This window comes from Phocoena phocoena, chromosome 14 (assembly GCF_963924675.1).
Source record: "Phocoena phocoena chromosome 14, mPhoPho1.1, whole genome shotgun sequence".
NCBI lineage: Eukaryota > Metazoa > Chordata > Mammalia > Artiodactyla > Phocoenidae > Phocoena > Phocoena phocoena.
This window is the reverse complement of record NC_089232.1, coordinates 78,527,592-78,599,336: the sequence shown is the minus strand read 5'-3', so window position 1 is coordinate 78,599,336 and position 71,745 is coordinate 78,527,592.

The following is a 71,745-nucleotide window of genomic DNA, read 5'->3' as shown; positions in this document are numbered from 1 at the left end:
GCTTTTTGGATTACATAAGTATTGAACCAAGAAAACCAGGGCTGGAAAAGTCTTATGAGATCTTGGAATCCAACCCCTTATTTTATAGGTAGTCGAAGACCACCGGAGAGTGGAAAGAGCGGTGCTAGCATAACGGGAACGGTGATGATACTATTGTAATAGTGACAGCCGGCCCGGAGCACGCATCTGCTGGGTGTGGCTGAGACTGCAGGCCTGGGGCCCACTGTGAACCGCCATTCCTGGCCCCACTCCCTCTGCCGTTTCTGCCCCCTCCTGAGGTTCCAGCCTTGCTTACAGCGGCTGCGACGTCATCCCCCAAGCCCTGTGGCTGCAGCCGCGAAGGTGGGTGGCCCAGGCTCCTGCTGTAGCCGGCTCTGCACCAGCACCCACCCTCCCCGCCACCTTCCACTGGCTGAGCCAACAGCTGTGGGTTTCTGGTCTTTCCTGAACTGGATGAAGGTGCCAAAGGAGGGTCTTGGTGTTTCTGTCTCTGTGAACTAAGCACCCAGCACAGGGCATCTCCCGGACCTCGTGTGTTAGTGGTGAGGAATGAACGAGTAAAGGGGACGTGGCCGCACAGCTCTTTTCCTAGGTGTGTGCTTCCCCCAGCCAGACCCTAGTCTTCCTGAGGGGCACGCGTCCCGCCCAGCTCCATCCTCCCTGTGTGTCTGCATGGGGTAGGAGTGGGGGACAGAGTCGTCTTGGAGAGGGGAGCGGGGAGGTGTGGGGGAGGGATATTCTGACCTTCTCGGGCTGCTTCTACTATATCTACGAGAAGCCCTGCCTTCCTGGGAAGACGAGGTGCACTCCTGTGTGTCACCCTGGGCAGCAGTGCTCTCAGCACCCCTGAGCCCGGGAAGGGTGCAAGTTTCCAAGTGGCGAGAGAACCTGGGAGGGGCCGATATGTCCCTTGAGGGACGAATGCCACCACCACACAGGATGGGCGGGACCTGGAGCCCGTCTTCGGCTCAGCCCTGGTCCAGCTCTCCCTGCCCCCAGCCCCAGTGCAGGGGGACGCCCGTCCCAAGGGCAGGACTACCGTGTGCAGAGGGAGGGCCGCTGAGGGGAACCAGGGTGGCGATGGGGGCTGATGTCAAAATGAGTTGAAAAAAATTTTTTTAAGACACTCTATTCTTTATTTCTCTGGAATACACTAAACGATAAGAAAGCAACTCAATAATCAATGAAAATTGAAGAGCATAATACCGGTATCATTCTAAATAGCACAACTGGAAACATTCTATCAACTCCACTAGGTGTGGTCGATGTTCAAGTGAGCGGATCTTAGCACTGTCACGTGGGACAGTCCACAAGTCAATCAGCGAACACGGAGCAACTACTGCATGCTCAGGTCTGTCTCAGACCTGTGCAAACGTCTCTGAGCCTCAGTTTCCTCCTCTGTGAAATGGGAATAACAATGCCCCGCATACCTCGGGCCTTTCTCCGGGAGGGACGGCAGGGGCTAGAGAGAGAGCTGACTCAGGGTGCCCACGGCGGCCACCCAGCTAATGTCTGCTTCTTCCTCCTTCCCTTCCCTGCTTCATAGGGATGACAGCTTATGGGAGTAAGGACACAAAAGAGAACATACACGTATGATTCCATTTACATGAAGTTTTGAGACAGGCCAAGCTAACCTACAGCGATAGAGATCACAACAGGGGTTGTGCCTCGGGGGGGTGGGGGGGGTGGGCAGGGAGGGGCTTCGCAGGCTGGTGAAAACGTTCTTTATCTTCATAGGGGTGGTGGTTCCACAGGGAGACCTTTTTCAAACTGTAAAAACTATACACTGAAAATCTATACATTTTATAGCCTGCAAATTATACTTCCGTAAAAACATATGATGCGTAATTCATAATAGCTGAAAAGGCGAAGCAACCCAACTGTCCATCAGTGGGTGAGTGGATAAATAAAATGTGTCATATCTATACAATGAAATGTTATTTGATATTAAAAATGAAGGTCTGATATGTGCTACAATATCATGCTACCACATGGATGAAACCTGGAAATATTTGCTAAGTGAAAGAAGCTAGTCCAAAGTCACATGCTGTATGATTCCGTTTCTATGAAATGTCCAGAAGAGGCAAATCCACGGAGACAGAAAATAGATTAGTGGCTGCCTAGGGCTGGGAGAACTGGCACTGCTAAAAGATGTGGGATTTCTTTTTCCGGCGGATGAAAGTGTACTAAAATTTTTTGTGATGGAGGCACAGCTCTGTAAATACGTTAACAAACACTGAATTGGACATTTTAAATGGGAGGAATGTATGTGAATTATATCTCAATAGAGCTGCTTAAAAGTTATGCCAATATAAAAAAAAGTCAAAATACCACTCCTCGATAATTTATCTTTTAATTTTTTCTAATAAAATTAAAAATAATAACTTAAATTTGACAGACCCTTATAATTTACCTGGCATTTCGCTCTTATCTCATGGAATGCTCCCAAATTAACCAGTGAAGAGAGAAATCAGCGCTATATTAGTGGATATGCATGGGCTGTGGCCCAGATTGGAACTGGGTTCAAATCCAGTTCTGCTGTGTGCTAGCAGCGTGGTATTGAACAAATCATTCCAATCCCTGAACTTCATTTTTCTCATCTGTAAAAATGGTGGTGATAACACCTGCCATGAAGGGGTGGTGGTTGAGAGAACAGGGGATGATGCACATGTATAGTTAGCACTCAACAAAACGTCTTATTCTTTTCTCCATTTTATAGATGAAGACGCAAGGTGAGGCAAAGCTGATCAGGTAAGGTGCCTAGACCAGTACTCAGGCTACTGGACATGGGTCCTCTTGTCCTATGTCCATCCACACTTGATCACTTACCGAATGGTCTGTGTTCCAGCCACAGTGACCAAGGTAGTTGTTGGCACAAACAGATACTCAACAAATGCTTGCTTGAATGTAATACAGCACAAGAGAGGAGACTGAAAATCAGAGGAGTTAAATACAGCCCCTCGGAAAACACCTAATTTCTAGTTCAATGTCTGTGGTGTCAATGCGTCGCAACCCCAGAATCTCAGTCCTCATCGACACTGGCCTGTAACTGAAGATAAACACGCTATCATGCTGTCTGCTGGACAAGTCATGGAGGTGGAGGGTCCTACATCAGACACTGTAGAATGGGATTTGCCTTGCTACCAGCAAAAAAAAGAGAGGAATGATCAAATGTCAAGTAGTGGCAAAGAAAGACTACTCGTTTACCAGATTTTGTGAATATTTGCTGTGTGGATATCTAAGAGGAGGAGGTCAGTGTAGCCACCCGTCCTATTCAGGCAGTGACACATGTTTCATAGGAGCCAGAGAGCTGTGCTTTAGGCAAGCAGTTTAATCCTTGCAGACGTACAGCCAAAACTTCCAGTAAGTGAAAGCACGGTATGGGCCCAAGAAGGTGGGGAACACTGGCTCATCCATTGACTGTACGACTGAAGAGCTTGGAGGGATCGAAACTTCTTCCCAAAAGAAACAAGTGCAAATATTTCATCCACATACAATTTCCCCTTGAGTCTTTGAACACGAAATCCATGCAGCTTCAGAGGGAGCATGTCAACATTCCCTTTCTGTGTGTTGACAATGCAGATAACGTCATTTCATCATACATCTCATTCTTTTGACCTTCCTGAGGCCCCCTGACCTCTCCCTACTGAACAGCTGGTGGGGCCTACGTGCCCATGGCAGCCCACAGTGTCACCTAACCCTATTGGCCAATTATTTAATCTTCTGACCTGAGTAAACAATCCGGGAAAGGGGTAGCCCAATCCCCTTCGGTCGATCTCCAGCTACAGAGTTTACGGTGAGTTACGTTGAGGAGGGCAGAGTGGCAGAGGAAAGCTGCGCGTCGGCTTTCTTCACTTTCTGAAAACTGTTGCTTCACCAGCACTTTGGTTTTTTTGGTGCTAAAATATACATCACATAAAATTTATCATTTAAACTATTTTCAAGTGTACAATGCAGTGGCGTTAAGTATATTCCCATTGATGTGCAACTGTCACCACCATCCATCTCCAGAGCTTTTTCATGACTCTAAATGGAAACTCTATACCTATTAAACAAAAACTCCCCATTTTCAGCTCCTAGAAATGTCTATTCTACTTTCTGCCTCTATGAATTGCACTATTTTTAGGTACCTCATATAAGGAGAATCATATAATATTTGTCCTTTTCTGTTTGGCTTAACGAAGACTTAGCGTAATGTCTGCAAGTTTTATCCATGTTGTAGTACACGTCCTTTCCAAGGCTGAGTTATATTCCATTGTATGTATAGACCGCATTTGATTCATTACCAGCACATTTTTACCATCTACTATCTGGTTCTATTCCAGGCACTTTGGTGTGTGGGCTAGGAGACTAATGAGGTTAACAGCATCTAGACATTCTTAATATAATTGATGATTAAATCAATATGCTACTAAAAGATGGTGGTGATGGGGTTAACAGAGGGAGACATTTCTGAGGACTGGCCTAATCAGAGATTTGGGAAGTGACCTGAAATATACAGTTTCCTGTGTACCTATTGATTCTCCCTTGTAAATTGTTCCTTTTTATATTTGTGTACTTGAGCAGGCTGAGAGAAGGGTGAGTTAGCTGCAATGTGTCAATTTCCCTTTTATTTCTAAGCAGTTTCCTTATCGGTTTCCCTATTTTATACCCTGCTGTTGATGCCTCAACTTCATTATCAGCTTTCTTATTATCATTTGCTATTTTAAAAACATTTTTCTCCCTATATGGTCAAGTGTCTTTGGGGATGATGCAAAAATAGAAAATCTATACCTTGTCTGTTATCAATCTGTCAACTTGATTTCCTTTTATTTGAAGTTATTGATAAATTTCACCCAACCCTTCATCCCCCATCCTGCCCTCTGTCATCTCTCCATCTCTCCTCTCTGCAGCCTCTTCTCCTGTCTGCTTGGTTCCTCTGGAGCCGTTGGCACAGCACCATCTGTCTGTGCCCCTTTCCCTATCGTCAGCAAAGTGACCAAGTAGAGCATGGCCTGAACTCTCCAGGTTTCTCCTATTCTTTTGCTGCTTGTTATTCTTTAGATTTGGTGCTATTTGGGATGTCTTGGATTAGTAGAGACAAACTCTGATCAGTGAGGGTTTCTGATATTTACTGATATTATGATAGTTTATTAATTTCGATTTATAATGAAAAAAAAATCTTTCAAAGAGTGAGCATAATGACTTCCCTGGTGGCGCAACGGTTGAGAATCCACCTGCCAATGCAAGGGACACGGGTTCAAGCCCTGGTCCGGGAGGATGCCGCGGGGCAACTAAGCCTATGCGCCACAACTACTGAGCCTGCGCTCTAGAGCCCACAAGCCACAACTACTGAAGCCCGCGTGCCACAACTGCTGAAGCTCATGAGCCTAGAGCCCGTGCTCCACAACAGGAGAAGCCACCGCAGTGAGAAGCCTGCACACCCCAACGAAGAGTAGCCCCTGCTCGCCACAACTAGAGAAGAGCCCGCGTGCAGCAACGAAGACCCAACACAGCCAAAAATAAATAATGAATAAATAAATTTTTTTAAAAAAAGAGTGAGCATAACATACAAGGCTGGTCCTCTCCCCCAAGAACATTCCAGCAGTACTCAACTAACTGCTGTGGTCCCTTGTATATACCAGGCGTTACCCCTCTCTTTGCCTTTGCCCAACAGCTCCCATGAACTAGACGTTTAAACAAATATGCCATGCGTCTTTCTGCTGTGGCACCTCTAAAGCTTTGCTGTACGCGTTTGTTTAAATGTCTGCCTTTTCCTCTTGATCTGAGCTCTTCCAGAGCAGTGACGGAGGCACAAAAGTCACAATCCTTTTGCTCAAGCAGCTAACAACAACATGGGAAGCCAAACATATAAAAGCCAACTACAAAACAAAGGTGTGAGGAATATGCTTTGGAGGAAGAAATAATCGAGTGTATAGAGGGGGGTTAAGTGCCGGGGGAGTTTTTAGTTAGAAACTGAAAAATGGGAAAGATTTACAAATGAAGAAGTACTGGGGTGGATTGGGGCCATATCAGCCAGTGGGAAGAGCGTAAGTGGAAAGTGCATTCAGAAAATGTCACATTGGCTGGTGAGGTAAGAGAAGTGACCTAGGAATTGAGGAAGGCCATGGGTCGCCAGCCTAGCCATCAGCGCTTGTTCTGGGCCCATGTGGAGCCACTGAGGGCTGTGGAGACGGGTGGCTGTAGTCCCAGTGTGCCTTAGGAAGATTAATCATTGTGGTGAGGGCAGCGAGACCGAGGCAGAGGCTCTTGCAACAGAACTGAAGAGAGATGGTGAGAGTGGGTGGAGACCAGGAGCAGAATGGAACTATGGGTGCTTCCCTGGGTAGGAGTTTCCCGTGGATGTGTCAGTGGGCGGAAGAAAGTGGATGGAGAAGCATTTCTCCACCAACGGGGCAGTTGTCAGAAAGAAAGTTGCTCTCCCAGGCCCAGTGTTTATTGTTGTCTGTCACAGTCTATTTTCTGTTACATAATGCATCAGGCTGACCCCTACCCCACAGACTCTGCCCCAGAGGCCTTTCTTGGCCTCAGCCCTTGGGCCTGTGATTGGGCCGCTGGGCTGACAGGCCCCCCGGCCAGCCCCTCTTCTGTCCCCTAAGGTAGGAGGGCTCAGCAAATAAGCCCCTGCGGGGGCTTCCACCCCTGGTAGGGGCAGAAGAGGCACAACCGTAGGCGAATCAAGGCAGATCAAAATGTGATAGAAGCACAATTCCCCACCTGATCATTTGCCTTGGGACAATCATTTACCCAGTTTCCTGATCTTACCTGCCAGAGAACAAGATTCTGGCAAAATAAAAAGTGCTAGAAAGAGATGGCTCAACATTGAAGAAAATAAAACAGACATGGGCCATCACCTCCGGTACTGATGTTGTCACGGCCCCTATTATCGCTTTGGTCTTTAAGGGCTGGAGAAAGACGTTGAAGAAAAGGGGCTGCCCCCCCACCGTGAGTTCTGGACAACTCATAGTGAGAAGAGCCCTGAGTGGTACCCGGAGCTACTCAAGTCCAGCCTGGAGACTGGGTGGGTCCAAGGAGTCAGGCCCTGGTCTCCAGATCAACCACAGTAGAACGCCCAGGAGCACAGCGTGTGCGCGTGTGCGTGTGCGTGTGCGCGTGTGTGTGGAAGGGGGGAGGTGGAGTGTTTCTTGAGCTGGTGCATGTTTGGGCCCTCCTGGTGGGGCCTGGTCTGCTCGGGAGGTGGAGGCTGAGAGTGGGCACAGCGCCCAGTGGCTGGAGGGGGCAGCTCCCCTGACCCCCAGTGGGAGCAGGGCCCAGGGAGGAGCTGCCAGAGTAGACCTTCCGTCCACAGCCAGAGATGCCCCCCAGGGGAGGCTGTGGAGGGCAGACCGCTCCAGCTCAGGACAAGAGCCCGCTTCTGTACATGGAAACATAGGTTCCTCTAGGACCGCTCTGGCAGAGCCCCGGGAGCCCTCAAAGCCGTCCACCAGTTGTGTATGCAAAATTACACAACGAAAATGCGGTATGTACCTACTGCGCTCCGTGGGGTTTTCAGGTGCTGGGATGAAGTGAACATCTCTCCCTCCAGACTCCCATCCCACAGTGAAATGAATGACAGCTCGGGTGGAAGGTAGCAGTTTACAAGTTCTCCCACTATGCTAACTAACGGTGGTCCCACCACAGCCAGGCTACGATCTCCATCTTTGGGAAGGTAAGTGATTTCGCCCAAGTTCAAAGAGCTAATAAGTGACAGAGCAGATAACGTCATCCAGGGGCCCCCTCCACAACCTGACTCTCAAGGAGCTGTGATGAGCAAGTAGAATGACGTAAAAGCACTTTGTAAACCAAGATGCACTGAACGAGACATGGCTGTCATCATGAATATGAAGGAAATCCGAGGGGAGCCAGTCTGGACGGGAGCAGAAGGTGGAAACGGTCCCTCCTTGGTGTGCTTGGGCTTTGGCTCGGGGGTGAGGGGGAAATGTCCTTTGCTCCCCGCCAAATGCCTGTGTCCCACTGTCTTCCTCTAATCTTTTGGCATGAGTCAGAAATGTTTGTTTTGGAAGCTGAAGGACCAAGCTTGTACCAGTTAAGACGAGTCCACCGCTGGACAAAAGGCAGTGCACTCAGACCCCTCTGCACGCAGGAATTCATCCTGTCACCTCTGTGTACCATCCATAACCCTAAAAGACGGTCCTGTCATCTTATCTGGCAAGTGGGGTTTTAGCAGTCCCTTCATTAAGCCCGGAGAACAAAGGCGGCTGGATGAGGGTCCCGGAACGTCCAAACACGCTGTCACCCCGAGTGTGAGGCTGAGGCTGCCTGGGGAGGGCCGGGCGCTGTTTACAGATGGGAGAGATAACCGCAGAGGAAGGTCGTCCAGGCTTTTTTTCCATCCCCCCTACCCTGCCCCCTGGGGGGGCGTCCCTGACCACCCTGATGCTCCAGCTGGCCTGGGGGGCTTTCTGAGCTCCTGATGGAGAAATGCAGACAGCCCAGGACCCCTACCTTCACGGCTTGTGAGAGAGGAGGGGGTGAGAAGTGGGGGCAGGAAGTCTGCAGGAACCAAGGATCGGATTTGACAATAGCACTGCCATTGCTGCTAAGGGCAGAGTCGGTGGAAAATAGGAACTGAAGCAATGGGTAACAGTTGGAGTCACCCCCTCTGAGCCAGAGTGTTCTGAGAAATCTCTGCTTCATACTCCACCCAGCTAACCTCCTCCCCCTGGAACAGCAGTCCCCTCTCTGTCATCAGAGACAAGGGGCTCCTCAGAGGCGGCTTGGATGCTGTCAGTGACAGGGAGCTCACTCCTCCGGGGGGGTCTGTTCCTTTAGAGGGCAGGTGCCTGAAAAACCTCCCCAGGGCTGAGCTATATCTTCTATTGCCTGTGTCAGCAGGTTGAATGTCTACCTTGGCTTTGTGCTCCAAGACACTCCCAGGAGAGAAACTTTCTAGTGGATGAACTATTATTATTCTCACTACCTCCAAAACTCATGGTAATCATCATCATTATTAAAGATAACACCTTGCACTGAAAGAGTACTTCTTACTTTTCAAAGTACTTTCACACCCAAGAGTTTATTTGCTTATCCTAACAGCCCTGGGAGAGGGGCATGAATTAACCTTATTTTTTCAGATAAGCAAAGTAAGGCTTGGAGAGATAAAGTCACAGGTACAGGCCAGTAAGAAAAAAGGTGGGACCAGATTCCACGTTTCCTCACTCTTAGTTTGTGATCCTTGACTCGAAAGTAGCTCTCTAGATGTTCTTTGAGGGTTAACTTTGTGTTTAGTGGCATTTCAAAGAATCACCTCTGCCCTGAAGGTTATGGCGGTCCTATCCCCACTCCAGAATGAATAGGTGTTGTTACAAGATTTTAATCAATATTAGAAATACACTTGAATTAAAAATAAATTTTTTTATTGGAGTATAGTTGATTTACAATGCTGTGTTAGTTTCTGCTGTACAGCAAAGTGAGTCAGCTATACATACACATATCTCCACTCTTTTTCAGATTCCATTCCCATACAGGTCATTACAGAGCATTGAATAGAGTTCCCTATGCTATTCAGTAGGTCTTCTGAGTTATCTATTCTACATATAGGAGTGCATATATGTATTTAAACACTGGAAAAGTTTGTTTTGAGAGCTAGTGAGGTCCCCGTGCCTGGAGCTGGGAGTGCGTGAGCTGATTAAGTATAGATATGATAAAGGACATTTGAGGACCAGGTCAGTGGTTGGAGTATAAGATATCCAGGTACGTTTAAGTTTAGTGGCAGGAAAACTTCTTTTCTTCCCAGGCCTCACTGTTAGCAGATTTGAGGACTAACATAGGAGGGCCCACTGGGGACATGGTGCTGTGTGTCAGAGCAAGACGGTACTGCTGCTTCCAGCACAGGGCTGCCGGCCTCCCGGACACTTCGTGGCTTGTTCACAGCCTCCTTGCAATCAGGGAGCCTCCGCACAGACCCACAGGGCTGCCTTTGACCCTAGGACAGAGCTTCTGCGCTTCAGATCTTGCTTCCACGAGTTAAGTCCCCTTGTCTCCCCTCATGACCGGCGGAGCTTTTCGTCCTGATGAACAGACCTACTCCAAGGTCAGCCCCTAAGACACCTCCTCCAGGAAGCTCTTCCTGGTTTCCACAGCCTGTCGAGCCCCCGGTCTTCTGAGAGTCCCGGAGCCTGCCAGTCAGGACCTCCCATTTGGCTTTCAGTGTGGAAACCTAGGAGTGTCAGAGATGCCCCTCTTCCGGCACGTGCTGTGTCCCCGTCACGATGCTCCCAATCAGTTCAGCCTCCACTCTGGCCCCCTCTGTGCACGAGTCTCCTCTCATCGCTCCCCTACGAAATGCCTCCGGCAGCTCCGCAGCCCCAGCAGGATCAGTCACCCTCTCCTCCCTGCACGCACGGGCCTTTGGGTGCGTTCTGTTCCTCCCCCCAGCCTCGTTCTTCATCTGCCTCCCGCGTGCGGGTCCTCACGCAGACTGGCTTGAATAAGGCACACTCTCCCGCCGCCCTCTCAGTGTAGAGCAGCCATCATTCCCCAGGTTCAACTGCCCGGAAATCTCCCTTTCCTCCTTCTGATGGTTAGTTTTATGTGTCAGCTCGACTGGGCTAAGGGATGCTCAGAGAGCTGGTAGAACGTTGTTTCTGGGTGTGTCTGTGAGGAAGTTTCTGGAAGAGATGAGCATTTGAATCAATAGACAGAGTAAAGCAGATCATCTTCACCAATGTGGGTGGGCGTCACCCAATTTGTTGAGGACCTGAATAGAACGAAAAGGCGGAAGATGGGTGATGTGCCGTCTGGGACACCCATCTTTTCCTGCCCTCGGACATTTAGACCCGGACCTCCTGCTTCCAGTTACTGGGTTTTTGGAGGGTTTTTAGGTTGAATTTTACACGACCAACTTTCTTCGTTCTCCAGCTTTTTGCAGATGGCAGACTGTGGGACTCTGGGGCCTTCATAATTGCATGAACTAATTCTTATAATAAATGTAACAAATGTAAATTTGTATTTATGTGGAAAACTTCTATCTGGTCTGTTTCTCTGAGAACCCTGATATAACCCTTGAAGCTCAAACGCCATGTTCTCTAGGAACACTGACTACCAAACTCCTCCAGCCCCGCCAGGCCGGGAACCGTCTTCCCTTCTGTGTGTAACCACTGACCGTGTGCGCCATCCCTTGGTTTATTCTGATCACACAGAAGGGTGCTCATCTGTCTGTGAATATGCTTCCTAGATGGGGTTCTGGGGTCCCTGCTTAGGAAAGCATGTTCTCATGTTCAGAAAAATTCATGGACGAACACTTGTCTGCGTGTCCCAAGACCTTTGTTGATCTGGGTGGAATCCCCCAGCGCACTCTTAACCTCTTCGGTAACAAGTGTGAATGCACACGCATACACACACAGAGAGCACACGCATGCAACGTACAACACATGCACACAACGCACCTGATACACCACACAGAGATACAACGCACACAACACATATGACACACAACACGTAACACACAAGACACAACAAACATACGCTCTTCAGAACCGCTTCCCACGTCCAGTTCCAACATGTGTGTAGCTTTTTCTGCCCGACAGGTAACGGGCTGAGTAGACAGAGAATAGCCCTCAGTCAAGTTCTCTGGGGTCTAAGGGCCGGGACTGATTCACTGTGTGGTGATGGGCAGGTCCCCTGACTTTTCTGGGCTTTTTCTGCAAAATGAAGGATTGGTTCTGTGATCCAGAAGGTTCCTATTTGGTCTATACGCTAAGATTCTAAGGCAAAGTGAAGAAAGCAGCAGTCTCTGAGTCCTGTCCCTCAAGGAACCTGGGAAGTGCTTCCCGGCTTTGTAGGAAGACGGACTGGTGAAGTCTGCATGCACGCCAGAGCAGGAATGCAGGCCTTCAGGAACAGAGGCTGCGGAGGCACAGAGGAACCTCCTGAGGAAGGAAGCGTTTGAGAGGGAGACCTCAGATAGCACAGCGTGATTTGGGAAGTGTCAGCGGGAAAAGTACCCCCCCTTTCTCTGTCACTACGACTTGTCAAGGTGATGTTTGCTTCGTCTACACTTTCCTACAGTCACTGCCCTGTGATCAGCAAAGCGCCCACGGCTCAGACAGGCATCGCTGCACGGGGGTGAGGGAGCAGAGGCCTCACCCCCTGACAGCTGGCAGCCTAAGCAGGGCCTCCCTCCTGGGCTGGTGTGCTGAACCTGCTTTCTGGCATAAGCAGTAGCTCCCCTCATCAATCCCTGTCTGCTGCCATGACACTTTTCATTTGGGATTCCAGATATAGTATCTCTGTGTCAATAGAGGGAGAAGGAACCCTAACCGGCTAAGAGGATGCACAGAAGGGAGGATGGCCTCTCAGAGACCTTAGGGGAAGAGCGGGAATGTTCCTGGCAGGGAAGCCAGAAGGGCATTCCGAGCAGAAAAAGCTTGAGCAGAGCAGAGGCACGAGGGAGCCTCAGTCCCTGAGGACGCCCGGCAGAGAGGGGTTGGCTTGTCCCAGCCTGGGTCTCTTCAAACAGTGAGGGGGCCGGGGTTGGGGGGACTGCCAGCCAGTCCTTGTCTCACCTGGACGTTTGGGGACTTGGGTTGGAATTTCCATCACATCAGGAAATAAGCCCCTTCTTGGGAGAGATCGCAGGAGCTAGTGGGAAACGGATTTGGGGACGTTAGGCTTGATATTACTTCTTCCGATAGAAAGGCGTTGGCTTAACCTTTCTGTCTTCTGCTTAATCACTTTCAGAGGTTCACGAGACTTTGAGGAAGGAAACTTTCAAACTCAAACCACATGCTGTCCACAAAGAACAGAAGCCCCCGACCCACCACCGGCACAGTGAAAGGCACACGGGCTCCGAACTGGGCACCATTCCCGTGGAGGGGACTCCTGCTGAGGGGCCGCCGTGCTCCGAGGTCCCAGCGCATCGTGGTCACACCCAGAAGGAGGTACCACCATTGTCCGCCTGGCACAAACCACGGCCCAGAAATGTTTGGGAACCTGTTTTAGGTCACATGCGGCAAAATGGCAAAGCCAAAGGCCAGACTGCCTGGGTTTGCAGCCCGGCTCTGCCACTGACCTGCTGTGTGACTTTGGGCAAGTTACTTAGCCTTGCTGAATGGGTTTCCTTCTGTGTGAAGTGAGCATAGGGATCACGTCTGCCTACTGGGGGACGATCGACCACTGGGTTTACCATGGACCTAACACAGGGCCTAGCACATAGCAAGTGGCCGCAAATTTAAGGAACGGCTGAGTAAGTAAGTAAGGTCCAACTGGGATGCCACCACCTTCACAGGGCTTTGTCCCTGAAGCTGCTTGCCATCAATCTATCAGGACACGCAGCGCCAGGAGCTCTCCTCTGCTCTGTTATTTAACCCTTACAGAGAACTTCCTATGTGCAGATACTGTTCTAAGTGCTTTCTAATCTACTATTACCCCCATTTTACAGATGGTGAAAGTGAGGCACAGATAGGTCAAGTGACTTTCCCAAGGTTACACAGCGAGGCAGTGGTGAAGCCAGGATCTGAATCCAGACAGTCCAACTTCAAAGCTCCATCCTTTACTACTACACAGTGTTGCTGCCATCCTACTGTGGGTTTATTTGCTTCCTCTGGTGAGCCCCTGGGGGGCAGGACTTCGATGATTTACGCAGATTCCCTGGCTCTTCACGTAAAGCCTGGCCCAGAGTAAGCAAGGGCTTGGAGAATATATTTGTTCAACTAATGGGTCAACGAGCATCACCGGTGGAGACTTTCACACAAGGTAGGTTTGAAAGTCCACAGGCAGACAACAACATCAAACAATATTTTGCATGTAATTCTTTTTGGAAAAAGTCCTGCTGGCTGTTCTGTTTTTCCCAAATGCAGTGGTCTGGCTTAAGGGACCAGAATTTATTTACCCTCTTTTTCGGATTGTGTCTGTCATTTCCTTTCTACCAGGGGGTGGGGTGAGTGGGGAGAAGGTCAGTTATGGAAGGCTCCACAGCGGAAGTGGTGTTTGTCCTGGGCCTTAAAGAATGAGCAGCGGCGATTTAGGCATAAGGAAGCTCGGTTAGATTGCTTTTCATGTGGAGAAAATGCTAAGTCTTGAAGGCAGCGTCTATGCCTTAGGTGTCTTTTTATCTTCTCCTTTTTATTCTCTGTGTCCTTCACAGACTATTCATTCACTGTAACCTCTGGCATCCATCCATCCATCCACCTTTCATCCCTTCATCCATCCATCCATCCAGCCAGCCAGCCAGCCATAGAATACTTACTGAGCACTTACACCACTCTGTGGTGTCTTGGAGGCACACTGAGACCACTGAATGGAGGCCCCAGAGACAGAATGTTATCTGATTATCAACAAGCAAGCATGTCAAGGTGCTCTACAACGCAGTTTGGAGGGCAATGAATTCCCAGCCCCTGTAATACATAAGCCAGGATGGTCCAGATGTGATCATAAAAGGGGGTCTGATTGTCAATAGGGAATTGGATAAGAGGGCGCACCCTCAGGTTCTACCAAGTGCAGAGAGCTGACCTGCCGACTCGAGTGTTGGAAAATTCTCAATATCCAGTATCCTGATATCTTGTGTCCTTAGTCAGTCACTCAAGACGCTGAAAAACAACTCCCTCTTTGACTGAGACTGGCTCGGCCCAGAAATGGCCCTTCCTTCTGTTCAGACCTCACATCCCCCATGGTTGCTCCTTCCTGGCCAGAGGCTGTGGCCCCCGTGTCCCGGCGGCATGGAGAGTACGCGCTGGCTCACCACACACACAGCCCCCTTGTTCCAGGAATGCAGGCGGCTGCTTGGAGCCACTGCTGGAAATGGCCTCCCAACAGATGTGCCTTTAATTTGTTTCCGGGTCAGTGGCCCCCGTGCCCCGAGGAGGCCGCCTCCCAGGCAGGAGGCCCTAAAATTGCCCTGTGTGTGCGTCCCTGGATGAGGTTATCCATCACTGCCCGGCCTCTGCCCCCGGATGCCTCACTCTGGTGGCTGGCTCGAATCGGACCGCTTGATGTGGAGAAGGGGGGCAGCCGGCTCTGTCCCCTCGGGTGACGGCCCCTCAAAGGGCCAATTGTAACCACATGGAAGGGAGGCCTTCTGCCCTGGGCCCAGGGTCAGCCAAAGATCTCTTCCGGAACAGAGACTTATAGGAGGGAAGCGTGAGAGGTTTGCAAAGTTCTTAGAGTAGAACCCGTGATCGAGGTTGCTGTGCATTTCTCTATCCAGTGTCCATTTACTGAGCACCTACTACATGCTGGGCACTGTACCAGGCCCTTCCCATGCACCAACTCTGATTCGCTAATTCTCAAGGAAATTCTGCCAGGCAGGTACAATATTCCCATTTGACAAAGGTGGAAACACAGCCTCAGAGAGCTGAGGTTTTCTCCAACCCAAATAGTAAATGGCGAGCCGAGATAAGAACCCAGGTCCGTGTGGCTGAAAAACAGGGGCTTTCCCCAGGACCGCACTGCCTCCCTGTCTAGGACAGAGAAGCTTGCATACAGTAGGTGCTTACTAAATCAGCATGTTTCCTCTATCAGTCTCTTTGTCCATAAAATGTGGATAATAACCAACTGGGTTTTTTAAGGTTTAAATGAGATCATATGTATTCAGAGCCTAGTGGAGTGTTTGGTGCTCAATAAAAAAATAAAGGGGAAATGTTCAACATGCATGGTTAGTAAGAGTGTGTGTGGTTTTTAGGGCCCACTGCACGCTCCCTCGCCCCCTGCAATTCTCAGGCCAGTGCACAGGTGGGGACATTGCATCACAGAGGCCCAGAGAGGGCAGAGAATTGCTCCACCAAGCTGGAAGGTGGCAGGACTCAGCACCCCCCCTCCCCAACACACCGCCAAGGCTTTGTCCCTCCACCACACTGTGTGCAGAAAAGGAATTGTTGGGTGAATGTGTCACCAGCTACGTTCAGGCGCTCAAAACCGTAGCTGCGATCAGGAAATCAACACCTCTCCACAGACAGCTTCCTGCGAATCCACGGCAGCTCCCTGTTGCCTGGCAAATAAACTCCAATCTCTGATCCTGGCCTCCAAGGTCTTCATAGTCTGAGGTGCCTGAGTTGCCAGCCTCGCTTTGCACTTCTCTCCTGCCACACCGCAGCCCCACGCTAGCTAGATTATTCCAGGAGCTCGCAACACACCTGTGAGTTCACAATGACAGTCTTTTTCTAAAGCTATTTTCTGGGCCTGGAGTTCCTTCCTCTCTCTTTATTTTCCCAAGTTTCTGTCTACGGGACATCCTGCTGTTCCTGCCCCAGAGGTTTTCCAGCACCTCCTTACCACCCCAGTGGGAATTAATCCCCCTCCATTGTATTCCTGTATCACATATTAGATAACCTGCATCCTAGATCAGGGTCAGCAAACTATTGCCCGAGGGCCAAATCTGGCCCACCACCTGTTATTGTAAATAAAGTTTCACTGGGACACAGCCATTCATTTGTTTACCTATTACCTATGGCTGTTTCCACGCTACAATGGCAGAGCTGAGGACCTCCTTCAGAGGCTGCATCAGTAAAGCTAAAATATTTACTGTCTGTTCCTTTACGGAAAAAGTTTGCTGACCCCTCTCCCCGTGTGAGCAAATGATCTGTTTCTGTTTCCTTCATACCTGTCCAGGTGGGAACAAGGTGAGGTCAGGAACGCAGGATACTTTCCTCTCTACCCTGGGTGCCCAGCACCCGGGCGAAGATGTGCACGCACATCTGGCCCGTGGCCCAGTGCCGCGTCATGATGTGGTGTGGATACAGCTCCCCCAGGGATTCTGGCAGTGTGTGGTCCAGGGCCAGCTGGAATCTTGGTTCTGTCCTGGGCATCGTCAGAAGCACCAGAGTGGAGCGGCAGGGATCCTGGGAATCAGGGCCGAGTCGTGATTGATCGACTGAGAGCCCAGGTCAGAGCTGAAGAAGCCCATACCCTCCGGCGAGGCCGGGGCTTTCCCACATCAGTGGGATTAAGCAGAACATTCCGGGTTTAGGAGTGAGGACTCCTGGATTCTGTTTCCAGATCCCATCTCTGGTTGCCCTGCCTGTGATGGGTGGGGCTTTCCCTTAGAGCAGAAGCACCGAGGTGGGGAGGTGGTACATCCTGCTGATGGGATCCAGGCTGCTGCAGCCAGCGGGGACCAGCCGGGTGAGACCAGCAGCCCTGGGGTCCTGGCCACTGCTGCGCTGAGAGCAGACCTTGGGTCTCAGTGGGAGAGTGGCCCGGTGGGAGTTAACAGAAATAACCAGTGACAAATAGAAAAAGGCCTGGGAGCACAGTCTGATGTGGGCTTCAGGCCAGGAGCGAGTATGGGAACACACTTGACGCTGCCCCAGGTGGGACAGTGTTTCTTCAGGGGGCAGCCACCAGGACGTCCCAGTGGGATCCCAAGGCCCCTCTGTGGCGTTCTTGCCAAGGGACCGTCCAGTTTCTGCTTGCACACCTCTGGGAGCAGAGAGCTCACTTCCTCCTGAGGAGACGGGTCTTGTATCCATGTCCCCAAGCCCTGCCAAGCCTCCTTCGTGACAAGCTGGAACCTTCTTTTCTGTACCTCCCGGACTTCTGCCTTAGAGACTCAGAACAAACGCCTAAACCACAGATGGCCCTTTGGTTCTGAGGGCTGGGGGACCAGAGTGTGAGACTACCTGCCCTTGGGTGGTCCTTGTGGAGGGTCCTGGGGCTCAGTGGGGGGAAGCAGCTTGCCATCCAAGACCACCTGAGAGGAGCAAATCCAGGTGGGTGAGTTAGAACCATGTCTTCTGTGGGGAGTTTGGTCCGGATCATCCCTTTTTACGGCGCCGAGCACACTGCCATCTGCACACAGCCATGCAGAGCCAGAGGACCAGGAATGCATGTCTCCATCACGCCAACCAGGAAGAAGGACTCTGAGTTGAGTATGAAGGGGGCTGGCAGGACTTACCGAGGCTCTACCACACCCCAGACCCCTGCCCTTGTGCCGATCACACAGCTTTTCTGATTTGGCTTTCCCATCTATAAAATGGGAGCACGAATAACCACTTCCTGCTTTCTGTTGTGAGTATTAAATGCTCAAATGCATGGAGTGTGGTTAGCACAGAAGAGGCTACAGCCTTTAAAAATATTTTCTGATGGGCAGGAAAGTGAAGAAAAAGTAGCTGCTGTTTCTAAGGCACCTGTGAAGCCGGTCCTTACTCCTCAAGGAGAATGTGTGTCTTGCTTGAGTCCCTATTTTTAACCAAATGCCATTTCCCTCACCTGCTGGGATGCCAACTTAGATTCCAGCAGGATGATCTAGACCCGAGGGCTTCCACAGGCACCATCTCATTTAACTGAATCCTCGCTGCAACTCTTGGGTATAATTTCCATTCCTTTCGTGCAGATGAAGGAACTGAGGTGCAGAGAGGTTCAGAGAGGCTGAGTGACTTGTCTGAGGTCACACAACTCTTGGGTGAGGGGACCAGAGGCACTTTTTCCTGAGACTCCTCTGTCATCTACCCTTCAGGACAGGCTGGGAAACTTTCTGAGGAGGTGAGTTTGAGCTGGGTGATTTCTCACTGCCTGACTCCACCTAGGCTCTCTCCTGGGTGAGGGGCCCTGTAGCTGGCCGACCTCCTTACCCCAGAGGGCAGACGTCACCCCAGCTCTCCCAGGCAGGCCCTCCCTCCGGAAAGTGCAATCAGTGCAGCAAATCTAACCCAAAGGGGCTCCAGCAGCTGAGCGTTCTGGCAGAAACGCCCCCCCCCCGCCCCACCCCCTCCCACCCCCAGGCCCCTTTTTTGAGATCTGTGATCTTCCTGCTTGAAATCACCTTTAATTTCCCTCAGGAATGAACAAGCATTTAGAGGTTAGGTTTCAATTACACCTGGAAAAAAAGTTTGACACAAATTTCAAGCCAAATAAATTAGGAAACCACAGAGCTGGAAACACAAAGCAGGGGATGGGGAGAGGCTGACCCTGGGTCCCTGGGCAAACAGACCCCTTACTGGCCCTCAAGACTGCCCTTCCCAGGCCCATGGCTCACCCACCCCTTGGAAGGTTTGGGCCCTCTCCCTGCTACTCTCCAGTGCCTAGGCTGTCTTTTCTCTTCTGCCTGGCCTTTCTTCTTCCAGGAAGCCTTCCTTGACTGCTCCAGCCATGGGATCTCTTGGCCTCTGAGCTCCTGTAGACCCAATTTTGCTGGTGACTCCCTTAGAACCGAGGATGACTCTGTTGTAACAGTTTTTCCTAGTTACAGTAGGAAACTGTAACAGTGCTTCCTAGTTTTCTCAGTATCCCTCACTGAAAACTCAGGAGTAGAAAAAGCAGCAAAGTTCTCTCCACTTTCCATACAATGAAACTGATTTCCTTTACCTAAGCCTCCTTTGTTTCTCCTTCCTTCCCTGCTGAGAAGTCTCACGCACTCCCTGGGTCTGAGCTTCAATAGCACCTCCTGCGGGAAGTCTTCCTTGATTGCCCCAGGCCAGGCTGAGGAAGAGCGCCCCAGCCTATCTGACTGCAAAATCACTGGGCAGCCCTCTGCCTCTCATTGCCAGGATCTGGCTGGAGAAGCAGGACGTGTGACCCTCGTGGCCAACAGCAGCCTGGCACATGGAGGGGTGAGACAGCCAGCTGTCTAGGAAAGCGCAGCCATCTGGGATATGCAGCCCCTGAGGGCCAAGGGGTCCCAAGCAAATCTGACAAAACAGTCCAATAACCAGGTCCCCAAGGATAAGGCAGGGTCAGAGATGTGGCCTTGCTGGAATGCCCAGGTCATTCTGGCCCCAAAAGACTGTGAAATGGGGCTGAAGTGGGGTCAAGGGGAAAGATCCCTTCCTGCTCCTAGGCCGGCCCCAGGGTCTGGCTCTGCCATTTCCCCGTCATCTGAGGCAGAAACCCGGTGCGTGCCAGGGCTCCTCTCTCCCTCCCTCCTTTCCTCCGTGCTCCCGCAGACTCCCCTTCTATCTTAAATATAGCACACTATATTACTTGTTTTTACGTCATTTTCTGCATTAGATCGCGAGCTTCTTGAGGATAAGGTTTTCATTTGGTTAATCTGCGAAGTGATAGTCCTTACCTAGCAACTTCAGTAAATATTGGTGGAAGGAAGTGTGGAAGAAAGGGAGGAAGGATGGAAAGAAGGAAAGGAAGGAGGGAGGGAGGAAGAGGTGGAAGAAAGCCCTGAGACACTGGAGCCAGTAACCTTGGTCTTGGCGGGGCAGTCGGAGGAGGCATGGCAGATGGGTATTTATAAAGGAAGCTAAGTTGATTGAGATGCTTCTGGGAGAAAAGCCCAACCTCCCGAGCTTGGATTGCAAGGCCTCCACAGTCTGGCCCTAAAACACTTCCTGCCACGCCTCCCACTAAAAATGAACTCCTGACATACATACAACCACGCTTCATACCGTCCACCATGACCTGGCCCCATCACCTAATAACCCGCCTCACTTTCCCATCTCTGAGCCTTTTGGCCCCCATCTCCCGCCTGGGTGGGGTCCTCACCAGGCTTCGAGGTCTGTCTCTGGCATCTAGCATGAAGAACACTCACCTGTGGGAAGGCGGAGGAGACCAGAGCGATTCAGGCTGGTGAGTGTTACGGTGGAGGGGCTTCTGGGGTAAAATAGCACCTCCAAGGCTGCCTGGGATGGGGGTCAGAGGGTGCTCTGCCTGGACTGAGCCTTGGAGGATGAGGGAGGATCCTGCAACCTTCCAGACAGAGATGGAGCGTGAGCCTGGGCAGAGAGACACAAAGGACAGGCGCTTTGCTGCATCCGCAGTCCTTCCACTACCTCCATCTGGAGAATTCCCTTCCATCCTAGAGGCCCCGAGGGTCCCTCCTCCGCGAAACCCTCTCTCTGACAGGTGTGAGCTACTTATCTCCTTCCCACCCAGCACCCAGCACCACCCTCTCGCAGTCTGAGGTTCTGGCTCCGAGTCTGTTTTGTTGCACAGTCAGAGGTGTCAGCACTGGTCACCTTCCTGCTCCCTATTGGTCTGAAGCTTCCTGAAGAACAGGCAGCTTCTTCTCCACCAGGTGGTCCCTGGCAGAGCCTAGAACCGGCGCTCAGAAGAGACTTGACAAATCTCAGCGCAAGCGCAGCTGTACCAGGCATTGCTCTGGGCACCTTGAGTGTAGAGATAAATGCGCATCAGTAAATGCACGCAACCATGTCACGCCGGGGGACACCCGGTCTGCTCTAAGTGCTTGGCCTTAATCCTGCAGCAACCAGTTTCCAGATCGGGACGCTGTGACGGAGAGGAGAAATCAGCGCCCACGCTCACGCATCCCAGCGGGGCAAAGCCAGGTCTCAAGTCCAGGTTGCTTTGCCCCCTTACCCGGCATCCTCCCTGCCTGCTCCCAGGGTTGTCGCTGGACTGGCAGGGGGATCGTGCGAGGCAGCACCCAGGGGTCTTGGACGGGTTCTGCAGGCAGGCAGGTGCTCAGACCCCAGCCATCCAGTCCTGGCTGCTTCCTGGTTAATCAGCAAGGGAAGGTGAGGGGCTAGGTGCGTGGTGACCGGGACCACAGCCCTGTCCTCCCTGTGCGTGAGTGACGGGGACCACAGCCTTGGGCCAGCTCAGGAAGGTCCCAGGAGGATTTGGAAGTTTGAGAGCAAAGTCAGACTGTCCCACATTATCCAATTTTTCTGGCACCAAAATTCCTGCGCTCCCAGCCTGGTGGTCGTGAGACTAACCCCGGGCATACCGTTTCAGTGATGTCAGCGCGTGTAATCAGAATAAGAAACACATGCATGAAAGGGCCTGCCTGGGTTCAATGAACACGGGAAATTACACGTTGAGGGGAAGACCCACCGGATGGGACCACGAGAACGCCAGAAGTCTCTACTGTGTGTGTTTGGTATCAGGAACAACCCTGTGTCCACACCCCTACACCTGCCCATGTATAGTGGATGCCAAGGGCTTTGAAATCATTTCAGTAACTGCTTGGTATCCTAGAGGATATGACACAAAGCCAGGATAGGACTTTTAGCACATAAAGCATTTGCCTATCTGTCCCTTCAGTTGTATCTACATCACCCCTGTGTAGTGGGCGGGCAAGGACGGTCACCCCCTTCCCAGGCACAGAGCAGCCCTAGAGATAAAATGCCCAAAGTCACACCATCAATTCCATTCCATGTTCATTGATTGGCACTGACTTGGCACGGGCATGGTGACATACTTCATATGGTTTAATTTTCACAACCATCTCGAGAGACAAAAATTAATATCCTCAATTTACAAATGGGGAAACTGAGTACCAGAGAGGCAAGGCAATTTGGCCAAAGTCACACAGTGGATCAGAGGCAGATCTGGACTCACAGCCCCTGTCATCTCTACATAAGCTGTCTTGGGAGAGAGTGGAACCTGGCAGAAAGGATACTGCTGTCCCTGAGTTGCCCCTCGTCCCCCAAGAGGCGACAGGCCAGCCTTGGGTGGCGCAAGCAGACGCCAGAGTCAGGAAGTGACGCCGCCCCCAGAGCAGACCCAGAGAGGAGGAAGTGATGCCTCCAGGGTGCCCCAGGCGGGCCTGGCCGGGGGCACCCGCTGGCACCCTTCCACGCCTTCCCCAAGAATGTGAGCAACGTTCTATGGCACGTGGCACAGGCCTTCCGCCGCCCGCATGGAGAGTTTGGGTCCTGAACCTTCCCGAGCCAGGGTGGGCTCCCGCGGCTGAGGGCTGCATGTCCTTTAGGATGAATGGAGCTCACAGTGAGAGGCAGGCCCTGGGCGGGAACCCAGGGGGCAGCAGCCGGAGCATAACCGCCTCCTTGTGTGGTAGCATCACGGGAAGGCATGGGGCCACGGGCACATGAGTCGCTTGGGGGGGTCAGCCCTCACCTCTTGGGGCTTCTACGAACCAAGACCCAGGGGAAGGTTGCCCAGACCTGCCCCTCTATGGAGACAAGTCTGCAACGTCATAAGGAACACAGGATTTGTACCTTCAAACACTTGCTGGCCCCGACTCCCTCCAGAACCCAACAGAATCCCTCCTGTGTGTGCACACGTGTGCTCACGGGCACGCGTCAAGGTAAGAGTACACTTGATTCAGGACTCAGTGCGTCCCTGGATGCCATCAGCTCCCCAAACCTTTACGGTGACAAACTCATAATAACAAAATGACCGTAGAGCTCGAATAGAGGTACCAGTCACATAGCCATTTCTCTTCTGTTACCTTATCTGATTCTCACAGCCACCTTTTGAGGTAAAGGAGGCGGAAAACCTCTTCCCTGAAAACATCTTTTCCAGACGAAGAAGCTAAGGTTTGCCCAGCATAGGTGAATTAGACCAGGAAGATTGCCAGTTGGTGGCAAAGCTGGCTCTTGAAACAAGCTTTTGTGGCCTTTAGTCAAAAGTCCTTTTCCTCTCGCCCCACTGCCCTCCCTCTCCTGGGCGTCCCCAGAGCCTGCCCGGTGGCCTTGGGCCTTGACTCTCCTTTCTCTGGGCTCCCACCGGATGCCATCACTCTCATGCTGTTCTCGAAGCTCATGGTAACTTGTGCTCTGTCTGCTCCGAGCCAGGCCCAGGCAGGTCTCCTTCCTGTCCGGGAAGAGCGAACAGAAGATTGTAATGGGTGAGTCACTTGGACCAGGAGAGAACATTTCAACTCGGTTATACAAGGCGGCGGGGCCTGGGGGTGGGGCACGGTCTACACAGACATCTAGGAAAACATTAATCTGCTGTGTTAAGTGGCTTGGTAGAGGCGAGGATGGGGGTTGGGAGACACGATCCTGGCTAAGACAAAGTTCCCTTGAGGAGTGGCTTTGCCTAGTTTCCCCTGCTGGGGACAGGAATCTTTGCTATGAAAGATCTGCGTAGTGTATGTGGCCTAGATATCTGTTTAAAACTTCTCCATTGAGGTTTCTGTTTTTTGTTTTTATTTCAGAACTCAAAAAAAAAAACACCCCAAAACAAACAAGAAAAACCATGACAAAGGCCATTAAGAAAGGCTTAGTCCGTGCTGCAAAGGAGAGCTGTACAGAGTGGGGTCGTGTAGTCGTTTACCATCTCACCAGAAATTCCTGAGACATCTCAACCCATTGAGGCAGACGGAGGGGTCTGGGATGACGGTCCGCGGCTGGCTGGCTCAGGCGGGGTTCTCAGCATCTCACCCAGAGCCAGGCACATCATGTGTGTGTCGTATGTGATTTGAATGGGGATCTTTATTCTTCATTTTCTCTTAGTTGGGTCGGACATCGACTTTCTCCTCTGAATTCCTTCTGTCCTCATCTGAAAACGGGACACATGTGAACGGCCTTGCAAGTGTCTGTGATCTGGGTGAAAACATCTGCTTCCAGCACAAACTAAACACATCAGCGGGAGCTGAGAACCTTCCCCTGCGCTCGCTACCGTTTGACTTCTTTTATTAATAACTTGGGAGGATTGCAGGCAAGGACTTCTGGCAGGAATGAAAGGAAATGATCCAGGGAAAAAAAAAAAATCAAACCCATAAATAAGTTAAAGTTACCGGTGGAGGGCGTTTGATCTTTTCTTTTTCTTTTTTTTTTTTAAGTGAAATATGGGCACTTCCCTTCCGATCCCTGCAGGTGGAGGGGCAGCCTAGGGCGCCATGTTCTCAGGGGTTAATGGGGGTTGGGGGAGCAGACATTTCCCTCTAAAACCACGGCCTCTTCTCATGGGTCTTTTGGGAGCTGGGAAGTCAAGCTCGGCTGTGAGGAAGGCCACAGGTTGGAGTAGAAGAAAGAGCAGGAACTTTGGAACTGGGCAAAGCTGGGTTTTAAACTCGTTGTGTGATCTTGGGCAAGTTCATCGCCCAAACCTTATGTTATTTTTGTGTCAGCTGGGAGCAATGATGCCTACCTCACAGAATATTTGTGGAAATGAAATCTGGTGATGCGAATAAATTAATCAGGGTGAGTGTTCCCTAATTGCCATGAAAGGTGAATGGCGCAGCCTAACACACACTGCCGGCTGCGAGTCCCGTGCGGGTCACCCAGGCTCCCCTCTAGCCCGTGACTCCGGTAGGAGGACCAAGTGCACATGGCAACTGCCTGGGGCCATGCTGGTTTACGCTGGCTGTCCCAGCCTGATGACCAGTAGCCCCTCTCTCTCACTCTTAGAAATGTCCCAGTTTGGGTAATAAATTGTACGGTCACTCCAGACTCAGGAAGCCAGACCCTCTCTATCCCCTGATGCCACCATCTCTACAGGCAGCATCCGAGGACATCCTGGCACGACGACCCTTAAATGCCTCAGCCAGAAGGGACTCATGCCATCTGCCCCCATTTCATTGGCTACATTGGTCTCACGGCCTCATCTACCAGCCCTGGTGTTTTCCCACGTGTCCGGAAAGGAGAGGTGGGCCAGATACGGGCGTGCCGGCCTGAAATGAGGTCCTCAAGAAATGTTTTGCCCCTGCCCCGTTCCTCCCTACCCTTCTTCAGGAGGCTCCAGGAACATGAGGAGAAAAATGTTGTCATGTCAGACCACAAAACAACAAATGTTCTAGGAAATACACATTTTTAAGGTTAAATGAAATATAGCCCTTTACTGTTTCCGAAAGGCTTTCACCTTTGTGATCTCTCTTGATCTTCCCTATTGGATGATTGCACCATGGGGCAGATACTGGGATTTTCATTTATAAGAGAGAAGACAGATTCAGAGTGATACACACCCATTGCACGAGGCTGCAGAAGGACGCAGCCAAGACTTAAACTCAGTTCTCCCAGCTTTTCTCCCTATGGGTGCAGAGGTGATGATCTTGGGCACCCTTCTCGGTGAGCCCATGGTTGAGTTTCCTGCAGGACTGAGAGGGGGCGGTGAGGCCAGGGCTGAGGGCTGCTCATCTAGGATCACAGAATAATAGAGGTGGAAGCGATCTTGAAAGGCACTTTGTCCACCCTCTTCGTTAATGTACTTGGGGAAACTGAGACCCAGAGACGGACAGTGACTTGCCTAAGATCACACAGCTAGTTAGCTGACTCTCCTGGTTCCTACTGCAGTGTTCTTTCTGCTGCTGTCTTACAAAGTCACAGAGGAGAAGACAAAGAGATGAACTCTTTCCTTGGTGATTCTGAAAAGGAGAGAAGCTGGCACAGGCACAGGGAACAAGAAGGTATATGATCTCAGCCACGTTAGTAGCAAGCACAAGGCTTCTCAGATGTTGAACAACAGAAAATCCCTACAGGCTCACGGAGCTGGGAAGTCTTCGGGTTGGTGACACTTGGGCCAGGCTCTGTGGTGAACACCGCCAACTCTCCCCCATGATCTACTCTTCCATGTAGCTGGCAACGTGGCTGTCCAGATACTCCACGTCTTCCAGACTTCCTTGAGGTTCGCTTGGCCCCATGCCAAAGTTTGTGTCGGCAGGATGGGAATAAAAAGGATGTGTCATACTTCTAAACTTAACCGATACAATCTTCTGAATATATGCTTCCATGCATTTCCCTCCTTCTCATGGAGAGCTCACATCTTGCAGGTCAAGTGTTGAAGATGGCAGGGTGCAGTCAGACTGGATTCCTGACTACAGGACCAGGCAGAGCCACTGCCCACCTGAACGCCCCACCCATCCTCCATGGCTGTATGAATGAACCTCTTGTTCTTAAAGCTACAACATTCTTGAGAGCTAGTTAATGTAGCGGCTTAGACGGTCCTAACTAACATAGTCTTAAAGATCAGATAAACCTTCAGAGGAAGAGGTGGAAATAAGTCATTCTCGTTGGAAGGAACTGGCTACATGAACATGTAGATATTCGTCCATCTATTCATTCTTTCAGCAAATATTTACTGAGCATGTGTGGGTTCTCAGGCGCCAAGCTGGGTACGTCGAGCTGAGTGATTCAGTTCCTGTCCTCAGGAAGCTCCCAATCTAGGTTAGGCAGATCGCCAATCAGGGTACAAGTACTCACAGAGGAAAGGCACAAACCCGGCCTGGATGGAAACAAAGAGGATTTATTTCCTGAAGAAGGTGATAAGAAAAGCTGAGACTTGGAGTGGGAGAGAAGTCCTAGGCTGGCCAAGGCAAGGTTCAGGGGTAATGAGAGAGGATGCCATCCAGAAAGACACAAACAAACCAATATCTGCAGGAACTTGATTGCAAAGAGTTGCTACTTGATCCTCTGGGAGCCACTGAAGAACTTGGAACAGGAAAGTGACATGATCAGATTAGTGTTTAGAAAATCTCTCTCTGGCAGCTGTACGATGGATGAAGTTGGAGTCTAGTCTCTCTTCCAAGTTTCTCTGGATCTCACTCTCAGCACTGTAGTTCCGGGTGCCCGCCCCCCCCCCCCCCCACTTCCCCCTGGATGACTGTGACCATCTCCAGATGTGCCGCTCCAATCCGTTCTCAAGAGGGCAGTGTGAATGATCCTTCTGGAGCACGCAGAGGACCACGTCTTCCCTGCTTCAAGCCTTCTGTAGCTTCCCATCGCCCTTCAGACAGTCCTTGCATGGTCTGGCCTCAGGTCACCTGTCAAGGTCAGCTTTTGCCACTTCTCACCTCGTTCTCTGCCAACTAACTAACTACATAGCTTGTTCTCTCTCCCCTGTGGGACCACAAACAAATGGGTTCCTCTGCTTCCCCGTCTCACTTCTCCGACCCTATCCCCCCCAATTCCAAGCCTCCTGCAAATCTTTTTTTTTTTAATGTCATTTTTTTTTTTTTTTTGCAAATCTTAACTGAGATGTCAGTTCTATCTGGAAACATTTTCTGACCCCCAAGTCTAGGAGACGTACTCCCGCCCCCTGTCCCCCCTGTAGCCTGCATCTTGCTTTATGGTCATTGTCTATTTCCTAGTCTGTATCCTCCACCAGATCATAGCAATGTGGAGATACAACAAGAAAAGTAGGACTTTGTTGGTGACTGCTCTGTCCCTACGTGCAGTTTATGGCACTTTTGTACTACGGTTGGAACGCATGGCTGGAGGCATGAGAGCCTTCATGGTCACCCAGATGTGTAAAGCAGGTACCTCGGACCAGGAGCGGGCTGGAGGGATGGAGAGGAGAGCAGTGGTCATGCGTCTTGCTGAAGAACTTGGCAAGTATTGTCAACAGGGTCCAGCTGCCCTCAGCTCTCTCCACCACTCCCACCCAGTGTGGCCAAGGAGCCCAGGCTTCTAGGGATGAGCCCCGGAGGAAGGAAACCATCGTGTCACGTGACAGATGGTGACCTCCTTGCAGCTCGAGCACACCTCCATTACAGCGTTTGCGTTTACTGTTCTACCATCTCTTTAAGTTTCTGTCCCTCCCACTGGACTGATGACTGCATGAGGGCAAGGACTAGAGCTTGGCTAGGTGTCTACCCCCAGCTACTGGCAAAGAGTGGTACAGAGAAGACCCTCTGAAAGAGATTGTTGAACTCCTCTGAACTTGGCCGAGATTCAGTCCCTGCCTTCAAAGACCTCCCAGTGAATTTCAGGTGACACCTCTGGACACACATAACTTTTTCAAGGTGGAGGCAGTAGGTATTTACAAGGTTGGGACTGTGCTTCCAAGTGCAGAGGACCGCTCATGCTTGTGATTTGGGGCAGGGGTGTAACGAGCTCCCCTGGTGCACACCAACACGCCTCCTGTTTCAGGTGGTGCATCTAGTGGCAGGGAGCAGGGGACTCATCACAGTGACCTGACCCCTCTAACAAACCACCACCAAATCTCTGTGGCTCAACTGGTGAAGATTTCTTTCTTGCTTCTATCACGGTGCCACGCAGGCTTGCAGAGAGTCACACAGTCATCAGAGACCCAGGCTCTCTCCATTTGGAGCAGGGTTTCTCAACTTCAGCATTTTTACACTTTGGAACCCAATCATTCTTCGTTGTAGGCGCTGTTCTGTGCTTTGTAAGGCATTTAGCACAGCACACACACCTCTAGCTGTGGCTGTGTCCCCTGCAAAATTGTCCCCAGTTGAAAACTACTGATCTAGGGTCTCCTCCCTCCTCCACAGCCTAGAGCGCTTCCTTGGATCCCCACCTCTACCCGAGGGAAGGGAAAGACTGGGGGGTGGGGGGGGGAACATGTGACACGGCTCCTCAATTCTATTGGACAGACTCAGTCACATGACCACAGCTCGTTGCAAGGGAGGCTGGGAAAGAAAGCCTGCCGTATGCCTAAGAGAAAAAGGGGGTGGTTTGGGGACCAAGTAGTCAATGTATTCCACAGGTAGAGTCCACGTATGTTATTTTTCTTCTTGAACATAAAAGAAAGCAAATTTTCTTCTCCACCTCGCCAGTGGGGCTTCATTCTCGTCCCCCGGTCCGTCCGCGGAAACCTCCTGGAAGGTCTTCGGCTCATCTGGAAAACCGTAAGGACGGTCTTCGCCCACATCACACCTCCTCGGCCCCTCGTGACCGGCGTGAACCTAGCGACACCCAGAATTCCTGCTGATTTGACGTCCCTGGCGTTCCCACGGCGTCTAGGAGGGGCTGCGGAGCCCAGAGATGTCAGCCCCTGCCCTGGAGGAGGGCGTTTCCCAGCAGCGTGAGGTGTTTTTCTCACGTGACCACTGTCCTGACGAATAGGTAATGTACAAATGCTGAAAAGCCAGGGCCATCCTTGTAAGAATCTGCATGGAATGGGGGAGTCAAGTGGGCGTCCAGGTGGGGAGTGAGGTGAATCAGACGGTTGTGCTAGGTGAGCCTGGTCCCACTGGGAAACCTCCAGGGCTTTTCTGACTGGCACAGAAAGAACCTGAGAGAGAAGCGTGGAATCCAGACCAGGGTGGTGGAGGTAGCTTGGGGTCGTAGTGGAATGTCAACACAGTTCCCTTCTTCTGAATTTTATCAGTAGAGAGTGAGCACTTCTTTTTTTTTTTTAATGTTGAGCCTTCTTTTAATTTATTTATTTTTATTTGGGGCTGTGTTGGGTCTTCGTTTCTGTGCGAGGGCTTTCTCTAGTTGCGGCAAGCGGGGGCCACTCTTCATCGCGGTGCGCGGGCCTCTCACTATCGCGGCCTCTCTTGTTGCGGAGCACAGGCTCCGGACGCGCAGGCTCAGTAGTTGTGGCTCACGGGCCTAGTTGCTCCGCGGCATGTGGGATCTTCCCAGACCAGGGCTCGAACCCGTGTCCCCTGCATTGGCAGGCAGACTCTCAACCACTGAGCCACCAGGGAAGCCCGAGAGTGAGGTATTTGATTCTCTGGGTGGACCGAATTTTTCTGGAAGCCCCTATAGGAAAATGGCCGTTTGAACCCCTCCAGGGGGGCCCTTTCTCCAGCAGTGTGCAAACTGCTGGAACTCCTCCACCACAAATGCTTCATGTGGTAAAGCCGAGAATTAATTAGAAAAGGAAAAAAAAAAAAAAATCTCTCAAGACACAGATCTCACAACCTATTAGCGTTAAGATTAGCATTAAAGAAAGTTGGAAACTATAATGTTTTAAGCACAATTTATAAGTCTAATTTCCTGTGTGTCACTCTCAGATAATAAATGCTTTTCCTTCAAGTTGAAAAGTCCTGGTGGAAAGTGGGGGGTGGGAGGGGGGGGGAAGAAAGAAAAAGTTAATTTAAGGCCTATTCGTTTATTTTTAGTTGCCCAAGATCTGAGGGGCTGAGAACATTTCCCGTTTCTGATAGAACACGCCTTCCTGTGTAACAAGGAAGTCCCCTGACCTCAGGCCTCCCTCAAGGTGCTACTGATTTTTGACAGAATTGCTCAGGCAAGGGCTTTGAAAGAGGCCAAGCCAGGCCTGCGAGGGGAGGGCGATCTGGGGTCCTGGAGGGACAAGGTTAATTGCTTGGAGCCTTGGAGGATGGAGCGGTGTGGCAGGGGCCACCGGGCCACCGGGAGGCCCGCTTCCTGTGTTGCTCTGGAAGAAGTTCGTCGCCCACCGCTTCCATAATAAGACATTCCTGCTAATTTGCCAGGAGCTGAAAGGAATTTCTGTTTTTAGCCTTGGGTCTGTGGCAACTGTTTTGTTTTAAATGAAAATTAAACGGGGACCCGGAGCTGGGGCGGGGTATGGGGAGGCAGAGCCATAATTGAAGCGCGTTACTGGTAATTACCTCGGTCTTTCTTTCACTCATCATGCTGACAGAGGAATCTATTACCCAGCAGCTCCATTTCCACAAATTGCCCTTCCCTGAGGACTCGGGGAGGGGGGTGGACCACGGTGGTGCTGGAGGAGTCACTGCTTTGTTCCAGAACGTGGGCCTCCAGCCATCCTCCGAATGCCGCTCCAACTGCCTCTTAACCAGAGGGAGGGGAGATGAGGCAGAAGCTGGAGAGAGTCACCTGGGCAGAAGGATCTTGTCCCAACCAGGGTTTTGAACCCGAGGCCTCATCCCGCAGATCCATTTGGAATGCTGTGTAAACGGATGGGGATACAGCCTTATCTCTGTCTCTAAGGAAGAAAGGAAGTTGGAGGGGGATGACGGACCGAAGTACCAGGTCCACTTTGAAAGCTCTTGTATGTCTGTACAGTGGACTAAGCAGAGTTCTTCATGGGGGAGATGACCCTTGGCCGCGCCTTCTCCCATCCCTCGGCGCCTGCGGGGGCCTGCCTGCCAGGCCTCCGTCTCTCCCGCCTGCCTCTTCCTGCGTCTGACTGTGGCCTGCCTCTTCCACGCTCCCCTTCCTTCATTCCCTCCAGCCTACTGTCCTACTCGTTCCTCTTGTCTTCACCTCCCGGAGGGCTGCTTTCCCGTCCAGCTCCATTCTGCCAACAGACGAGGTTGGAAGGGTTGAAAGCAGTTCCACCAGCGGACACTGGCATCCCCCTCTGACCGTCCTTCCACATGGTCTCTTAGACTGAGGTCTCCAGCGTGTGCCAGGGCTTCGGAAACCTACCCACCAGTGACCAGAACAAATGATCCAGGGGAGGGTGGGGGAAAGGATCTCAGTGGAGTCCGGCTTCAGCCCTCTTCCACCTTTACCCTCAGCATCCCCTCCTTCCCAAAACATTGGTTGAGCCTCTGTCGTGCATGAGACAATTCAAAGACAGCAAGCACTAACCCCACCCTCAGGGGGCTCATGGTTGGCATGGGGGAGGGGGAGAATAAAAGGCATTTCATTATACTTTGAGCCCAAGGCAGATTGTCACCAAGGTTAAGGGGCCTTGAGGCCTGGCCTCTGCCCCATGTTTCACTCAATAAACAACAATCCAACAACCACAATAATTTAAAAGCAACAGAAATCTTGACTTCAGTGTCTGAAGGGAATATCAAAGGAAGATTGCATTCATAGCGCCTGGCAAAGCTTCTGAAAATCCTTTTTTAATAAAGTGATTTCAATCTCTTCCCAAAACCCAGCTTTCCGTTCCCCTCGCTGCCACCAGTAACTCTCTGCTTGTCCAGGGCAAACCCTCTTTGCTGCCTTAGCTTTTCCAGTTTTCAGCCTCTGGACCCTCTGCTTCCTCCCTCCCTCCCTCACAGGGCCAGGCAGAGGCTGCCTCTTCAGGGCGGTGGGAAGGCCCTGGCTTTGAGGCACTATCCCTGCCAGGCCACAGCTATCATGGGTCCGTCCCCCCATCCCCCATCCCAGCTAGTCTTCGGTTTCCAGCACCAGAGCCGGGCTCTGCACTGAAGCATGGCTCTGGCCAGGCCTTGGGGAGGGTATGAATAAAGAACATGGATGCCCACCAGGCTCCTGAGCTCTCCCAGGCCAGCACTGCTGTCCTCCTCCTTTTGCCTCTAGTTCCTCGTAAGACCTGGCATAGAGCAGAGGCAGAACAGGGGAAAATGTCTGCTGATGGGACAGAACCGAGCATTGCTTTCCAAAAAGCGGAAGAAGGGTTAGGATGTAAAGATCTATGTGGATCTATAATTAGACCCTGTCTAAATAACACTGCAGGGGACTTGGCAATGGAGGTGGGCTATTCAAGGTCTCGGTCACCTCCTCCTTGGGTATCCTACGGGCTATGGCCCTCCCTCCTTTCCTTCCTTCCTTCCCATGGGACCCACCTGTCCTCAGAGAGGAGGGGCCTGAGAGTGTCAGATGCATTTTACAGGGAAATGGCTTCAGTGGCCCAGGTAGAGTCGTGGACTGTCCAGCGGTCCTCTGCTGACTTGGCTAAGATCCACTGGAGAAGCAGGTTGTACCCTCTAGCTAGAATTATGTGACTTGCCTGGAGTCACCTCAAACAACAGTCAAGATCAAAGCTACCACTTGCCGGGCACCTACTATGTGCCAGGCCCCATGCTGGGTGCTCACACAGTTTTTTTTCTCATCCTCAACAACACTACGGGCGGGTGTTATTGGTAGGATTATCCTTATTTCAAAGATAAGGAAAGTGAATCTCGGAGACGTGGAGCAGAATTGCCCAAGGTCACACAACGAGTGTGTCACAGAACTGGATTTTGAACTCAGATCTTTCTGACTCCAAAGCGACGCTCTTTCTACCAGCCCTGCTGCCTCTCAGAGCTGAATGGCAGTCGACTCTTTCATGTTCCTAAAGAAGAAGAAGGAGGGGGGCCGGGTGGCCTTTTTGGAAACTCTCTTATGTCGGGACGATTCCCTCAGATATGAAGTCTTCACATAGCGTCTTTGTAGGAGAATATCCAACTGCTGCAGCAGGAGCTGGATCAACCGCCATTTCCAATCTTGTGCTTCTAGGCTGCCAGTGGCCATTCAAGAAAGGAAAAGGATTCCATCAGATCATCATTCTATCTAAGATTCACGCTAATCAATCAGCCTTCGGGATGGGGGATGGGACACGGCCGCACTAAGCTCTTAGCAGAACACAGAGGTTTTGACCAGAATCTTGACAGGTCTCTGTGCACATTTTATTTTTTATTTTATTTTTGCAGTACGCAGGCCTCTCACTGCTGTGGCCTCTCCCGTTGCGGAGCACAGGCTCCGGACGCGCAGGCTCAGCGGCCATGGCTCACGGGCCCAGCCGCTCCGCAGCATGTGGGATCTTCCCGGACCGGGGCACGAACCCGTGTCCCCTGCACTGGCAGGCGGACTCTCAACCACTGCGCCACCAGGGAAACCCCCTGTGCACATTTTAAATGAATTGAACTTACCTGAGTCAACCGAATTTAGGTCAGCCATTCATCGAGTACCCATTCTTGGTCGGGCGCTGGCTGGAGGAGGTGAGCATTGAGAGAGAAACAGGACGCAGCCCCTGCGCTCAGGGGTATCACGGCTGGGCGGGAGGTGGACTGTACAATCCCAGCTGGAAAGAGCTTTTAGAGAAGCAAGTGCAGGGATGTGTGGGGAGCCGGGGAGCCAGAGCTGACCCTGTCTGGTAGAGAGGAGAGCAGGGGAGAAATACTTCCAGGAAAACATGTAAAATTCTCCAGTGAGAAGCCAGGCCCCAGCAGAAAGGTGGGAGTTCAGAGATACTGTGGAACTATTTTGTTTGGTGAGAGCCAAAAGGGTAAAGAAAGAAGTAGCATTTTTGGCTCGTTTTGATTTCTGTTTGCATCAAAAAAACAAAAAACAGACAAACAGGGCTTCCCTGGTGGCACAGTGGTTGAGAGTCTGCCTGCTGATGCAGGGGACATGGGTTCGCGCCCTGGTCCGGGAAGATCCCGCATGCCGTGGAGCGGCTGGGTCTGTGAGCCATGGCCGCGGAGCCTGTGCTCTGCAGCGGGAGAGGCCACAAAAAAAAAAAAAAAAAACAAAAAAAACAAAAAAAACAGACAAACAAAAAGCCTGGAAGAATCTCCTTTTTCTCTTTACTATCCGGGGTTGCACACAGAGTCACGGAACAGGAGTGCGGTCATTTTGGTCTCGTAGATAGAATTCGCCGGAATCCTCACGTTCTCTGTGGCTGCGTGTTCTAACATGAGGGCGATGAGGAAAGGCGGAGAGGATGGGAGGAATTTTCCTTTCATTCCATGCTTTCCTAAAGCACAGATGAACGCAGTGCAAATCTCCATTTTAATTGAGCTGACATCGACAGGGTAGCCGCTGTGTGCTAGGAACCGCGGCACATGCCTTAGAGCCATGATCTAATTTAAATCTTCAGAACCATCCTTATGTTTATATTAGGTTATATTTTCTCCATTTGCGTAGGTGGTCAGCAGAAGCCCTGGCAGAGCACAGGGCTCGTGTCCTTTACTCTAAGCAGGACTGGCTCCCCAAAAAGGTAGAATTTTGGCTGCCGTACTGGTCTCCACGTCAAGGCCTTTTCGTTGAATTCCTGGGATGGTTTCCTGGTTCTGGTGGCGTTCCAGAACTTTCCTTCTTGCTCTGTGTGGATCCTTCCTTCTCCCCATCAGCACTCTAGAGGTGCTGCTACTGCCTGCCAGTGCCTGGGACTTCCTTGGGCCCCTACACAGCTGCAAAGAGAGACAAAAGGAGATGCATCACAGTGGCAGGGCGTCTGGGGAGGCCCTAAAGCTTCCAGACTCCCTTGGCGTGGGGCTCTCTGTAGGCCTGGGATGGATGCTGGTGTGGTCCAGGCTGACCTTCAGGCTACTCCCAGGCACAAATTTCATCCCTGCTGTTGCACGTGAGACTAAATTTCCTGAAGGAGGACAAGTTACAGAGACAGCACCCTTGGGGTGGATGTCTAACCTTGTTCCAAGTGCAAGTGAGTGCAGAATTAGAGGCCACGTTCACAGGGAGTCGTGGGTGGGAGGGAACAGAAATGGCACCCAGTGCAATCTTTCATAAGACCAATGGAGAATCTGGGACCCAGAGAGGGGAAGACACTTGGCCAGAATCACACAGCAAGGGCCGGGTCTCCCACTCCCAGCTCTCGTCTTTCCTCACTGCGCTGCATTTACTACACTGTTGCAACGAGGTTCCTTTCACTATGAAAAACTCACAGAATGGAAAATCCCTCAACTGTCTCCGTTTGGGCTTATTTTTTAGAAATTCACTGACATCTATTTCAGTTTTTTTTCCAAATAAATGCTTACGATTCAAGCATCCTATGTTGTGCTTGATCCTGGAAGAATAATTTTAGGGATTTCAAGCTCTCACTTAGCAAGCTTTACATCTTGATGAAATGCTGATTTTCATATTGTTCTCAAACTACACAGTTGCAGAAGCCAATGCCAAATGAAAGCAGGATATTTCGAAGGAAAAACTTAAAAATTTAAATCCATGACAAGTGATGACAGGTCTGAGGGTGAATGAAGTGATGAACACAGCGTGTGTGTGTGCAAAGGCACCGGGGTGCAGTGAGAGGCACTCAGACTGCGGGTAGGGGTCTGGCTCAGATCTTGGGCCGGCCCCCTTTGGCTGCGTGACCTCTGAGGGCTGGTCAGCCCAACACCCTGGACCCCAGCATCCTCATATATGAAATGGATTCACTCATGCTCACGTTACGAGGTCCCGCGCAAGACAGGATATATGTAAGTTGCTCGGTGAAGCTAAGCCACCAGATACAATCCCGTTGGTAAGTGGTAAAGGGAATCTGGGCTGGAGGCGAGGGTGCGACTAGTTATTGTGGCCTCCTGACATGCAAGTGACGAGAAACTTGAGAATATCGATGTGTTTCTCACACAGGGTTGGGCGCTCACTGCGGTCTTGAGTTTAATTATAGCGTTAAACGAATAGGGAGCTTGGGAGGCATCGTGATGGATGAGAGAGAGAATTGGCCCCAGAGTCAAGAGACTGGGTTTGATAACGGGCTCTGTGATGGCGGGCAGGTCATCGTCCTCTCTGGCCTGGACCGCCCATGCGGACACTGAGCTAGTGGGTCAGAAACTGCGGGTGACATCTGGGTCCAGGACAACTCTGAGGGGTCCTGGAACAGGGCCTGGCACGAAAATAAATGTATTTTGAATGAATGAATTAGCGATGGCTGTTCTGGGCTCGTTTTGAGAAGAATAGAGAGGCCTTCCCCAGGCTTCGCAGGAACACTGATGGTGACTAACAAGCTACGTCTGCCGTGGGCAAGGTCAGGGCGGGGCAAGGGCTTCACGTCCTGCCACAGTTATCGACCCTGGACTAGATGAGGGCTAAGCTCCTGGGCATGACTTACAGCATCAGGTTCTGTGTCTGCGCGGCGTCGGAATCACTCAGTAGTGAGGAACCGATCTCTAGCTGCCTGGAGAGCTGGAGCCCGGCTTTGGCCTCGGCTAAACAGGCTTTGCCAGCACAACCCCAGGCGGCGCCCTACGTCTCGCCCCCGGGGAGCCTCCTGGAGCTGGGCAGCACAGTGGCCCTGGATGGGAGCCCTGGCCTGGGAGTCCGGAGACCTGGCTTCTCGCTGCCTTCTCGCTGCCTTGCATGAGGGTCAGCTGCCAGCTCCCTGTGGGGCCGCGTTCACGTCCCTCCCTCTCTGGGCTTCAGCTCCCGCATTCGGGTTTGAAGCCAGCGGCTCCTAAGGGCTCTCCTCTGACCCTGCTCTAAGCGCTTGAGTGCTGTGAGGGTTCTCTTTGCCTTGCCATGGAGCCAGGCCCCTGACTTGGGCAAATGGAGCTTGTTTCTGGGCAGCTGCAAAGACCAGCAAGGGCGGCGGTGGTGCTGGGGGAACTTCTGGCAGAGACCATCCCCGCCATGTTGCAGCTCTGAGGTTCTGGGGCTGGAGGCCAGACCCTTTGTCCCCTCCGGGGAGCACCCGTGTGGCGGTGACGCCCAGCCCTCCTGCCCGGGATCCCTTCCCCCTTCCTCACATGTACCCTTCAAAGCCCCACTTGAGCACCAGCATCTAAGTGCTGGGCACCCTGACTCCCTCCCTTCCAGAGATCGTCGCTCCCTCCTCTGCTGCCTCTGCTTCTATTTCAAGGTTCTCCTGCACGTCACTTGACACGCTGGGTTTGAGTGGTCTCTCCCCCAGGGCCTGGGAGCGCTTTCTGGGAAGGGCAGGTAACTGCACAAAACAAGACCAGACCACTTCTGGGAAGCCCTGACCACGTGCACAGCATGTAAGCGCAGAGTGGGATTGGAGCTGTACAGACACGAGGGCTGCCGCCATCTCCCTGTACTCCCTCCCTGGCCTCCCCCCGCCTCCCCCAGTCCTGGGGCCAGTCTGGCTGTGGTGGAGGGGCAGTTCTCTGAGCATCCTGGGGGTGGGTTCGCCCTGTGTGGTGGAGAGAGGTAGACGTAAACATGACTGAGAGACAAACCCTTCTCCCAGGGAACTGTTATCTGTGCAGACCCGTCCTTGGTGCGTTGAAATCAATTCCTTCCAGGGGGATTTATCTTTCCTGATTTTTTTTTTTTTCTTTTTGGTGTGTGGCAAGTGTTAAAACTAGTTATCAAGATCTGTTAATGAATGCCAGAGTGATTATGTTGAGATCCCCATCAATTATGCGGAAAATCAGGTAACCAGACTATTTACTTTATGTAAGAGATGTGTGGGCTCCTTGTTCACTCTCTGAAAGAACATTCCTGAAAGGGTCATTTTTTATTTCCTGAGATGCCTTTTTTCCTAATTGCTTGAAGGTTTGAAAATTGCTCCCTTTCCCCTATTTTTATTCTGCGTGAATGTATTTCCTCGTGTCACATTTCCCCGACACCTCCGGTCTCCTGGAGAAGCGGGGCCCCTCCTCCAGCCTCCCACGTGCCTTCTGTCTCACCAGGAAAACCTCGGAGATTTGAAACCAAGTTGGAAGAAACACAGCTCCTTTGGTTTTTCTCTTTTGTAAACAGATTTGACAAAACAGAGTGGGAAGAACCCCTTCCCGGATCTGTCATGAAGTTGCTGAGGACATGGGCAGGTTCCTTCTCCCTTCTGTTTCCTCGAATGTAACATGAGGGACGAAGACAATCTGGGGGTCTAAGAGGGCCTGGGGTTGGAAGGTCCCGGAGCCAGATTTTAGTTGAATCTAAGTATGTCTTTCTCTCAGAGCTTCCCGACACATCCAGTCTGCCTAGTGAGACAATCCAAGCTGAGACAGGGCCACCCTCAGGGAACTGCTATAACCAGGGATTCAAATGATAAGGGGTTGGCCCAGATGGCCTTCAAGTCCCATTTAGCTCTGGCTCCTAGACTGGATGTGGTCAGAGGATCTCTTTATCATGAAAATCAGCTGTACCCCTTGCCGGGTGCCCCGTCATCTTTTTTTTTTTTTTTTTTTTTTGCGGTACGCAGGCCTCTCACTGTTGTGGCCTCTCCCATTGCGGAGCACAGGCTCCGGACGCGCAGGCTCAGCGGCCATGGCTCACGGGCCCAGCCGCTCCGCGGCATGTGGGATCTTCCCGGACCGGGGCACGAACCCACGTCCCCTGCATCGGCAGGCGGACTCTCAACCACTGCGCCACCGGGGAAGCCCCCATCGTCTTTTAAACTGCAGCTCACACAGACCTTTGAGGCTGGCTCCCCATGGGCACACACTCTTGGTCCTTCCACCCTCCCACCCCGGGGGCAAACGTCACAAGTCAGAGCTGAGCATACCTTCCTTTAGCGCGTTTGTCAATTGGACTCCATCCGGCCACACTGCAAAGACCAAAAGTGGAAATTGAGGCATTTCCTAAAAGTGAGTCCATCTTCACAATGCTAGATGACCCAAGGGCAGGAGGGCAAGCCGGCCTGACAGAGATTTCCCAAACTGGAGTCCCGGGTGTCTTCTTTGAAATTGTACATTTCTATCCTAAAGAAAAAAAGACCATCATTGACTTGGCCTGAACGAGCGCAACTTAGCACACACCAAGCACCAAGCACGTGAGCTCTGGTTTACACCAGCCCCCCATCTGGCTCGACTGGTTTACCCTTGAATTGTCCCTTCCTTCCCCAGCTGGAGAAGTGTCCCCCCAACTCCCTGGAAGTGACTGTTCCCAGGCAGCCTCCTGATAACCAGTACCCATGCATCAGACAGTTTCGTGAGTGAGAAATCCCCTCCTGTCGTATTAAGCGCAGACATTTGGGGGCTTATTGTTATAGCAGCTAACCTAGCTCATCTGATTTGCTCTTTAGGCCTCTTACCCCTCCGTCACGTAACTGCCTACGTGTCTTTCTCTCTCACTAGTCTGGGAGCTCTTGGAGAGAAGAGGCCTTGTCTGATTTGTCTTTATATTCTGAGGCTGATGGTCATGCCTACAATGTGTGTTGATTGAATGAATGAATATTGAGAGATGTTGGCTATTTAAACTTATAACCAGAAAGAGAAGCTGTTGTTAGACACTTTTGTTTCCATCAAAATGGGACTGGAAATCCTAGAAGCCTTCCTGGAAGAGATGATTGAAAATTTAAAAAAATTTTTTTAAAAATTAGGTTAGATAGCAAGAGAGGGACATCCCTAAAACAGGGACCACAGTAGACATGAGAGGGGGTTTAAATTGGTAGCAAATTGGGGAGTGGGGAGGGATTGAGGGAGGGAGAGAAATAGGATTTGGGGGGTGAGAGGAGACCCAAAAACTGTATGAAGGAAAAAAAAAAGCAACAGAGAAGAATGCTAACCCTCCCCAGGCACTTTCTGGAGCCAGGCACTGACCCGCCATTCTTATTCCACCTCCCCCACAGGTCCATCTCCAGGAGATTTTACTAATGAGCCTCAGAGACGGAAGCATCTGCCAAGGCCATGTGGCAGGGAGACCAGGTTTCTTCCACTCCCGAGTCCGTGCTCTCTTTCCATCTCACTCATGGCGCCTGGGCTGCTCTGCAACAGAGTGGGACGATCACACCCCGCCCCGTCCTTTCCCAGAAGCTACGTGCTTCTCCAAGACAAGAAGGTAGGTACAACCCAAGGAGCACTGGCCTTGGACTCAGGACACCCAGGCCTTGGCCTAGCACTGCGTGACCTTAAAAAAGTCCCTTTTCTTCTCTGAGACTCAACTCGCCCCTCTGCAAAACGACGAATTGGGGCCAGGTGACCCTCAAAGGCTTCTGACTAAACTGGCCCAGGATCCATCCGCGTCTCCAGGGAAGGCCAGCCTCTTACAAGTGAAGGACAGAGACCTTTGCAAGTTCTGTACCAGGGAGGGGTGGGAGAGCAGGAAGACTGCGGCGTGCAGACAGAGCGGCAGGGCGAGAGGAGAGATGGGACCCAACTGCAGCTTCCTCTTGGCCTTGGGAGTTGGAGAGGCCATTAGGGGAAACAGCAGGACATGAGGAAGGAGGTAAGAACCAGAGGTCAATAGTCTCAGCCGTGCTTACCCCAGAACCCAGCCTCAGGTCTTAAGGACCCTTGTGTAATAGAGGAAGAGCTCTGCTTCCATGAGCTCTTTCTGTAGCATGAGAAAAACATGTCAACACCTCTCCCAGAGCCGAGCACACACCATGTAAGCTTTTGGTGAAAAAGCTCTCCTTCAACATTCCTAGTGCTTGGAGTGAAGGCGTTTATCCCCCTCCTCACCATCCATCTTTGCTACTCAGAATGGAAAATGAAGAGGAGGGTAGAAGCCTTTTGGTAATTTATTTGGTCATTGATTCAGTCAATCTTTATTGAGCACCTACTATATACTAAGTCCTACGCTAGGTACCAGGAATGCAAGAGCAGACAAGTCAATCCTCATGGAGTTGACATGGTGGGATATATAGGCTGTCACAGTGATGACGTCAGCAGGATTCTTTCATACAGGATTGCCCACGAAGGCAGTACACCAGAGGGCTCCCAAGAGAGAGCAGTGGGGTCACGGGCTGACTTTATTTATTTGTTTTTTTATAATTTTTATTTTATATTGGAGTATAGCTGATTAACAGTGTTGTGTTACCGGTCAGAATGGCCATCATCAAAAAATCTAGAAACAATAAATGCTGGAGAGGGTGTGGAGAAAAGGGAACCCTCCTGCACTGCTGGTAGGAATGTAAATTGGTACAGCCGCTATGGAGAACAGTATGGAGGTTCCTTAAAAAACTAAAAATAGAACTACCATATGGCTCAGCAATCCCACTACTGGGCATATACCCTGAGAAAACCATAATTTAAAAAGAGTCACGTACCACAATGTTCATTGCAGCTCTATTTACAATAGCCAGGACACGGAAGCAACCTAAGTGTCCATCATCGGATGAATGGATAAAGAAGATGTGGCACGTATATACAATGGAATATTACTCAGCCTTAAAAAGAAACGAAATTGAGTTATTTGTAGTGAGGTGGAGGGACCTAGAGTCTGTCTTACAGAGTGAAGTAAGTCAGAAAGAGAAAAACAAATACCATATGCTAACACATATATATGGAATCTAAGGGGAAAAAAAATGTCATGAAGAACCTAGGGGTAAGACAGGAATAAAGACACAGACCTACTAGAGCATGGACTTGAGGATATGGTGAGGGGGAAGGGTAAGCTGGGACAAAGTGAGAGAGTGGCATGGACATATATACACTACCAAACGTAAAATAGATAGCTAGTGGGAAGCAGCCGCATAGCACAGGGAGATCAGCTCTGTGGTTTGTGACCACCTAGAGGGGTGGGATAGGGAGGGTGGGAGGGAGGGAGACGCAAGAGGGAAGAGATATGGGAACGTATGTATATGTATAACTGATTCACTTTGTTATAAAGCAGAAACTAACACACCATTGTAAAGCAATTATACTCCAATAAAGATGTTAAAAAAAACACAACAATGTGTTAGTTCCAGGTGTACAGCAAAGTGATTCAGTTATACACAGACATGTATCTATTCTTTTTCAAATTCTTTTCCCATTTAGGTTATTACAGAGTATTGAGCAGAGTTCCTTGTGCTATTTATAGTACATCCTTTTTGGTTATCTATTTTAAATGTAGCAGTGTGTACATGTCAATCCCAAACTCTCAATCTATCCCTCGGGCCAAACTTTAGAAAGACCATCCAGGGAAGGCCTCTCTGGAAAGAAATATCTGGGCTAAGATATGCCTGATGAGACGGAGCCAGCCATGCAGAGAGCTGGGAGGAGGGAGCCCAGGAGAAGGGGGCTGGATGAAAAGACCCCGGGGGCCAACTCTGTCTGCAACCCAAGGCCATGGAGCTTCAGCTACTCACTCCCTGGGACAGAGGCATTTTGGGACCAGACCCCCAAGAAAAGACCAAGACCAAGACCAAGGAAACTCTCTGGTCCGCAGGAAATCACAACCTCGGATTCCGGCGTCTGTCCTCATCGCTCCCGATGTTTGACAACTATTTCCTTCCCACTCCGGGCCCAGCGTCCAAGTGCAGAAACACCGGAGCACGCCAATGAAATTGATTTAGTGTTGGCGGTGCACTCTTCCCCAGCCTCGGGCAGGAGAGATTTACGGCCCCTGGAAGTGCCACCCCTCCCTGCTTCCTGTAAATCTCCCACCACATTTTGGGCGGCTGGAGCTATTTGGGTAACCTTTATCTGAACCAGAACTTCCTCGCCAGGAACTTCAGAGGGTACCTCCAGGAAGGAGGGGAGAACCTCAGGGGCCGACTTCTTTGGGGGATTCCAGGCCTGCTGAGGACAGCTGCTCCACAGGCATGAGGCAGAGAACAGAGTTCTTCTTTGATGCTGTGACGGCTTTGTGGGCATGGCACAAACCCCCAAAGGGGCACTTAGGGTTTATGGAGGGCGTGTGGATAGACAGCAGGCTATTAAGCCTGAATGTCGGGCCCCTCAAAATAAAAAGGATCGAGGGACTCGTCCGAGGCCAGATGCTCGTGGCTGCAAGGGATGCTGTGCGTGGTAGAAGAGAGAGCATAGCTTTGAGTCAGACGTGTCTTACAGATGTTATATTATATTATATATCAATGCGTTCACGGTCTGTCTCCCTGCCTGGAATCTCACTCATCTCCATGAGGCCGGCTCTTTGATTATTCCCAGATACATCCTCAGCACCTAGAACCATGCCTGGCCCGTGGTGAGTGCTCAGTAAGTAGTCGGTGAGTGAATGGATAATTCTGGATATATTCTGGCTCCACCACTGTGTGACCTTGAGCGAGTCGCTGCCTCTCCAGACCTCAGTGTCCTCCTCTGCATATTGGCGAAAAGAATCAATCAATCAAAATGTTAAAGGAGAGGCAATTTGCTTACACATTTCAGTAAACATTATCTCCCTTCTCTTTCCTCTCTGAAGCCTGGGAGTGAAGAGAAAAAGCACGTGTGCCGTGCCCTCAAAGCAACAGAAGCTGGGCCTCCATGTTTGGGGAACTTCCCTTTGCAGAAGGAGCTATCACACTGGACAAGTCACTTAAAATGTGTGTTTCTTTGTGATTTTGCAACTAAGAGATCTTTGCAGTCACCTCCTGCACAGGCATGGTGCAGAAGAGGGCGGGGAAGCCCTTTGCAGCCTGCTGGGGTGGCCATGAGCTGTGGGAAAGGGCATAGCACTCTGGGCTCTAGAATGGAGCTAGCCCCTGAACAGCTGCCATGTGACGCTTCCTCCAGGAAGCCTTCCCATACCAGCTTTTCCTTTGACTCTGAGGAAGCTGGGCTCGGGCCCCCGGAGCACCCATGTTGCCCTCTCTTAGAGTTCTGTCCCTCCTTTAATTGCTGCCTCACTGGACCTTAGAGACAAGGTCTACCTCTTCCTTCTCTTTATTCCTGGGGTCCTTTTGCTGAGTGAGGGGACAGAGGGAGGAGGGGAGGTGGTCCAGCCTCCCCTGGTGCCGCAGTGACATTTATCCTGAACAGGCTAGCCTGTGGCTGCCATCTCTGGCCAGAAGGAGCAAACCAAAATTGCTTCAGTAAACAGCCCAGTCAGAGCAAACCCGGGCCTCATTAAACCACAATTAGGATTGCTGCTCTGGCTTCGAGGGAACTCCGCGTGGGACCTGAGACTGTTTATTTGAATAAGACCGCGGCTGGGCGGCGGGAGGGGAGGGACAGAGGTGGAGGTGGAGGTCAGGCGGCGGGCGTTGGATCTTTCCGTCATTCTGGACACTTTAATAATGGGAAAACCTTTGACCTCAGCCCTCCCAGATCCCTGGATTCCAGAACCCAAATAACTATGGGACAGCAGTTTTGAATCTCCCTCAGATTCCTAATTAAACGGGATAAGGTACGGACAGTGCCCTGTGCATAGCAACGACTCCATAGAGGTGAGTTACCTCTTAGTAATCTGGTTCGATATCCACACCAAAACCACAAGCAGAAAAGCTCACTTGCTGTCAGAATTGTTGTTTAGACTGTGAATGGCCACCATATCTTTCATTTGTCCATCTTTTTTTTTTTCCTATTGAAAAGCAAACAGGCAAATGAACAACCAGTATCTCTTGTGTATGACTTACTTCCGGTCAGTGTTATCGGTTTTCTCATTTTAGACGCGAGAAAAGAGGGGTTAGAGAGGTTAGGTGATTTTGCCCACTATCTTGAAGCCAGTATGGAGTTCTCCAGCAGATAATCCACTCAACTAACCATCACTTATAGAGCACCTACCGTGTTTGGTACTGGAGATGCAAAATGAACGATATAGCCCCTGCCCTCAATGTGCTCGTTATCTGGTTATCTGACAGTTCATTTGACAGAATTTCTGTGAGTCTCTGAAAGCAGCTCTCATTGGACTAGACAAGGCCCAATGGCTGACGTCTTCTGGTTGGATGAATGGATAGTTGGCTCGATGAATGGGGGGAGGTTGTGATGCTTCAAGCTCCACCAGCATCCCGCTGCCTAAGACAGAGGAGTCTGGGGCTGGGAATGGCACCGAGTGCTGTGAGTGTGACGCTCGTGCCTTTAGGACCAGGGATCAGAGCAAGCTAATTCTACCAACTTCCCTGATACCCATGGCTCAGACTCAAACATGCCAAGCCTCTAAAGTGGGCATGGGGCAGAGCTGCAGACAGGAGAAGACCTCGCTTTCAGCCTGGCCCAAGGATCCCCAGGCCAGCCCACCCAAGGCTCTGAATGGGCTAGTGATGATAATGGACAACCGTCCTATAGTTAAGCAGAATCCACTGGCAGGTTCATTCTGTTCTAGGTGAAAAGCAGGCCACGTTTCCTGCAACTTTAATGATTGCATGCCGGTGCATGTCTTTTTGTGGAGATCTAGAAAATAGAGCTGGAAGGTTGATTAGAAATCAATAGCAAACTTTCTTCATAGGTAAGAAAACTGAATCCAAAAGAGATTTGTCCAAGCTCATTTGGCATATTCTAGAATGTCATATGATACTAGAACATATTATAATACAGGATTGAAGACTGGCCTGGGATAGGGAGATAAGAGCCTTAGCTCTGCCACTAACCTACTATATGACCTTGAGCACTTTACTCCCGGCTCTCTAGGCCTTAGTTATCTCATCTGTAATATGGGACAGATCTCTATAGTCCCTCTAGCCCTAAAAGTTAAGTGAATCTCATTTCATATTATATGCGAAGTTTAGGCAGTATGGAGTATTATTTAATGAGTCATTGATATTTGCCAGGAGAATAAATTATATTTCCTCTGATTAGTGATGTCAAAGGAGGAAAGGACCTCCTTGTAACGTTGAGTTGAATTTACACAGGATTTTGAAGAAGTCTGTCGAAAAGGCCTTGTGACACAGAACAATGCCTGGTCAATACTGGGCTCCCAATAAATGTTCGTTGAATGAATGAAAGTGAGTTCCAGGCGTAGGTTCTGTTGAGGACTGTTTACTGATGGATGTCAACTGGTCGAACATATGTGGGTCAGTGGGAGCTGGTGAGTGAAGAAACGACTGGTTGGATGGATAGACGAATGAGTGAATAGACGCGACATGCCTGAGACAGTGGCCTGACAGGCTCCCTTGGGAGTGTTTTCTCTGAGGAGATCCTGAGGCCCATGCATAGGGCAGCTAGAGGTAGACCAGCAAGCCCAGTCCTACGGGATTCCAAAGGACCCTGCCATGTGCAAGTCCTATAGCTCCTCTGAAGCTCAGCCAGAGTCCTCTCTGAGAGTTCCCAGGGGAGATGCTAGGGGACACCCTGGTGGAGGGTGAAGGCTGAGAGTAAGGGCTCATGGGAGGAAAGCACAAACTTGACCAAATCCCATTGCCACCCAGAGAGTGTACTCACCCCAGCCCACCCAACTCTCACTTCTCTGGGTTTCCACGGAGATTCTTCTTTCCTTCCGCTGTATCCTCATCTCACTCTGCTTCACTGGTTAAGTCCATGAAGGCTGGTCTTCCTTCGCTGACCTGAGCGGGCTCTGTGCCTGCTTCATCTCGGCACCTCCCCTAGGCCAGGGATGGCCCGTGCGAAGTCCCCAGTCACGGATTGAATGCATAAGTGACTGACTGATCCTTAGTCTACAGCTGGTGGCTCCCTGGACCTCAAAGGGCGATGAGTAAATACATGTTGCCCTCCATTGTTGTCGATAACTTTTTTGTAACTGGGAATAACAGTGCATATTTCACACCAACGTTAGCCAACCGTTTTTATATATTAATAGTAATACTTTCCTTAGCAACAAACCCGATTTGCATAATCCTTTGTAGTTTTTAATGTTTTATCTCGATTCTCTCATTTTCATTCTCATAGCGTCCCTGAAAGGGAGCTAGGGTAGAGATCATAATCTCCCATTTGGGGAAGAAACTGAGGCTCCTGGAAGTCAGGTGACTTGTCCAAGATCGTGTTTAGGGTCAGGGCGGGGCTGGGACACACCCAGCTTTCCTGATTCTTGGCCCTGTGCCCTCCCCTGGTTATGGTTTTCTACTTTCACCCATGGCCATGTTTAAAAGAAACTAGGAGGCAAAGAACGGTTTTACCAAGGAATGTTTACAAACAATGATGTTCTTAATTAATAACAAAAGCAGACGCACACTCTTGGTGGGTTCAGAAATAACCCGCTTCAAGCTAATTGATTAAAATGCCGTTGTACCAACTTAACGGTGACTTCAAAAACAATGAAATCCAGCCAAGGCCACAATAAAGCTGTTCCCCTGCCCCCTTTTTAATCATCTTTGTTGTTTTCAACTTTGCCTTAAACTCTTCTCTGTGTCTGGGCAGGTCACACCTGCCATGTTGACAAGCGTGGGGAGGAGGTGTGGGGCGCTGGGAACCGGTGGACTGTGGAGCTTTAATCTGACTCTTCCACGCTCTTGACCTGGAGCAAGTCATACCGCAGCACCATGTCTCAGCTCCCTCTCTCCTTTGAAGTGGGGAGGGCAACACCTGCCTGATCGATTCCAACTGTAAAAGGTAGGTAAAGGAGCCAGCGTGGTGTGTGACACAGAGAAGGTGGATGATAAATGAACGTTTGCTTCCTCTCACTGCATCAGGTCCTTCAAGGACCTCACGGACTCTTTAGAGTGAGAGGCTCTCAGAGGTGGGAACCTAATGGCTAAATTCCTATGGCCCATGGTACCTGTCTCCTGCAGGACTTTTGCAATCAGGTCCTCTGTATTTGGTGTGACACGAAGCATGTCATTCAACCTCTCTGAGCCTCAGTTTCCTCATCTGCAAAGTGGCTGCCCTAATACTGACTTCAGTGCTTTGCTAGGCTTGAATGAGAGCACATGCAAAGATCTGGGGCTCAGTAAATGGTAAGCTCTCACTATCACTGTCACGTGGATGGCAAGGGGGAGAGCTTGGAAGAGGGAGTCCCAGCTCTGCCGCATCCGCGCCCTGGGCCTCACCCTGCTCATCTCTAGTATGGGGAGGATGATTGCTGGCCCGCCTACCTGCAGGGCAGCTTGGAGAGCCCAGGAGTTAGTTGATGGTCTTGACCTTGGCTGCACTCTACGATCACCCAAGGAGCTTTAAAAACAAGCCCATCCAGGGGCCCGCCTCTGGCCAACCTAATCAGGATTTGGGGGGTTGGAACCCAGGCATGTGTGTCTCTCAAATGTCCCTGGTGAGTCTAATGGGCTGCCAGGTTTCGAGTCCCCGAGATAAAGATGCAGCCTCCGTTTCCAAATCGTGGAGGCCTGCACACATGAGGGAGTCGGGCAGGAGGGCTCCCCTCCAGGTCCTGCTGCGGGGGCGACGGAGACTTCTCGGGGTCACCATCCCTTCCTCGGTTGGGTTGGGAGCCATCAGCCTCTTTGATTCCCTTTCAACACTTCCCAGGATTTCTGTCCCCTCAGAAGAGGGAAGCAGGGTGCTGGCAGTAACCGGGGCTTGCTAACTTTAACCTTTAAAAAAACAAGCTTTATTGTGAAGACCAAAAGGTCTTATAAACCTTAATGAGCGGCATATGTGAAACACATACGTGAATTGCTTGTTTGAAAAATATTTCCCAGCTAGCCTTCAATAGCAGAGCCTTTATTATTCTAAACGGGAGCTTGTCTTACCAGAGGACTGAACAAAACCCCAGTTGGAGATAATTATCTTAGCAGAATTCCCCATGGGTCCCTGGAGAGGGGCCGGGGGGGTGGAAGCCGCTGGAACACATGTGCTAACTTAGGCTGCCTTTGTGTACACAACAAACACAAAAGCTGGGCTCTCGGCAGCGAGGAGAATTCCGGCTCCTGAAGCGGTGACCTCAATATTCGTTCCGGGGATGGCAAATAGGTTGGTCTCCATGGGTGGGGGTGGAGGTGGGAAGGGTGGGGTGGGAGACACGTGTCCAAACTCCTCCTCCAGGCAAGAGCTGGCGGTGCGGGCAGAAAATAAAGGGGCCAGCGATCGAGAGATGCCGGCTTTTCCAGTTCATTCCTCTTTGGGGGCATGACTCTGAGCGACTCGCTTTCACCATCTAGGTCTCAGTTTCTCCATGTGTAACATGGGGCCAGTGTGATGACCCCACAGGATGCCACAGTGATCAGAAATGGTTTAATCCAATGTACAGTGGAGGAAAGCAATCTCTGGATCAGTAAATTCCACAGGCAGCAACTTGACAGGCAACCCGCCTTCACCGTGAGGAAGACAAGGCTGGAGACACAGCCTGAAGCAAGAGTTTTGGGTTCCCAAGGCCCCCCCGCTTCCCGGGACCGTTCAGACACCATTACCTGAAGCTTTGGGCCGTCAGCCTCCTGAGCCTGGCCCCCAGATATTCGGGGAAAGTGGGCCACTGGGCCTCAATTAGCTGGGTAATGGCTTCAATTCCCTACTGCTCCCTGCTCCTTAATTATCGGCCAGCTACCTCCCATCCCTGAGCTCAGGAATGCCGCAGCCCTTGCTCTTTTCCCAGCCCGGAAGTCGCGAGAGGAAGCCACCTTGGTGGGACGTGTCCCACAGCTGCAGGCAGCCCAAGGAGAGGCGGGCAGGCCCCATCAGACCCAGAGCACGCTTTGATCTCCGTCCTCCCGCTCCAGACCCCCTCCAGGGGCTTGGGGCAAGCCTGCTGTGTAGGCCTAAGCGAGGGCAAGGGGTTGAACTAGACGACCTCTGAAAGGCTGGAGGGTGAAATGGACCAAACCGGAGATGTGGAGCAGGAACTACGGGCTGCCTAACAGTGTACAGCTGCTTTCACTTTCCCCAGCCCATAGTTTTCTCATCTATGAAATGGGGCTAATGAGGTCTCTCCAGAAGGGTCGTGTTTGTTAGGGTTAAGATAGTCAATTATGTGACGTGCACGTATAATTAACTAGGTGCCTGGCACCCAGGTGTGGCTCTAAACAGCCCCCTTGCCCTCCTGCTTCTCCAGCCCCTCCGTCAGCAATAACCCTTTATGCCAGTGAGACAGCTACACGAAGTGGGAAGAGTTTCAGAGCAGGGTCCGTTTCAGCCTTAGTTTCGCTACCTGTAAAATGCTGTTCCCTAAGGGGACCTGACTCTTCCAGTGTTCTAGGGGGAGAGACAGAGAGCATCCCCCAAGCCCCAGGAACGTCCTCCCAGGCCAAGCCCTGCATCAGGCGGCTCTCCTTGCCCCCAGCGCACACACCCTGCATGCTTTCCCACCAAGGTAAACAGGGTCATTAACACTTTATCTTAATTGCTACTAATGATGGTAAATTTGCCCGATTACGTAAAACGGGGCTTTCTGGACTAATTCGTTTCCTAAGCTGAGCTGGAACCTTTAAAATTTCAACTGAGTCATTCCAGCTTTGAAGCTGAACCCTATTGGTCAATTGTGGGTTATTTACGGTGGATTTGCCTTCTCCTGGTACTGGCTGTTGGGGACAAGTATGAGGCAGGAGCCGAAGGGAAGAACAACCACCCAGATTAGGGCAAGATCCTCGTGAAGGAAGAGCTGGAGGATGGCTTTCCCCTTGGTTCCTCCAGTTCATTCTTGTGTCAGACATTTTCATAGGTTTTCTTAAGGATTCACATTTTTTTCCCTTCCCATTCCATACATAAAGTGTTTTAAATCCAGACTCCATCAAACTGGCACTTTTACAAAATTCACTAAAAGTTTCAGAGTTAGTTTTATCTTTACTGTGTTGTGTGTGTGTGTGTGTGTATATATATATATATATATATATATATATATAAAATACATAAAATATTGAAATACTTCTTCCATTATTTTTTTAAACCAGATTCCTTTTTGGGTTCCTTAACAATGTTGGCTGATTGTTAGTGCTTAACGTTTCTTATTTAAATTGCTTCCTTTTTAAAACATTCAATAAATTGCTTTGAGGCTGGTGGCCCGTGTGTAAATGACAAATGCATGCATATGTATATTTCCTTCAACAGTCTAAAGGTTTGTCAGGCTCTATGGTTGAGAATTTTAACTTTAAAAAAATGTGATGATCCAGGTCAGTGCGCCTTGGTCCAGCATTTGGTGGACTAAGTGGTCCAGCCTTTCACTTGTAACCAGTGGCCCAGCCTTTCTCTTGCGAGGAGCGCAGACTTACAGAGCCCCCGGAGAGTCGGGCTCTGAGTCAATGTGAAGTCTGTGCTAGGGGATGTTCTTGTATATGCCCTTGACCAGGTAAATTTGATCTTTGTGGGTAAGTGTGCCACCTGTATTCACCTTTTCCTTCTCAGGTTTTAGGACATTGCAGCTTGCAAAACACTGCCATATCCGTTTTTCCATGTGACTCTTACAACAGCTTTGAGGCTGAGGCAAGGCAGTGGTTGAAATCCCACTTTACAGATGAGTAAACTGAGGCCCACACTGACTTCCTTAAGGCTTCTCATGGACTCAGACCCAGCTCTTTTGAGTCTCAGAATCCAGCGATCGTCAACTGCTCTACCAACACAGGAGGGCTATCGGTGAGAAAAGGCCAGGAGAGGAAGGCAGGAGCAGAGGGAAGGTCTCAGGTGTCATCTGCCCGTTTAGGTCCCTTGCATCACACTCTCAGTCTCTGTGGTTGCTTTTTTGGAAATTGATGACTAGACCATGAGCTCTTCCTGATGGGGTCTGTAATAGACTGAACTGTGTCCCCCAACCCCCAATCCAATTCATATGTTGAAGCCCTAACCCCCAGTGTGACTATATTTGGAGACAGGGCCTTCAAAGATGTATTAAGGTTAAAGGAGGTCATAAGGGTGGGGCCCTAATCCAGTATGGCTGGTGTCCTTATAAAAAGAGGAAGAGACATCAGTGATGTGGTTGCACAGAGAAAAGGCCACGTGAGGTCACAACAAGAAGACAGCCATCTGTAAAGCAAGGAGAGAGGCCTCCAGAGACAATGACCCTGCTGACGCCTTGATCTTGAATTTCCGGCCTCCAGAGTTGTAAGAGAAGACATTTCTGTTGTTGAAGCCACTGTCTCTGGTATTTGTCACAGCAGCCCTAGATAAATAATACAGGGTTCCAGTCCCACCATGGTCACCTTTGCATCCCTCTTCCCCTGGCAGCTGGGTGATGGAGGTGGGCAGGCTTTGGGTGGCTCAAAAATGCCAAAGACTTACCCTCCTTAGAGCACGTGACTGCCAGACTGAGAGCAGGGTGCGCAGGACCCTGGGCAAATAATTTTTTTGCCAAGGCCTTGTCTATATAAACAATTTAAATGAAAGATAAATTACGAAATTCATGGGCCCGTGTGAGGCACAGTTGATTCTCATTATTCATGGTAGTTATATTTTATAACATCACTGTGACCACTGATTTAGTGAATACTGAACCTTGCTCCTGGGGGAAATACAGGTTAGGTTCCTATGAGATTCTGGTCACATTTTTGTCAACTGATCAACACATAATCTTGTTCTATGTGTTTCTGTTTAAAGACGCCTTATTTAATATATATTTTGATTCATTAACATTGACCTCAGGGTCAATAGCACTGCAACCCATATGCCTGAACAAAGCTCATCTCTGTAAGGCACATCACAGCCTCACACTTAGGAACGCCACTCGACAACACTTCAGCAGTACGCTTGGGTGCCACATTTTAAACAGTGACATCACCAAAATAAAATAAAAGCACTAAAATGCAAAACAAAAAAAAGAAAAGAAAAAGACAGTACAGGAAGTTTACATCTCTGAGAAGTGAGACAAAAAGTAGAGCATCATCTGATTCTACCTTAGCTGGGAACGTGCACTTTGGACAACTCAAACTTTTCAACACTCTGCACATGTCTATGAATGACTGTGAAAGCACCGTGAATATTAATTTGGGGGGTAAACTACATTTTGGTAAAGGCACAAATTTGCAAAGACAGAATATGTAAATAATGAGGATCAACTGAACGGTGGTTTCTTTTTTTTCTTTGGCCTTGCTGTGTAGCATGTGGGATCCTAGTTCCCCAACCAGGGATCGCACCTGTGCCCCATGCAGTGGAAGCTCGGAGCCCTAACCACTGGACCACCAGGGAAGTGCCAGTACGGTAGTTTCTTGATGAAGATTTAGAATGATGGTAGGAAGAATGGTATATATTTGTTTATTGTCTGATTAGTGCTTGTGAAGATTCCTCAGTGTCCAGGCACCATCTCTGACTCTTCAGATCTGGAACCATGTCATCAGGATCTTTACTGTCAAATGCTTTAGTCCTGGTTAATTTCCTATCTCCCAGTTTGAGACATCATGCCGTGGCTCTTCCAAATCTCCTTGTGTTGAAACAATACAGAACGACTTGCCTCTGCGGTTTTCCAACACCATTTATTGAAGGCTGGTTACGTGACCACCAAGGCAAGTCTCACCCTGAGCAGGCAGGAAAACGTGACTGGTCACTCATTTTCTGGTCATGTTAAATTTACTGCTGGGAATTTTATAACATAAATGTAGAACGACACATCTTGAGCGCTTTAGGCCATAACCATTGCATTTTTAGAATGTGATCTCTTCCAGTGTTGACCTTGACTTGATTCACACGCTGCGACCGACAGGCAGGATGGGCAGAGGACCTGTGGGCACCGGAAAAGAGCTCATTTGCATAAGAAACGTCTGTCCTCATATTTCACAGCTGAAGAAGACCTGGGAAGAGCAATGCATCCCCTTGTCGATTGAAGGCAAGAGGGGACGTTGACTGGAAGGGCCCGTTGGCTTTGTGTAGCAACTGTCTCAGGAGCCCCAGGAGAAGACATGAGAAGGGTTTGGCCAATGGTACGGAGCCTGTGGAAGGTATGGGGTGTTATCCTGCTGCCAACAGTAGGGGTACACAGGGCACAGATTGCTGCCCTCCCCCACTCCTCCCTTGGATAGGGTAGATTTCAGGAGGTGCTGTGGTAGAACACGGGTGGACAAGAGCTGGTGCATGGGGTTCAAGCCCAAGGATCAGTCGACAAGGGTAACCCAGAATCCTGAAGTTGTCCTATATCTATTGTGAATCAGTCTCCCCAAACCAACATGTCACCTCCATTCTGGCAGCCCATTTTTGTTTAGTCCTGGAAAAGAAGTACCATGCTGGCAGCAGAAGCGATCTGGACATCAGGCTGCCCTTCTGGGACTGGCACCCAACCACTGGAATCCAGGACAACCCCATAGATGTAAATCCTAGAGCTCCTTGAGGCCTCTGGTCAACCAGATGTGGGCAGGGGGAAGAGGGGCTAGAGAGTCAGGGAGGACCCCAAAGGGGAGAAACGAGCCCTAGGGCCCACACAGATCCCAGTCTGGACTAGGGGTGCCCTGCCCAGATGGCACTGCCAGCTTCCAGAATCCCAGGCATGGAAAGGGGTGGGGCTTGGATAATTTTGAGGAGGAGAATGACCAGCATGCTGCAGTAGTCCAGGCAAGACGTTGTGGAGGACACGCGTTTCCGGTGGGATTGTAAGTCAGGAGACCTCCTTCGGAAAGGATTTAGTAGTAACTGCCAAAGCTCAACATACATACACCTTATAACCAGCGATTGCTCTCCTGGTTGTAGAGTCAATGAAAATGAGTGCTTGCGTTCACCAAAGGACTTGCACACAAAGATTCATAACAGCGTTATTCATAATAGTAAAAACTGGAAACAACTCAAATGCCTATCAACGGAAGATTGGGTAAATAAATCGCAGGGTATTCAGACAGTGGTATACTATGTAACAGTGAAAAAAATCGACGTGCAACAACATGGATTCATTTTCCAGACACTATATTGAACAAAGAAGCCATACCGTATTGTTCCATTTCTACAAAGTTCAAAAACAGGCATATTATACTAGAGGTCAGATAGAGGTACCATTTTGGGGGAGGTATTAACTGGGAAAAGGTACAAGGGAGCCTTCTGGGGGTACTGGAAATGTTCTAAATCTTGCTTTAGCTGGTGGTTACATGGGAGGTATACATATGTAGAAACTGACGGAGCTGTGCATTTAAGATGTGTATACCTTATGTTTGTTAGATATATGTCAGTTAAAAATCTTAAAATGTGTGTGTGTGTGTGTGAGAGACAGCGAGAGAGAGAGAGAGAGAGAGATGGATGGACTGGAAAAAATAGGTAGCAATGGGGATGGTGGGGCAGGGAGCAACTGATTAGAGAGATGTTTAGGTGTTAGAGCCCGACTTTAACCAGTCAAAGTAGGCCTCACCATGGAAACAGCCTAAATGTCCATCAACAGAGGAATGGATAAAGAAGATGTGGCACATATATACAATGGAATACGACTCAGCCACAAAAAGAAAGAAATAATGCCATTTGCAGCAACATGGATGGACCTAGAGATTGTCATACTACGTGAAATGAGTCAGACAGAGAAAGACAAATACCATGTGATATCACTTATATGTGGAATCTAAAATATGGCACAAATGAACCTACCTATGAAACAGAAAAAGACTCACAGACACAGAGAACAGACTTGTGGTTGCCAAGGGGGAGGGAGTGTGGGAGAGGAATGGACAGGGAGTTTGGTGTTAGTAGATGCAAACTATTACAAATAGAATGGATGGACAAGAAGGTCCTACTGTATGGCACAGGGAACCCTATTCAATATCCTGGGATAAATCATAATGGAAAAGAATATAAGAAAGAATGTATATATAAAGAATGTTAATTTCTGTACAGCAGAATTAACACAACATTGTAAGTCAACTATACTTCAGTAAAAAGGTAAATTAAAAATATATATAGGGCTTTCCCGGTGGCGCAGTGGTTGAGAGTCCGCCTGCCGATGCAGGGGACACGGGTTCGTGCCCCAGTCCGGGAGGATCCCGCGTGCCGCGGAGCGGCTGGGCCCGTGAGCCATGGCCGCTGAGCCTGCGCGTCCGGAGCCTGTGCTCCGCAACGGGAGAGGCCATAGCAGTGAGAGGCCCGCATACTGAAAAAAAAAAAAAAAAAAAAAAAAAAATATATATATATATATATATATATATATATGTATATGTATATAAATAAACAAAGTAGGTCTCACTGTCCTGATAAGGGAAGCACCTGGGGCTCAGAGACAGTAAGCAGTGGAGTGGGGATGGAGACATCCACTGCTCCTGAGCCCACATGCTCAGGGAAAGTGGTCCCATTCTCTGCTCTCGGGTGGCCACTGATCCATCTAGGCTGCTCATGACAATCCCTTTCCCTTTGCCAGAGAGTAGTTTAGGGCTTGGCAGGGGACCAAGACCTTCCCGATCAGATGTGAAGGGAAATCCACTGGGGGCCACCGAGCAAGGTGTCTTTGCTTTAAGGAGACACGAGGAATACGTGCTTCTCTTCTGTCTAGGGGCCTCGTTGTGTCTGTCGGGGTGTCTCAGCTGGAAGGGCAGCTGCCGTGTCTGGAGCAGGGAGGGCTAGCCAAGGCCAAAGCTGACACCCAGAGGGGACAGAGTGGGGAGATGGGGCAAACCCGGACACTGGTGACACTTTTAGCCCCTCCACGAACCAGTCCTAGACACACCCTAGCTCGGTACTTTTCCAAGGCCTCCTGGCCTGCAGTGGACCCAGTGAGGAACACTTCTTGTCCCTTGGCTGTTCCTGACAGTGTTTGTGCAAACACCCAGGTGAAGTGGGTGAACCCAGGTGAAGGGCTGGGAGCCAGGCAGTCAAGGAGGGTTTCAGGGCTGGAGGATGGCTTCAGAGGATGGGCATGATTGGGGCCAGGAGCGAGGCAGGGGGAAGGCCAGGGAGAGAGGACGTGGCTGCAAAGGATGTAGGAGGTGCTATCAGTGCCTGGCCCCCCTGCCCACTGGCGAGTCCACTCAGCATGGTGGGGGGTCCCCATGCCTGCGGACAGCCTCCCATCTCAAGCACCCACTGCGTCTCAGCTCCCTAAACATGAGCCCGTTCATCCAAGGAGCGGGTGCAGCCTGGAAATGTGTGTGTGTTTAGTGGGGAGGGTTAACGCTTCCAAGATCAAACCTCGAGCTAGCCAGCCTCTGGGGGAACCCCGCCTCCTTGCCGTCTACCCCACTGTGTACCAGAGTTGATCATATGGCCAACAGTACACAACAGAGGCAACAGCGTGTTGCTCCTGAGATTAGATGACAAGCCTTCAGCTTCCGTCCTAGGTGCTCCTTCTCTCTTCCTCACTCTCAGGTCACTCACTCTGGATGGGGCTGTGTTGTGAGACGTCCTGCGGAGAGGCCCACGAGGCTGGGAACTGAGGCTTCCTGCTGACAGCCATGCAAGTGGCCATCTTGGGAGTGGATCCTTCCGCCCCAGTTAAGCCTTCAGAGATGGCAGCCCCCGTGGACAGTCTGACTGTGGCCTCATGAGAGACCCTGAGCCAGAATCCGCCAGCTAAGCCTCTCCTAGATTCCTCACCCAGAGAAACTGTGAGACAATAAATGTGTGTTGTTTTAAGCCTGTAAATTCTGGGCCACAAAATTGTTGCTCATTGATAGATAATGAAGACAATTCTTAACCAGCAGGGGACAGGAATGATGCTTCCAACCTCCCATCTTTGGAGGAACAATTCTACACCATGATTCAGAGGATTCCCGGTGGGACTGGGTCACAGTTACCAAAGTGAAAACCAGCTCCACAATGCACCCCTTCCTGACTTTCCCTCCAATCCCATCTCCTCTTCACTCCAGCTTTCCGGGATCATTTCTCAAATGAACAACCTACACCCAAATCCTTGTCTCAGGCTCTGCTTTGGAGGGAATTCAGTCTAAGACAAGGGACTTCATGGAAAAAGGTTTAGAAGCTAGAATGTGAACACTCCACAAGGGTAATGGGGGACAGAACTGGTTGACATGAAAGTTTTTTTTTTTCCCCAAGAACACATTTTTTAAAAATTGGAGTATAGTTGATTTACAAAGTTATATTAGTTTCAGGTGTACAGCAAAGTGAATCAGTTATACATATACATATACCCGCTCTTTTTTTAAAAAGATTCTTTCCCATATAGGTCATTACAGAGCATTGAGTAGAGTTCCCTGTGCTATACAGTAGGTCCTTATTAGTTATCTATTTTATATACAGTAGTGTGTATATGTCAATCCCAGTCTCCCAATTTATCCCTCACCCCCCATCCCCTGGTAACCATAAGTTTGTTTTCTACATCTGTGACTCTCTCCTGTTTTGTAAATAAGTTCACTTGTACCCTTTTTTTTTAGGTTCCACATATAAGCGATATCCTATGATATTTGTCTTTCTGTGTCTGACTTACTTCACTCAGTATGACAATCTCTAGGTCCATGACATGAAAGTTTTAAGGACCATTAGCAGACAGCCTGGAGTTCCAGATTCACGTGCTGCCTTGGGAAGACTAGATGAGTCCTCTTGGTCTACTCAAAGGGCTGGATGCCATGTTGCCCCCATCAGCAGCAGCAGGGTGGGAGGAGATCAGGATGTGTGTCTCAGCTCTCCTAACAGCTAGCTGTATTCAGTTCACTTGTCTCCCTGGGCCTCATTCACTAATCTTAAATGTGACTAGTGCATCTCACTACTCTAGCCAGTGGTGAAGACTCATGAAAGAAGAACCATAAATGGTGAGGTGGTCTCTAAGTCCATTCCACTCACATCTCCTGAGATTAGCATCTTATTGCCACACCTTGGGTTGCCTCCTGGGGAGACTGACCTGGTTTTTGAACCACATCAAAACCTTGGGGACTGGAGATGGGGCCGCTTGTGAGTTTTAAGAGCTATCTGCTTATCCTTCTGCCATGTCACTAAGAGATGAGATGGGAGGGACCGATTTCTCACATTGGAAAGTGACAGCATCATTTCCTAATTATCACATTTGGGGGAACAGATGGGGAAGCATGTGGAGGAATTATGGGTTTCTATTTGAAAGGGGGGCATGTTTTCTAAAGAAAGTTACCTCCGAATATTTCCACCCAGTTGTCCTGAAAGCATTTGGGGTTTACGAGGCATTTAGTAAATAAGATGCTTTTTTACAGATGAGGAAACAGAAGTGGGTAAGGGGAGTCAGGATGGATATTTACTGAACACCTGCAGAGTGCCAGGTGTTTCACATTCTGAGCACATTTCATGTTTACAGTAACCCTGTTTCAAAAACAAGAAAATGGAGGCTCAGCTATTGAGAAGTAGAGCTGGGAGTTGAACCTAGGGTTGTCTGGCCCCAAAGACCCCTTTAGAGTTTGCCATGTGCAAATGAATGCAGCATGGGCTCTACCATCCTCATGCTCCTGGGTTATTGCACAGGTGGGCATAAAATGTCTGGACACAGTTCCTCAAAAAGTTAAACAGAATTACTGTATGACCCAGCAATTCCAGGACTAGGTAGATACCCGAAAGAATTGAAAGCAAGGACTTAAACAGATCCTTGTACACCCACGTTCATAGCAGCATTATTCACAACAGTCAAAAGGTGGAAAAAGCCAAATGTTCATAAACAGATGAACAGATAAACAAAATGTGGTGTGTGCGTACTGTGGAGTATTATTCAGCCATAAAAAGAGATGAAATTCTGACACAAGCTACATCACCGATGAACCTTGAAAACACTATGCTAGGGAAAATAGGCCAGACACAAAAGGACAATTATTGTATGATTCCACTTCTAGAGTAGGTAAATTCACAGAGACAGAAAGTAGAATGAAGGTTACCAGGGGCTGGGGAGAGGGGGCACGGGGAGTTATTGTTTAATGGGTACAGAGTTTCAGTTTGGAATGCTGAGAAACTCCTGGAAATGAATAGTGGTGATGGTTGCCCACAAATGTACTTAATGTTACTAAATTTGCACTTAAAAGTGTGAAAATGGTAAATCGTATGTTATGTGTGTTTACCTCAATTTAAAAAAAAAAAAAAAAAGCCCTGGCACAGGGCAGATTTCTGCTCAGTCTGTGGGAGCCTGAGTGGCAGAGAGATGAATGCCGATGGGATAGATCTGGAGAGGCGTCTGGGAGGGAGCGGGATTCAGCTGGGTCTTGAAGGGTATGTGGATTTCATTAGGCAGTTTTGGAGAAAGAAGGGCATTCCGGTGCTGATGTGAGGATGGGCGAGAAGGATTCATAAGGGATGGGAGGATATACACGCCAGGTTGGACGCAGTCCGGTAAGGCTGGAGCAGTGGGTTCATCAAGAGTGTAAAGGCAATGGGGATAGGAAGGGAGGGCTGGAGGACCTCGCCTGCCGAGAGGTGTCCCTTTCTACCTGAGGTTGAACCTGTGGGGCACCAGCAGTGTCCTGTTACACAGAGACACCTCCTCAACGCAAAGGGACATCAAGCATAGCAGTGCGGAGCAATTCTGTGTGACGGCTCTACCCTCCTACCCATCTTGTCCTCACTGGCACCTGGTCTCACTGCCCTGAAACAAGCTGGCCATGCCCCATCCTCCACTCCCCGTGGCCTCTGCTGCCGAGACCAGCTCAAGGTCCTGCCACGAAGATACACTGGCTGTTGGCTAACAAGGACCATTACCCTTTTCAGTTTTAGAATCATTTAGATGGGCTGCATCCCTAATAAACACGAATACACCCATGGACTAGGAAACGAAGGTTTTCTCCTGCTTGTCTGCTGCCATCCAGCCTCGTGATGTTATTACCAACGCCTCGGACCCCTACCACACACATGCACTAGGCTAGGGGACCCGAGAGCAGGGTCGTCCTCAGCTCCCATTCCCCAGTCGGCACCCTGCAGGCACCTGGCACTCAAGGGTCTTGTGCTGAATTGATTTGAACAGGATCTCACTGTCTACCCTTCCACACCCTGGGTTTTGAGCACCATCTGGTCCCCTGCCCAGAGTGCCAACCGTAGAGTTGGCATGTGGCATTTATTCGATCAATCTCAGATGTGTAGTTGAGGTTGGAGGACAGAGGTGAGTCATGGATTTCCAGTCCTAACGAAGTCGAGTGCTGAGAGCTGGTACTGAAGTACCTTCTGGTACTGAAGGAGGTGACGGGCCCCAGCAGACAGATTTGTCTCCAGCTTCAAGCTTCTTCCTAAGAAAGAACACCTTGGGCAGTTCCAAGATTTCTAGGGTGATGGTCAAAGTCTATATCTGCCTGGAAAAGCCAGGAGTTGCCTTTGTCATGTGGACAAATAAAGGGATGTATTGCAGCTGAGCAAAGATCAGGGTGATGGTGAGAGTTGCCATGGACTCAGTGCCGGTACGTTTTCCGTGGGTTATCTACATTCTTCTCTCCCCGGGAGATAAGCAACCCTCATGGGACTGGCTGACCACTCTCCCAACAGGTACTCTGAGTTCTAATCCAAACCCACATGCTCTGGGGAGGTCACACGTGTCTTGCACCATGCACTCTCCCTAACAGGCGCTGTCACCTGAGAGGCGTTATCTACCGTCTACACTCACGTGACTCTCAAACCACTGTCTCCATGCCGTGTGGTCATACATCCTGCTGGCCAGTGCCCACCATCATTGATGTTTCCTCCACAGGATCTCCAAGCCGTCCTCTCACATCTGCTCCCCTAGGGCCCCTGTCTCCCCTCAGGTACCTCCATCTCCCCAGCTTCCCAAACCTGTGCGTTATCCTTGCCATCCTCCTGCCGGTCAAAAAGTCCATTCAAGTCTTCCGTCGTTGTATCTCTAAAACCTCACCACTTCTCTCCATCCCAGCCACCACTGCGTCAGGTCAGGCCACCGGAACCTCTCACCTGGATGGGGGCTCCCATGCTCCCCTAACTGAAACAAGGATGAGACCATCTCTCTAAAAAGCTTATCTTCTTCAAATGACTCTCCTGTTAAAACTTCATCAATTGGTCTTCCCTGGCGGCACAGTGGTTGAGAGTCCGCCTGCCGATGCAGGGGACGCGGGTTCGTGCCCCGGTCCAGGAGGATCCCACATGCCGCGGAGCGGCTGGGCCCGTGAGCCATGGTCGCTGAGCCTGCACGTCCGGAGGCTGTGCTCTGCAACGGGAGAGGCCACAACAGTGAGGGGCCCGCGTACCGCAAAATAAAAAAAAAACAAACAAAAAAAACTTCATCAACGATTTTTCTGGGGTGGCTTTTGCTTCTGTTCTAACACCCTCAGAGATTTGGATCCTGAGTTCTAGAGCCCAGGACACTCTCTGGGTGACCCCAGAGCATACCCAGGTTTAGGCATCACTGGCCTGCACGGCCTGTGCCTCTGGTGCTGGGACGGGCTGCTTCCGACGCGTGCAGGCCTCACCCCACTCCTTTACTCTTACGAGCACATCAAGACGTGGAGACCCAGACCACGCTTTCCGCTGGAGCCTCCTACCCTCGAGGGCTGGTCCATCCCTGTGCCCTCAGCCACGCACGTGTCCCTCCGGCAGAACACGGAGGACACTGCACTGTCCAGATTTTGACTATGACCTCCATCCTTCTGGTTAAGGAATGTGTCCTTTGTCCCTGGGCCCCCAGCAAAGGGCCAGGGCAGGCATTCAGGAACTGTTTCTTAAAAATACAGCGTCTCTTGGGCTTCCCTGGTGGCGCGGTGGTTGAGAGTCCGCCTGCCGATGCAGGAGACACGGGTTCGTGCCCCGGTCCGGGAAGATCCCACATGCGGCGGAGTGGCTGGGCCCGTGAGCCATGGCCGCTGAACCTGCGCGTCCGGAGCCTGTGCTCTGCAACGGGAGAGGCCGCAACAGTGAAAGGCCCGCGTACCGCAAAAAAAAAAAAAAAAATACAGTGTCTCTTAGCTTTCAGCTCTTTAAAGGCTTTTTATTAGAGTCTCACCCACGCAGAAAGATGGACAAACCCCAAGCGCACGGCTCCATCGGTTTTCACATGTGAACACACTTGTGTCACCGGCTCAGAGATTGGCCTCCCAGCGCCCAGCGAGCCCCATCTGCCCTCTCGCACATCTGCCTTCTAGAAGCAGCGTGTGCTCTCACTCCTGACCCTCCTATGGGTGGAACCATGTGGACGTACTCTTCTGCGTCTGCTTTCTCTCTCATTCTATTGAGCTTCGTCTGTGTTTATGTTGTCGCGGTTCCTCTGTGTTGTGAGGGCCATCGGAGGTGTGGGTAGGAGTGATCGGTTCATTCTCACTTCAGCCTTCAGAATTTTGGTAGCAGAAGGGGGGAAAGAATCCCTTCCCCATGTGGGTCCTGGGGCTGGGGCTTCTGCTCCCTCCTCTGCCAGGGCCCGCCCTCTGCCCCCCACCACCCCACAGTCACTGTAAGGACGAGCCTGCCCCTCTCTGGCTTCAACCCCTGAGTCTATGGTGGGTGAGCTCCGAGTGACTTCTTGGGTCCCTTCTGGCCCCGTCCATCTCCGCCCCAAGCTCTTCATGCCTCATGCCCGGCTCCCCTCCCCACGGAGATGACTCAGGCCGAGGGAATGCCAGGCTGGAGCCTGATTCGATTAAGGGGAAAGAGGGGCCTTGTGAAGCCACAGGGCAGGCGTGCCACTACACTGACCCCTCAGAGGATGCTGATAATGGGGCGAGCTGCCGGGCCGAGGCTGAGGCCGGCCCCAGCAAACCTGATTACAGGGTCTCTGGCTGCAGCCTGCCTGCATCTCCCAGATACAACAGTCCTTATTCCCTCAGGCAGCTCCCTGGACAGGCAGTTTAAATTGAATCAGGCCCTGGTCCCTGGCACAGAATGGGCCATTCACTGGCCCTGCCATCCCCTAGCAAAACAGACCCCTCAGCCATATGGCGGCACGGGGAAACTGGCTGGACGTGTGGCCAGTGGCCAGCCTTGCAGCGGCCTGCACAGGCCAACTCAGAAGAAGGGCCGTCTCCAGGGTCCGTGGTGCCAAGCCCAAGCTGAGGGACAGATGCCCGGCTGACAGCCATCGTGGGTTGGGTGAGCCAAGGGATCGAGGGCAGAGGGAGAGGCAGGAGGCCTGGGTGGCCGTCGACGCACCCCGTAACAGTGGTGGCTCTGGTCCCAGCCATGTCACATAACAGCGGTGGGACTGTGGAAGACCACTCAGCCTCCCTGGTGCATGGCCTCACGAGTGATGGAACAGTGATCCCACCAGGGCTGCTGTAAGGATGACACGAGGAGAGGAATATGCCCAAAAGGCCTTCGTGTTGGTCTGTGGCTTCTCTGAGGCGAATGGGGGCCCGCAGTCCGTCTGCAGGAGGGACCGGAGGCCCCAGGCAGAAGCACTGGCCACATGGTTCTTCCCGTTTGCCAGTCCAGTGGGCATCAGCCTGACATCTAGCTGTCTGTGTGGTTGGCCGGTGGCCTGTCAGATACCAGCTACTACGACATCTTCCTAGAGGGACCCGAGACACCACTCCCGGATTTATGGATAGAGAAACTACCCCTCAGATAGGTTAAGGGACCTGCTCACATCAGAGAAGAAGGGGGCCTGAAATTCGCATCTCCCAGCCCCCAGTACTACAGCTTTTTACACTAGTCATCATTTTAGAGATAAGGAATCAGTGGCCAGAAAGGGGAAGTGACTCCCGCAAGGTGCACTGCGGACAGCCCTCTCAAGGCACCCACTGTGCCCGGGGCTGGCCAGGGCTGCAGCAGCAGGGCCAGTGCACATGAGACGCTAGTTTGGGGGAGCCTTCTTGCTGACGTCTCAAAGGCCTGGGAAAAACACAAAAATAAATCCTTAAAAACAGGTTTGACTGTTGCAGCAAGCGTGCTAAACTCGGACCCAGAGGCTCCAGCTCCCGGGCAGGCCCCCTCTCCGCGCCCACCCCGGACTGGCTCTGGCTCTCGGTCTCTGTCCCCAGCTGGAGCTGAGTGAGGGTCCCCCCACTGAGCACGGCAGAGCATCACCTTGGTGCACCTGGCATCGCATCAGACCTGCCTCCCTCCTCCTGTTTCCGTGGAAACACCTCAAGCCCAAGGGATCAACTCTCACCTGAGGCTTTCATTAGCCCGAACGTTGGAATAAGTTTTGATTCAAACACGACGCTTTTTAACGCAGGGAAAAACTCGTTTTGTGCAAGACCCCATTATGTGGAACGGACAAGCGGGTTGATGGCCAATTTAGTTAATAGAGCTTTGCAGCTGACCTTGAATTAAATCTGCAGGAAGCAGCCTCCATTCACCCCGGGAAGAGTCACAGGTGTAACCACAGCGGGCTGGTCCCACCCCATCCCCCCTGCTTCGGCCACTGCCTCCCCCTCAGCTCGGAGAGCAGAGGCCTTGCTCCAGTACCTCTCGGGGACTCTAGCGCTCCAGGCTGAGCCCTAGATCTCTAGCTGGGTCTCACGCCTTCCTCCTAGCCTTCCGCGTGCTGAACTTTGAATACACGGTGTTCCTCCCAGCCCCCTGCCTTTGTAAGTGTGGCGTGCCATCCCCCTGCCCCCCAGAATGTCTGTATGTATATCCGTCTCTTCATTTTTAATTGTCTCAAGACACTACTAATTATTTCTGAGCCTCAGTCTCCTCCGTCATAAAGTGGAGTGATAACGTCTACTGAAAAAATACATGTAAAATACCTACCTGGGCGGTAGGATTAAAGGCTGTGCTACCTACCAGTGGAGGAACAGTTTCGTAGCTTCTCTGTGCCTGTGTTTTCTCACCGTAAAGGGCGGGTAACATGGTCCTTCCCTCCCTGGATTGCTGGGAGGTTTGAGTTAATACAAGCAGGCTGCTTGGAATAGTGACTCCACGCTGTGAGCATGTGATGGTGACCGTTTGTTCTTTGGAATGGAGGTCCCATCCCCTGCCCCTCACTCTTGTTAATGGAGAGACCCTCCACACGGTTGGCTAGAGACACACGGGACCCCCTGGCCTGAAACAACTCCTAGGAGGATCCTAGGAGAGTCTCACACAGAAACCAGGGCCCTTCTTCCCTGGTGGGTGATCGCTTGGGGTCACTGGGGCAGGATGGGACGGGATGCCTCTGATCTGTGTTAGTTACAAGTGCCGCTCACTGTGTGGGTCCCGGGCCCTGGGAGCAGGTTCTCCAGGAGGCTGCCGCCCTCTGCTCTGGATGAGGCTGGGCCACGGCTGCCTGCGCACACCCACCCCCCGTCCTCTGCCTATGCTGTTCGGGGCTTCGTCCCAGCACCCTTGCCTGCACTATAGGACACCCAGGCAAGGGTTCACCTGTACCCTTTTGTCAATCCGCTGTGAACCTCAGAGAAGCCACATCCCCTTTGTAGCCTCAGTTTCCTCTTAAACTTTCGGGTCCATCGCAATCACCCCAGTCACTGGTGACGATTCCTGGGCCCTGGCAGGGGGTGGGTAATGCAGGAGTCTGCAGCCCACCCTGTGGGGGACACAGCCTGGATGATGAGCCCAGGCCCTGAGTGGGCACTGAGGGCTGGCAGGGCCCCCAGACCCTTTTCAGCTCTGGGAGTGTTGAGGGCGGACAGCTCTCTGTGGTCACCCTACCCACGTCCACTGCCAGGGTCACATCTTCTCCCCAGCACAGCCATCATCTAGTGACTGGTCGAGGAGGAAGGGATGCCAAGGCCTAGCCCCTGGCCCCAGACCAGAGCAGCTCTGTGGGACCAGCTCAGCTCCAAGGTTCCGTCATCATCGCATCCCAGCTCGACTCTCCCTCACCTGGTCCTGCTTCCTTCGCCCCCCAGTAAGTCTCCTGCATGTTAATCTCTGCCTCAGAGTTTGCTCCAGGAGCCTGTCCTGCAATGGTGCTTTCCAGACCTCACACAAGAGTCGCTAGCCCTTGTGGGGTCTTTCATGTAGAGAGCGTGTGCCTCGTGCCAGGGATGCAGAGACACACGGAAGATCCTCACAGTTCAGTCGGGCTGCGAGCAGGCCAACCAATAACTGCAGGACGGTGAGCCCAGGGCTCAGAGAGGTTTGTACAAATGCCATGGAACACAAAGGATGGAGACCCTAATCCTGCTGGGAGGCGCGTGATCCGTGGAATGGTAGCGTCCAGGAGACAAGGAGGCGCTAGCTGGCTTTGAAAGGCAATCAAGATGTTGTCAGGCAGGTAAGGGGGCACCGGTGCAGGAAGGCAGCTCACGCACATTTGCACTTTCCCCTGGAGAAGTTCTCTCTTCTGGGAAACCAGAGGCTCGGGAAGGAAGAGGGGAGAGGCGGCGTGCAGAGATGAGCGTTCCCAGCAAGAAAACATTTGCTGTTGTTTTTCACCCAAGCTAAGCAAGTGGGACAGAAAATGACGCGGTGGCAGCCCGCCAGCCCGGGCAGGAGAAGCACACCAGATCCGCGCACAGCGAGCTCCTCCAGTGCAGCCTGGACGATAATTATCTACCAGTTGTCCTGCTAGAAAACGCTCTGGATCTGGAGGCGTTTACAACAAAACAGCGTGTCTGGGAGCCATCTCACAGTGGAGGGGGCAGACCTCACCAGGGTTTGATCAGCCTGGCCGTGGAGCCAGGCCCCTCTACCCTGCGCCCACGGGCAGGGCATCCCCACCCAGCTTCCTAGCTGCTGGTGTCATGGGTCACCTGGAGTGTCCTGCCTCCCCAGGGACTGAAAGCTTTTCAAGACTGAGGACAGTGTTGTATGCAGCCAGCACTAATCAATCTATGGCAAAGGCTACTATTGGTCCAGCCAGTGTCCACTGTGCTTGAGCCTGTTCTGGGTCTCTAGCCCTGGTCCTGGAAATGACCACTGTCTGGTGGGAGAGAAGGATGAATAGAAACAAGGAGTAAAAAGGGCACTGACAGAGGTAACTTGGGGGTCCTGCCACCCACAGGAGTACAGCAGAGGGCACCAACCCCGGTTACTCTAACTATTGAGGACAGTTTCTCAGAGGCCCCAAAGGTAGAGTAGGAGTTCACAAGTACAGGGAAGGCTGTTAAAGGGAGAGGGAACAGTGTGTTTGAGGTCCTGGAGGGGAAGGGCATCTGTAGAAGTGGATTGAGAGGCGCTCCGGAGAGACGGCAGAGTCCATGCAGAGCCCTGAGGGATTGGCCTTGGGAAGCCTCAGAAGGGTTTTAAGTCAACCATAAAAATGCCTTTTCATGAAAATCACTTTGTTTTCTAAAGATGGCTTCCAAAGCTTGAAGCCCAACCTGAGAAGATGAGATTTGACCCAAAGAGAGCAAGAAACAATTCTCGAATCTGTTAATGCCAAATGCGAAGGCCACAGACCAGGGTCCACTTGGGTTGGCCCTTCCTACCGATACGTGGAAGAGCAGCTCCCGGGGAGCCTGAAAGGCCAGACCCAGCCCAGTCCTTGAAGGGATCCCTGGGAGTTCCTCCTCTACCAGAGAAGCAACCGGGAGTCTGAGCGTGGAGGGTCTTCTCCGTCAGGAACAGCACAGCACCCAGTGCCCACGGGCCCCAGAAGAGGTCAGCAGGCTCTATCAGGTGTGGTTGTGGCCTGAGGCCTGAGGCCAGAGGCCAGAAACAGTCTCTGCCCTTCTGTTTTCCTTATTTCCTGCTAGAAGGAGAAACATCCTAGCGCAGCACTCCTTGCGAAGTTAGGGGGAAGTCCCCAAGCTCTTAAAAGGTGTTTTATCCTTTTTCTGATTGGATGAGTAGGAGAGGAATGAGAGAGAAGGAGAGGGAGAGAAAAGGATGAAGGGATGAAGGAATACAGGGAGTGATGGAGGGATGGAGGAAGAGGGAGAGAGGGAAGTGTGAGTGCAGGAAGAATAAGACACTTACCGCCCTGAAAAGAGCTTTAACTACAGACTCCCGAAGTTACAGGAGGGAGGGGAGGAGGCTGGTCTCAGCCCTCAGGACGTTCCTAGCAGCTGGGCGGGGGCATTTCTGGTTGGCTTGAGACAAGTTGCAACAGTCAGGGTCCAATCAAGACACAAACCACCGCGATCATTTGCACACAGAGAATTTAACATAAAGGATTCTGAGGTATAAAGCTATTAACTAGGTGACTGGAAAAGCGAAAGGAGAACTCTGAAATATCCTGGAGATAACAATACACGGAACAGTTTGCCACCCCTAGGACTGCAAGAACCAAAGGAATTGTTCAGGATGTCTAAAACTTGGAAGTTTTGAGGATGGGACCCACAGAGTTGAGCCCCAGGCATCTGGTAGGGGTGCTGTTTGGCTGGTCCTGGGGTCTCTGAGCTGGATGAGGGGTCCTGGGGAGTTGGGACCCAGACCTCTGAGGCTCTGCTTGTCTGGTGCTGGGATCTCTGGAGAGGAGGGCAAATGAAGCTGGTCTATAAGGGGTAGAAGAAAAGGGAAACTGGATCCAGCTGCTGATGCCAGAGTGAAGGAGCATAGTTGGGGTGACACTCAGAGGAAGAGCAACTGCCTTCAGCCTTCTGGGCTCCCCCATCATCCCCTGTTGGCAGAGCCCAATAGAGAGGCTGCTGGCCATGCAGAGTCCCATCCCCAGGACCATGGAGCTGACTCCAGAAGTAGATTTGGGGCTGAGAGAAAATACGGTAATTGAGATTCGAGCTTCTAGCACAGGAGTAGAGCCTTCTTTGCGTGTGGGAGGGCAGGCAAGGCTTATGTTGGGACGAGGATTGTCAATGGGTCTCAGTATAGGAAACGTGGAAAACAGGGCGGGAAACAAGAAAGAAAATCACTCCTAATTCTGCTCCCCCAAGTGACCGCGGCTAACATTTTGGTGTATTGCTTTCCAGTTGTTTTTCAAAACATGGTTATGACCTTACATATATAATTTCACATCCTAATTTTTGGTTCTATATCACATCACAATGTGTTATGGGTTGATGTGTCCCCACAAAAGTGTTGACGTCCTCACCCTCGGAACCCATGAATGTAACGTGATATGAAAATAGGGTCTTTGTAGACGATCAAGTTGAGATGAAGCCATACTGGAGCAGGGTGGGCCCCTAATCCAATGTGACTGGTATCATTATGAAAGGAGAAAATTGGGACACAGACACCCACACAGGGAGAATTCCACGTGGAGGCTGAAGTTGTGTTGCTACAAACCAGTGAACACCAAGAATTGTCAGAAGCCACCTGCAGCTATAGGAGAGAAGCCTGGAACAGAGCCTCCCTTGGAGCCTCAGCAGGAACTGACCTGCAGACACCCTGACCTCAGACAACCGGCCTCCAGAGCTGAGACAACACATTCGTGTTATTTAAGCCACCAAGTTTGTGATACTTTGTTACAGCCGTCCTAGTAAAGTAACAGCAAACTAAAGACAAAGAATGGTATAAGCATCTTCTGGTGTTATTGTAAACTCTTCCCAAACATAATTTTAATTACATAGACTACTTCTCTAAGCGGATATAGGCTAATTTGCCCTATTTGGGATATCTTTTAACTGTCGTAAATGGCATTATATTGGTCAGATTTTTCCATCAATCTTGCTTTCTTATTTTGTATTATTTCCTTTAGATTACTTGAAGTGAAATTATTGGGTAAAAATACACACACACACACACACACATATGGCTTCTAACAAAACAAAATTTTTACTAATTATAAAGTTAACACATACAGATAATTTGCAAAATAAAGGAAAGGATAAATATTTTTAAAGACGTTATGCCAGTCAGAGATGTCCTATACCATTTTAGCCTACTTTCTTGCAATTATTTTTTCAGATTCCCAGCACTTACAATTGCTTTCCATAAAACTACATTTCCAGGGCTTCCCTGGTGGCGCAGTGGTTGAGAGTCCGCCTGCCGATGCAGGGGACGCGGGTTCGTGCCCCGGTCCGGGAAGATCCCACATGCCGCGGAGCGGCTGGACCCGTGAGCCATGGCCGCTGAGCCTGCGCGTCCGGAGCCTGTGCTCCGCAACGGGAGAGGCCACAGCAGTGAGAGGCCCGCGTACGGCAAAAAAAAAAAAAAAAAAAAAAAAAAAAATTACATTTCCACCACAAACTGTATATGAGAAAGTCTGTCTTGTAGCATCTTCACCAGTCCTGAATATTATGACCTTTTAAAATCTTTGAGAATTTGATTGGTAAAGCTCATGTCATAGTTTTACTTGGCCTTTGATTTCTAGGGGATTGAACATTATAAAGTGTTTTTAGCTATTTATTGACTCTCTGTCTAATGAAGTCCATTTTGTTTTTTAAAAAATCAAGATCTTAGTGTTTTTCTTATGCATTTGCGTCTCTTTTAAACATTAGATGTTAACCTCTTGTTATAGTGGCTACAGGTTTTTTTCCATCCTTTTTTTAACTTTTAATATGGGTCACCTTTTAATGCCCACTTTACCTATTCAAATCTACTGATCTTCCTCTTTGCAATCCCTTCCACTACATTTCGGTGGTTCTCCTTGTTCAGAATGTAAGTTATTTATATGTTCTAGACATCTTATGGCTTTATGTTTTTGTATTTAATTCTTTAGTCCATCTGAAATTTGTGTTGGAGTATAATATAAAATGAGAAACTAAAGCTTTGGGATTTGGGTTTGTTTTCTTTTTTTTTTTTTTTGCTGTACGCGGGCCTCTCACTGTTGTGGCCTCTCCCGCTGCGGAGCACAGGCTCTGGACGCGCAGGCTCAGCTATCATGGCCCACGGGCCCAGCCGCTCCGCGGCATTTGGGATCTTCCCGGACCAGGGCACGAACCCATGTCCCCTGCATCAGCAGGCGGATTCTCAACCACTGCGCCACCAGGGAAGCCCTGTTTTCTTTTTTTATTTAAAAAACAGCTTTCACATTGTGCCTGTACAATCTCCTGAATGATCTTACCCTGTTTTGAGGCTGACCTCAGCACAGGTTCAGTTTGGATGGATTCTAGAGTTAAAATCGGTTTCATTGATCCAGACCTATTTATGCTAGTCCCTTACCTTCTAGCAGGATGTTTTGAAAAGAGGTAGGGCTAGTTTTTCCTCATTTTTCTCTCTCTCTCTCTCTTTTTGGTGTGCGTCAGTTTTTGTTTTCCCCTAACTACTCACATCTGTTTATCTTCCAGGTAGCATCTGACATGAGAGGGGCTTCCCTTTGA